At 32.9% G+C, this 60,948-nt stretch overlaps 5 protein-coding genes and 2 pseudogenes across 6 annotated transcripts; 3 read left to right on the top strand and 4 right to left on the bottom strand.

Annotated features, from left to right (window-relative positions):
* Positions 1 to 5,036: 5,036 nt before the first annotated feature.
* Positions 5,037 to 5,950, bottom strand: LOC146896813 (uncharacterized). Its single transcript, XM_085737881.1, has 4 exons — positions 5,894 to 5,950; positions 5,715 to 5,775; positions 5,461 to 5,566; positions 5,037 to 5,359 (listed from the first exon to the last, which is right to left on the bottom strand). The coding sequence occupies exons 2-4, from the start codon at positions 5,719 to 5,721 to the stop codon at positions 5,266 to 5,268; spliced, it is 207 nt and encodes a 68-aa protein (XP_085594007.1). The 5' UTR covers positions 5,722 to 5,775; positions 5,894 to 5,950; the 3' UTR covers positions 5,037 to 5,265.
* Positions 5,951 to 9,392: 3,442 nt separating this feature from the next.
* LOC146896814 (uncharacterized) lies at positions 9,393 to 10,487 on the top strand. Its single transcript, XM_085737882.1, has one exon. The coding sequence runs from the start codon at positions 9,504 to 9,506 to the stop codon at positions 10,200 to 10,202; it is 699 nt and encodes a 232-aa protein (XP_085594008.1). The 5' UTR covers positions 9,393 to 9,503; the 3' UTR covers positions 10,203 to 10,487.
* Positions 10,488 to 13,238: 2,751 nt separating this feature from the next.
* TED3 (Pex2/Pex12 N-terminal domain-containing protein / zinc finger (C3HC4-type RING finger) family protein) lies at positions 13,239 to 17,223 on the bottom strand. Its single transcript, XM_085737883.1, has 8 exons — positions 16,998 to 17,223; positions 16,663 to 16,776; positions 15,946 to 16,099; positions 15,289 to 15,425; positions 15,079 to 15,179; positions 14,568 to 14,685; positions 13,894 to 14,060; positions 13,239 to 13,682 (listed from the first exon to the last, which is right to left on the bottom strand). The coding sequence occupies exons 1-8, from the start codon at positions 17,091 to 17,093 to the stop codon at positions 13,568 to 13,570; spliced, it is 1,002 nt and encodes a 333-aa protein (XP_085594009.1). The 5' UTR covers positions 17,094 to 17,223; the 3' UTR covers positions 13,239 to 13,567.
* A 6,435-nt stretch (positions 17,224 to 23,658) lies between these two features.
* EMB3123 (PPR containing protein) lies at positions 23,659 to 25,064 on the bottom strand. Its single transcript, XM_085737884.1, has 2 exons — positions 24,604 to 25,064; positions 23,659 to 24,157 (listed from the first exon to the last, which is right to left on the bottom strand). The coding sequence occupies exons 1-2, from the start codon at positions 24,994 to 24,996 to the stop codon at positions 23,828 to 23,830; spliced, it is 723 nt and encodes a 240-aa protein (XP_085594010.1). The 5' UTR covers positions 24,997 to 25,064; the 3' UTR covers positions 23,659 to 23,827.
* Positions 25,065 to 27,666: 2,602 nt separating this feature from the next.
* Positions 27,667 to 29,363, bottom strand: LOC146896817 (aquaporin TIP2-1-like; annotated as a pseudogene). Its single transcript, XR_015023606.1, has 3 exons — positions 29,167 to 29,363; positions 28,416 to 28,666; positions 27,667 to 28,230 (listed from the first exon to the last, which is right to left on the bottom strand). The product of XR_015023606.1 is annotated as an aquaporin TIP2-1-like (transcript).
* Positions 29,364 to 32,750: 3,387 nt separating this feature from the next.
* On the top strand, positions 32,751 to 36,906 carry LOC146896818 (protein EXPORTIN 1A pseudogene; annotated as a pseudogene).
* A 14,857-nt stretch (positions 36,907 to 51,763) lies between these two features.
* LOC146896819 (ENTH/VHS family protein) lies at positions 51,764 to 56,275 on the top strand. The gene is made up of 5 exons (XM_085738405.1): positions 51,764 to 52,217; positions 53,010 to 53,786; positions 54,217 to 54,372; positions 54,488 to 55,441; positions 55,880 to 56,275. The coding sequence occupies exons 1-5, from the start codon at positions 52,011 to 52,013 to the stop codon at positions 55,919 to 55,921; spliced, it is 2,136 nt and encodes a 711-aa protein (XP_085594531.1). The 5' UTR covers positions 51,764 to 52,010; the 3' UTR covers positions 55,922 to 56,275.
* Positions 56,276 to 60,948: the final 4,673 nt, after the last annotated feature.

The raw sequence follows: 60,948 nt of genomic DNA on the forward strand, positions 1-60,948 counted from the left end.
AAATAATCAAATCCAATTAGGTAAAACCATGCATATATATATATATATATATATATATATATATATATATATATATATATATATATATATATATATATATATATATGCATGGTTTTGTATTATGAAGAGGTAAATGGGTTCCCCATTTTTGAGTAAATGGGTTATACATGTCTTTATTTTTTGAACACATACTTTCCTCTAATACAATTTTTGAGTTCCCAGGATGAGGAGAGTTTTGTATTATGAAGAAAAATGAAACTCCAAAGCCTTTCCCTCTCAATGTCATCTATTTCTTCCACTTGCTCCTTCCTTTTTTTCCAAACTCCTCTCATCTCTTCCCCTCCAAACTCACAAACAAAGCCTAAATGTACGGTGTTCGTTAGAATAAAATCACACAATTCAAATTGAAAGCTTAATTGGTTTGAATTAAGGAATAAACGAGTTGATGAGTTTAAAGCTCAGGTTTTATGTCTTGACAAGCCACATTAGCATTCCTTTAATAAAATATAGAGAAAAAAAGACTAACTTATACACATTTAAAGAGATAAAAGATTTGAATGAAAAGAAGAAAAAAAATAAGTGTTACAAATAAATAAGATAAATGATCTATAAAATAATTTTGTATAAGATTAAAAATAGAGTAAAGTTTCTTGTACACCCTTTATTCTTGTACCCCATATTATGTGACATTTGTTTGAATTTTTATTTTATTTTATGTATCCACTAGTTACAAACCCGTGCTTCGCACGGAGTTGATAACGTATATGACAAAATATTATATTGGAAGGATAGATTGCGAAATGACAGATAATTATAAACCATAATATAATATTTAAAGTACTCTTGCATTACGGATTACAAAATTAAATCTTCAAAATGGCTTGATCACGAGTAACAAATGAAAACATATTTAGTCAACGGTAGAAATACTTTTCTAGTAATAATTGATATTTATCTATAAACCAATGAAAACCCTATTACCAAAGCTACTCGATTATATCATTTTGACTTTCGGCTTCAACATATATAAATCCTTTCACATGATCTACAACAAAGGCGGATATTAATCGCAATTTAGTATCCAGTTCTTTCGGGTGAACAAACTTCGCATCAGACGTATAGCCGAAAGCCTCTCTACCTACTTTATATCATTTTGTGTTTTAGCTTCAACGTATATAAATCTTTTCACATGATCTACAAGAAATGTCAATTGATACCCATGGGTACGGATAATATGATACCTGTCCCCGCCCCGTTGGATAAATATGATACTCGTGCCCACCCCGTATCCTTGTGGGTACCCACTATACGGGTACCCGTGGGTATTGAGGTATCCATGGGTACCCATGGAGTTTTGAATTTATTTATTTTTTGGTATAAATAATAACTTTTTTTAATTACCAAAAAACTTCAACTTTTAAACATTCATACATAATCCACTCAAAATTTCATAAATCATACATAATTCATAGAAAATTCATGATTCTTATATAATCTATATGTTTTATGATGTGAATGAAGTGGAAACGGTGAACTTAATAAGATGAATTTAAAAAATTTAAAATAAAAATAGGTTATTATTGAGGATTTTTAGGTGGGCGGTAAAATTTTCTTCAATAAGGTACCAACTTTAAGTAATAAGATATGATATATAAAAATATATTAGTAATTTACTTAATTTATTATCGGGTATGGGTACCCTTGGGTATGGATACAATCCAATCCGTGTACGTGTCCATATAATAATGGGTAGTCAAATACCCATTTATTATACCGTGGATACTGTTTAGCTACTGCTCCATACCCGTGACAGATTTTACCCACGGGTACCCATGGGCATGGGTATTTTTGCCACCCCTAGCAAAGGCAGATATTAACTACAATTTAGTACCACGTATATAAATCCTTTCACATGATCTACAAGAAAGGTAGATATTAGCTGCAATTTAGTATTCGGTCCTTTCAGGTGAACAAACTTCGAATCATACGGATAGTTGAATGCCTCTCTACTTGATTTATATCATTTTGCCTTTCGGTTTCAACGTATATAAATCATTTCACATGATCTACAAGAAAGGCAGATATTAACCGCAATTTAGTATCGAGTCCTTTCATGTGAATTATAGGCACGTTTAAAAAACTTATTTTAAAGGAGACATGTTCAAATTACGGAATATTACCATTCTTCGTAAATTTGAGAATGAAGGTCGCATAATCCAAATATTTGTGATGCATGGTCTAAGGCATGGGGTTCGGTAACGTATTTTGTAAAAAAATTATTCCGAAGGAAAAATGAACAAATTAATGAATATTGCACAAAAATTATAAATCTTTATCAAAATATTTATTAAAGCTTTATCAAGAGCAGGAAAACATCATAAATTACATATTAGTTAAAATTATAAAAGTGAGCGCTACCGTCATAGAGTTACTAAAAAGGGATTAACACCAATATTTACATGACACAAAATGAACGAAAGAAACACATTAAACTCTTTAGCGTCTTGTGTAGGAACTTGGTTATTAGTAATTTATTTGTTAAAAAATAAAAAATCTCTTTGACGTCAAAAAAGTAATATCGGCTTAGCAACATTCGGTCTCTTCACATATGCTTAGTAATATTCGATCTGGAAGATTACATTGAAAGGATAGATGGTAAAATGACGGATAATTGTGAATCATTGTAATATGTCAAAATATAAACCTTAAAAACCATGAACCATCAACTTAGTTTTAAATAGTTAAAAATAAAAAATTGTAAAATAGTTAAAAGTTTTTAAAAATATAAAAATTGGAAAATAGTTAAAAAAAATTGGTGAGGTAGCACTCAACCAAGCAACACTAAAAAAATTATATGCATTAGCGTAACAAAAAACGAAAGACGGACATAAAATATTACTCTAAACGTTAATGTGTGTATATATTCGCGAGGTTGAAGAAAGGAGATAAAAAATATTTGGGATCATTAAATAACGGCGTGAATAAAAATATTTGTGAGATTGTGATGATTAAACGATATTGAAATTAAATATATAAGTGATAAAAAGATAATAAAATTCCTTTAAAAAAAAGGTAATAAAATTAAATGGAACCTCCTTAAAAAATTAACGGAACGGTTAAAAAAAATAAAGTTAAATGGAAGAAAAAAACATATTGAAATATAATATTAAAAAATAAAGAAAAGGTTCCCGGCGTGAGTTGAAAAGAGGTGCTTGTGAAATAAATTGTCGAGAAGTAGTTTTTTAAAGTAACATTCAACGACTTCGGTCAAAGCTCATTCCATTCAATTTTATGCGTTCAAAAAAGTACTTTTTTTAGTAAGTACTTAATTGATATTGTATTCGGCCTAACTTCTCCTTAAAAATGCGAGAGAAGTTTGAAAAAAGTCGGGTCAAACGATACCTTAATCTCCCACAACGGCAATGTAGAAGAATCGAATTTGGGAGGAAAAATTGAAAAATAGTTAAAAATATAAAAATTGAAAAATAATTAAAAGTTATTAAAAATATAAAAATTAGAAAATAATTAAAAAAAATTGGTTAGGGGCAAAAATGGAAATTCAAATGCCAACCCTAAAAAAAAAAACCTTCCAATAATTAATTTACCAAAATGCCCCTCCTAGGGGTAAAATGGTAAATTCAATGGACATTTATTTCCATATTAGTTATAGATTATTATAAAAAAATTTAACACATCCCTCATTCTTTCTCCAGTCTGGACAACCCTCCTCATCATCTTCCCCTCCTCTCTCTCCACATTGGCCATAGCCCACAGCCTCTTCCCCAACCTCCATCATCTTTTTACCCCTCTCCTTCCCATTCTCTCCCCCTCTCTTCCTCACCTTAGTCTTCTAGTTTCTTCATTTCGGCCTAATAGGATCAAGGAATGGGTTACAACAGTCAATAAGTGGATAGAAAAGGAGTTGGTGGCCCCAAGACAAGGGCGGGAGAAGAAATTATGGGGAAATCTTGAACAACAAATCACTTTATTTTTGGACAACAAAATCATTCCTAATAACAATCCATACTACCTTACCCTCTCTTTAGTGAATTTTTATTGTAATAATGTTTTAGTTTAAAATTTAGAATACTTTTATTTTGGAGTTGTATAATGCTCTGTTTTTCTAGATTTTTATTGGGCATTTTAGGTGACGAACTAAAGTGTAGATATAAATGACAATTTTGTTATCATTTTGAGGAGGTTAATGCACAATTTGATATTGCAATATTTGATTGAAGAGAGAGTTAGAATTGTTGTTTTAGGTTATTGGATGAACCAAATCTAGATCCTTATCAAGAGTATCTTATTCTTGTGGCGGATCCGGAATTCGATTTTATCGTTCATCTTGAATGTGGCAATCGTTCTTCCCATTTCTCATCTAATGTTGGCCCAGCCCTTCCACCTCCGACTACAACACCGCCACCTTTTCTTCACCACAAAACTTACATATGCGCCTCTCCCCACATTCTAGGTTAATGCACAATTTTGTTATCATTTTGAGGAGGTTAATGCACAATTTGATATTTCAATCTTTCATTGAAGATAATGTTCGTGTTTTATTTAATATGTGATGTTTCCTTTCAACAAGGTCATTTTGTTGAGGGATTCAACACATGAGTTTGATGCAAAATGGTTGGCATATTTGCTTAACGAGCTCAAGTTCCTCTCATTTCTCCTGCTTCGGGGTATTGTCAGTTGTGACAATCAATCAACCATGAATCTTGCTCCTAATCCCATTTCTCACAAAAGCCGCACTAAACATATAGAAATTGACTGTCATATACACTCGCAGATGTCTTCACAAACCCTTGTAACCTTCTCTATTTTAAATGTATTTTGAAGTTAGGACCCATGGACATCCATAGTCCACCTTGTGGGGGGATGTTACATCAGATAAATATATGAGTACTTGTTAGTTATTATATGCAGTTTGTGTTAGAAAGTTGTATAATCAGTTTGTGTTATTAAGTTACAAAAGTGGTTACATTCTAATGTAAATATAAGTAAAAGGTTAAAAACAAAATATGATCACAAAATGCTACAACACGAATACAAATTGCATTCCAAATAAATCAGATAAAAGTAAAAGGTTGAAAAGCCAACACCAACACATAAATTTGTTCATCAGAAATCACATAATTAGCACATGACTTAATAACCATAAACCCATATCATCATCATCAAATCAAAATAACCATTACAATTACAACCCTTCTTCCCTTCCCTTCCCTAATGACTAGGTACACCTTCAATTAACTATACTTCCTAATTATTATTATTGCCTCCACCCCCCATATTGCTTCCTCCAGCACGTTGTCCAGCTTTCCTTGCTGCTTTCTCTTGCAATGCTTTTGCATCCCTATTCACAAAAATTACACAATTATTATTATTAATCCATTAATTAATTGAGTATAAACATAACAAAAGGATTATGAAATAGTAAAAAAGAAGAAATTTTACCTTTCTCTTCGTTGTTCAGGTGTTAACCCATCATTCTTAGATTGCTTGGATTTCTGATTAGCTCTAGCTTGAGCCCTTTCACGATCTCTTTCTCTTTGATTACCACGTGAGCTTCAGTTAAGTTCAAACACAAAAACAAATTCAAATTCATAAAACCCTAATTTTTCCTAATCTTAAATTAATCCAAACAGAATAAAAATTATTGCAAATAAAAAACTAAATTGAAGAAATCAAGATTTTTCCACAAAGGATATGAGTCATTATGAATTGATCGAACGATGTTCGTAACGAAACGCGAGCGTAAGTTAAAGAGACCTGGATCACGAAAATTGAGAGAGCAATGCGATAAGCGAATTGCGTTATGGGAAAAATAAATTAGGGTTTGATTAATTGATTTGATAAAGAAAAAATAGATAGAAGAGAATAAACGTACCTGGAGAGGGGAAGAAGGATCGAGAAGGGAAGGATTGGAATTGAGGAGTGTGAAGGTGAAGGTAAAATATAGTGGAGGTGTTAGGGATTTGGAATCAGAATCGAAGACTCTAGAGACACACTAAAATTATTATTTTCCATTTTTTTATAGAATAGAATACAAATGACACCTCAGATTATTCAACCAATTGATAGATTGAAGTATTTGACAGCTGGCAGACAAAATTAACCAGCAACAAATTCATCTGCAATGGAAGGATTAATTTTGGTCGGTTTAATTTTTTTTTTTTTACAAAATAAAAGATATTTATTCATTCAAATTGAGAGAGTACATCGATATAATGCAAATTTGCTAAAAACAAAAATGATGAATATGTGAACAATTTCACAAAGATCCATGTTAATAAGATAAAACAAAGAAAGTACAAATGCCTCCACATATGACAATATTTAAATCTACGAAATAACAATTTTTCCGGACCGCAACGTGGATGACGCCAAAGTCATTGATTGAATGCATTGGATCGAAGCCGATCTAACAATCTGAAGCGATCAAATACCCGAGAGATACAAGAAAAACAAAACAACGTCGCACAAAGACGACGAACAACCAACATCGCACGAAGACGACGAAATCACAAAATAAAACGAAATAAATGTGAAAATCACTTATTTCAATAAAAGGGAAATAGAAAAACGAGTTAGAGGGGCGATTTTAGGTCAAAAGTTGACCCTAAATCACCCCTCTTTGATGGATGAAGGAGAAGAAACTAGTCGGTTTAATTATTTTTTGTGTTCAAATTGCGACATTGCATTTAAATAATTTATAAAAAATTTCAATCAATTTTATTTCAATTATAATTACAATAAACCATTTATTTTAGACACCACAAATTTATTTATTTATTTCTTGAAGAGGTCAAAAATAGAGTTGTCCCTATTAACTAAAGTTATCCTTACACAAACATGGAAAAAGAAACAAAAGTAGAGATTACAAACATGGAAAAAGAAACCACGTAGAGATTACAAAGTGGACAATCCTAAACAAAGTAATGAATTTGTCCATCAATCATAAAAATCTACATAAAAAGTACTATATTATGTTGGGATATTTTATTATTTAATTATATTTTTATATCATTATGTGGGTAAATATTGCAATAATAATTATATTAGCTATTTATTAATTGTGAGCCTTAATTAATTAGTGATCAAATTAAGTAATAAGGCTATTAGATTTCTAATAAGATAATTAATTAAATATTTGATTAATTGATATGGACGTGGATGTCGGATGACCCATTAACGGAATAATGGGAAACCCTAATGATCATCCAATCTAAAAGAGGCTATGGTTCCAACATACCATACCGTACACGGCAAAACTTTTATTCTCCCCGTCCGAAGAGAACTAGAGGCATAAAGGTAGCGGTTGAGGAAGAACCAAATCGCCCGCCGCTAACCCTATTTTGTGTTTCAGATCATGGCACCTTCCTCTTGTTTAAGGTTGTTGTTGAGAGGATGTCATCAAAGCTTAATTCCAGGTATTTCTAATACCCTAATTTTTAATATTCTTAATAAATCAACAAGACTTAAGTACGTGATTTTTCGTATCTAACATTGTTATCATTGAGAAGATTGTTCGTTTGTTCTATGGATCTTATGAAGGGGCAAGCAAGACTACATGGTGACAAAGTTGGATCTTGAAAGGCATTTGACTGAATAAAAAGAGGTTATTAGAGAAACTCTACATCTTTATTGCCTTCATTGAAGAGTATCAATTAGCTATGGTCCCAAATTGAGAAGTTGGGTGTAACACAAACAAAATCCGTATAAACCCCGCACCTATGCATCGTTTGGTAGCTTGCTCTATGTTATGATGTGAATTGTGTGACCCCCACCACACACCTATCTATCATTTCTCTATCTAATCAGAATCAATGGTTTCCAATTTTCAAATTGCTAGCTTGCCACCTTTTTCAACTCTTTTTTCCCTCACTCATCGGTGAATTATTTTTTTTTAACTCAAACGAGTTAAGTTACACAGTTCCACTCTACTTTATAAAATGGATGGAACATTTAAGAAAAAGTTATATTAAAAACAGATTAAAGTTTTGTTGTTCAAATCAATATATCCTATGATTTAAGAAATACAAATTGTAAAAAATTCACTAGCATCTCCTAATATCTCAATAAAATTGAGTACTACACTTTTTAATTTTAAAATAGTTACTAACAGCCATTGATTAACATTTGCCAACAAATGAAAATACTATCAATCATAGTTGTGCCAATATTATATGACTCATATCTCATCTCATATATGTGGCCTCTCTCTTTCTGTTAGGGTAAGGTATCCAAGGCGTTCTCTGCCTCTCCTTTTACTTTTGTCTTTCCTTTGTGTTGTGTCTTTATTAATGGTCCCACTTACAAATTTAATGATCCCATCTATCGATCATGTTTTTCTTTTTACTTCCAGTAAACGTGTTCTACTGCACCAGGTCCCTGATGTTGGAGAACCTCCATTAATGTAGTCACGTAATTTGAACTTGTTGTCCTAACAGACATGTTATTTTGACATGAACCGTATGTTTGGATATAGTTTGAGGTTTGAGATAGTGTTTTTATCCAATGAGAGAAAATAATACTCTGTCAAATGTCAAAAAAATATTTTTATTATCTTAATTATATATCTCTGTCTAAAAACAATCACATACCTCGTATCTTAACTTTACAAAACATGTTTAAGTTAAAATCAAAATTTTAAATGGTCCAATTCAAACTTGTGAAATCTTCCACTTAATTACAAATCTTCCATCTTTTTTAGAGGCAAAAGTCTTCTAATTTTCACATCTTAGATCATATCATATCAAATGTGAGACGTTCAACACGCCGTCACACCACCTCATCCACATGAATAAATTCCTAGAGGAGTAACTCAAACCTCGATACAACCCTACAAAATTGACTTGTAGATGTGTGATGTCTATTGTTATTTTTTTTAAAGGTTAACATAAAAAGTAAATAGTAACTCTAGAACGGTGAAAATCAGGAACAAAGTGACGAGAAACACTTGTGTGAACTTGGACCAAGAATTTTGGTTTGGTCACACACACAAGATTTTCTCCTTCTCTCTCTTCTCTTCTCTCTTCTACATTTTCTCTCTTCCCTCTTCTCTCTCTTTTCTCTTCTCTGTGTGTGATCAAACCAAAATTTTTGCCTTGGCCCACACAAGATTTTCTCACAAAGTGACACCAAAAGAAACGTGACCCCTCCTCTTGAATTTCAATTTGAGAGGTAAAACTTAATTTCTCACACAAAGAGAGGGATGGGACACAAACTCCGAGTTAAATTCTCTTTCTTTCCTATGTCGTCTTCTGTTTTTTCTTCTTTTTCCATTTTTTCTAATTCTATTAAAAAAACAAAGTACTCCTCCAAAAGCAACGTTGACTCATTGCTTAATGCTTATATCTCCAATCTCCAACTACTTGCAATCTTTCACTTCCAACAACTGAACAAACAAACGAAAACATTCTCATAAGTGATTCCTTAATTTTTCCAATCCTCAATTTCCCAGAAACAAATGTAACAAAACCCAAACCGCTACAAAAATGGAAAACCGTCAAAGGATAACACTTTACGATCAAATGACGTCCACAAGCAACACTCGTAGCTCACTAGCTAGTTTAATCCAAAACGACGCCGTTTTATCCAACCAAAAAAACACAAACCAAACACTCTTAGATATTATACGAGAAAACGAACCAAACAACGTTGTTGTTAATGTTAGTGTTACCGACAACAACAATAACAGCAACAACGTTGTTAAAGATCGAAAATCTTGGAAAGCTTTCAAGGAATTGCTTCTTTTCAAACGTCGTAACTCTGAAGAATCAACTCACCAACAACAACAAAACGAGGATATTCCGACAAATTCAGATCCGTCGGAATTTCTTCCCGGCGGCGAGTTTTCCGATGAGACGGCGCAGGTTAGCATGTCGTTGATGGATTTGTTGGAAGAGAGTGAAATTGAATTGGAACGAGGTAGTGAGGTTGGTGATGAAGGTGATGACGTGGAAGAGAATAATGAGAAACGAGAAGAAGAAGAAGAGGAAAGAGAAGAAGAAGGAGAAGGGAGTAATGTTAAGGTGGAACACAATTGTTGCGTGTGTATGGTGAGGGATAAAGGTGCAGCGTTTATACCATGTGGACACACGTTTTGCAGAATGTGTTCAAGAGAGCTTTGGGTTAGTAGAGGAAATTGTCCTCTTTGCAATCATTTTATTTTAGAAGTTCTTGATATTTTCTGATTATAATTATCATTATCATAATTATTATTCATTTTTTCCCCTTATTAATCTTTGTTTGAGTTTTGCAATTTTCTTTTCTGGGTTTTTTAATTGCATTTTTGTTCAATTCATCGATTGTGATGAGTCATTGAGTAGGAGGGGTTGCATGTGTAAATTAAATTCACTAAATTGTGTATGACTTCACTTTGCTAGTTTGTGATTTTTCAACATTTTTTTATGTAAAACTTGTATGCCACATTTTGTGATTTTTAATCATAGATTTTACTTATTTCATGTTAACAAAAATTGTATTCAATCACCTAACCTAGTCCCTCTGTTCTTGTGATGTGTACCTTCCTAAGCCTTAATTTTTTATTTTAAATTCCTAAGCCTAAGTTAAACAAGAAGTAAAGTTGGTAAACAAGATATTTAATGTCACATAGCTTATTGTGACTCGTAAGTCATAAGAGCTCTTAACTACTACCTCCGTTCCTTTTTAATTGTCACGTTTTAACATTTTACACAAACCAAAACAATCAATAAATGTTGCTACTTTTGATACAATAATTTCTATTTTTACTATAATAACCTTATTTATTTAATATCTCATTACATATATTTCTCTCTCCACAATAATAAATAAGGGTAATATTAGTAAAATAACATTCAATGTTGCGATTGAACTATGTAAAGTAATGACACTTAAATAGGAGCAAAAAAATTCTCCAAAAGTGACACTTAAAAGGAACGGAGGGAGTACTAAGTAATGCATTTAGGAAGGACAAGACATGGATTGCAACACCAACAACCAACACCTAGACTTACCATTTATTCTTACCTCCTCAATACCAAACTAAACGGCATTGTGCTGTTTGGAGCATTGTCCACCAATGTTAACATTAAACATAAGAGTACATGTTACCCCAAGTGTATATTTAAAAATGCAACTATGTATGACTAGCTTTTTCTAATTTTGATATTGTATTTTTTGGGATAAGGTTTATGTCTCCTTAAATTATTATTTTACTAATAGTATCTACTATCTAGCTTTGTGATTTGTAGGTTAGAGTTAGTGCTGCTAAATGCTAACCTAATTGGAAATTGGGATGATTAATCTTTTCTTACGCGCCGCTTGTTTCCTTTGCTTAAGAAATAGGGAAATGTTAACTAGTGCTCCGGGCACTAGTTAAAGAGACTAATATAAAAACTTTGTACTGAGAAATGATGAAAAATAGAATGTTTCACTTTATAAAAGTCAAAAAGTTGTTTTTAATAGAAAATTTCTATTTTTAATTTTCTTAACTAGTGCTCCGGACACCGATTAACATGACCACAAGAAATAAACTCTTTTTTTTTTTTTTTTAAAAAGAATCATGACTAGTAGCTCTTAAATATAATTTAACCCACAGTGTGTGTTTAGATCCGCTTTTGGACAACAAATTTTGCGTCCAAATGCAATCTTAACGTGGATATGGTGAAGCTACAAAACTATACTTCTACCAAGACGTGAAAACCCACATCAGAAAATAGCAATAGTTACTAGAGCCGTTTTTGTATTTTGATATTTTAATGAATAAAAGGAATTACACATCCTTTACAAAAAAAAGTTGTTTTTGTTAATAAACATTCCCTAGCCATATGTATTATGTTTGTCTGACACGATGTAAAATTTACAATGGTAACTGTCCCAAATAGTTTAACTAACCAACACCGATATTGTTTGGTTAAAAATTATGTGTAATTTACAATGGTAACTGTCCCAAATAGTTTAACTAACCAACACCGATATTGTTTGGTTAAAAATTATGTGTATAAGTGTAAGTTTCGGTGATGCTTATCATGGATGTGTTTGGATTAAGGGTTTAGGAGGGTAAAGGAGGGGAGGACTTACTTTTCTTTTTTAAATTACGGACATTATAAAGTTATTTTTAGAAAATTGAATTAACAACATGATAAATGATCATATAATGCTTCGAAAACAGGTTAATTTATTTTTAAAAAACATTTTACATCGTTAGTAATTTAAAAAATAAAAGTGAGTCCTCCCCTCCCTCCCCTCCTAAACCTTCAATCCAAACACACCCTTGCGAACCAAAAAATAAAATAACATTGCAAATATTTAATCTCGGCTCCATATGCTTTGCCAAAACCACAAATCATGTTGAAATGGTGATTTAATTGCTCGTTGTCAAGTCTCCCAATCATGTTGAAATGGTGATTTAATACAATGTGTACCAATCATGTTGTTGCCTCCTCCCATTCACTCGTGGCATTAAATCACTTTTCATAATGTTTAATAACTCTATCTTATGAGTTTGCATGGTTGGTGATTAAGTTCTAGACGACAAACATTTTTTATGTTTGATGTACTTTGTACAACTAAGTTATTCCAACTAGATATCTTTTAAAAATAACCTTTTGAAAGTGCTCAACATCTTTTTAAATAAAATACTCAATAAAATATGCTCAATATCTTTTTAATTTATCTGTTGCCCCCCATCGGCTTGGTTTCTCTTGAAACAAATTTAGGTTTAACAAGGTTTGGTGGTCTTATTCGAGATCATGAAGGATTTTTTTTCATGTGGTTTCTATGGTAATATTGATCCCTCTTATATCTTACATGGTTTGAATTTGTGTTGGTCGATTGTCGGCGGTTATGTTATTCGATTCCTCGCATGTAATTCAGTTGCTCAAGATCCACTTAATGTGTTTCACTGATTTATAACTTGATTAGCTTTCTTGAGTCAATATTCGATTGTTGATTTGTGTCATACGCTTCGAAGGCTATGTTGTTGATTTTTGGTTAAGTAAGTGCTAAAAATTACGAGAAATTAGTGCTTTTAAATACAGCTCCTCCATGTTGCATGCTAATGCGTTTTTTCTTTTCTTTACTTTTTCTCTTTTCCGTTTGTAACCAAAAAAATTCATTGTTCCCCGCACAAGTACTTATTGCCGTTAGAATTTGTATCCAAACACAATCTTAATCATAATTAGCCATCCTAATGAGCTTAACTAATACTAGATTGTTTACAAGTTATTTTTGAAAGTAGATAGAAATAAATGGAAAACAATAGACATTTCAAATTATTTTCAGGAAATGCATGCATACAAGTGTTCATGTAATAAGATAAACTCAAATAAACTATTGTCGATATATTGCTACAAGAGAAAGAATACATCCCACTTAATCGAGTAAGTGATGCTATGAAGAAATTTGATTTTTTTTCTTTCTTTCCAATTAAATGTAAATAATAAGGGAGAAACCAAATAAAGTTGAAAAAAAAATACCACCACAATTTCAGGCAGTGCTTTATATGCTAATTCTGTAAGTAGACCAAGTGCTCCCTAACTCTAAGATTTTGTTTTTCCTTCTCTTGCAGTAATAGTTACTCCGTGGAGATACCACCATGGCGTTGCATAGCCACTACTGGCTCGTTGCACCTTAAACACCTAAATGATGGGGCAGCAGCACATCGTGTCCGAAGACAGTAGTAACAATATCTGGCAGAAGGAAATTGTAAAACATTGCTTAGTTGAAGCCCGTTAACGAAAAACATTTTAGTTTGAAGCATATATATACATATAGTTGTGATCTACAATACAAACATTACACATCTACAAGTTCTTCGAAACCATAAAAAATGATGGCCAGTGAAAGATTCAAAACAGCAAAAGTATAATGCAAGATGAGAGAACATGTATAGAGACGTACCTATGCTGACAAGGTAAAGCAACAAAAGGAATGATTGGAGTAGCCTGGCATATGGGACATGCAGTGCTATCCTCACCCGAACTTGATGATTTATCCTTAGAAAAAGGCCGGAGGAGATTTTTTACCGATGATGAATTTAGAAGAGGAAGAAGCAACAATAACATTTCCTGCCATCCGAACCAGACATGATCAGCAACGAAGTTTTAGAATATCATGATTGCAAATTCATTTCCCATAATGTCTAGAAAGATGCATCAAGTTGTGAGATAGCATCCAGCTGTTCTGGTTGGCATAAAATGCCCAAAACAACTAATATCGTCTCCGAGGAAGAAGCAAACTTTTTCGTATCAGGGATATTTGTAAAATGAATGTGTCACTGTCAACTTGGGAATAATCAACTTAATCGATAAATCATACAGCGAAGCTAACAGCACACTTCAACAAACAGAATCTCAGATTCGTTGAAAAAATGAAAACTGTGAATAACTGATTTCCCAGCGATCTAAGCAGAGAATGGAAAACAATGAATGCCATGAATTGTGCCCAATATATAAAGACTGTAATGTAAATAAAACCTAGGTCATAAAAAGTTTCAAAAAGTAAAAGTAGCATGTTTAAGCCATAGAATCCACAAATTAAGGGAACAAAAACTGGATGAAGAAAAGGAGAAGTACCGAGAATTCATTCCAAACTAATTGTCGGTTCATATACTCAAAGCTAACAGCACGGTTCATATTTGGGCTCCCATATACAAGCCTAGCTCGCAAGACTCTTTCAATAAGATTTCGGTATCTGTTTCAAAATGGCACACAACAAGATGAGTTTTACAGAGCAAGTAAATCATGTGATAGTCTCGTCCTAGAGAACATAAAGAACATTCAGGCTAAACGAAACCGAATGTTGAGATATTTCCCATTGATTTCTTCCTTTAATTAGTTATATAAATAACCAAAAGATCCTAAACCCTCACCATCTAGTCATCCCATCGACCAACCACCCACAAAGTTGGACCGCTGGCTCTAAAAACATAACCAGCCTATATATCTATCGCCAGAACACCCCCGTTAATGGTGGACTTACGCGCCATCACACACGCAAACAATCCCAACACAAACTATTCAAAAGACTAAAACTAGATAAACAAATAGCGTTTATGTGAATTGTCTGGTTGTTCAAAATAATCACCTTCCCGTGCAAAGAAATATCAACAGGTTTCCAAATGAAGCAGCTCTATAAATCCCTTCTATTCTCTGTATCAAGATCCATAAACGCCGTGCCAATGGTCTCTGGAAAGAAAGAAAGAAAAAGTCAAATTAGAGCTCACTTCTATCCACAATGGCCTACAGGGTTGCAAGTTGGTAGCGTATGGCTTAAAAGGCCAAATTTAAAAAATACCTGCTCAGTATCACCCCATCTACGAAATGCAGAGAACGATTGTAAGCGAGCCCAAATATACTGACCACCAACAGTGGCAATACAATACCAAAGCTTCTGAGCAACAGTGAGTCCAGGTCCCTCCAGACCAGTTCTTACTGCATCAGAGTACCCAAAGGAATAAAAAGTTAATGAACAAATTACAAGGATGAACAATGTTTTAAACTACTGTGTCTATACACTGGTAACATATCTCTTCTACAGTTCAAACACTAAGAAAAAAATTAGTTTGTTAAAGCAAGGACCAAACTATATATACACCATGTGATATTTTAAAACCTTCAGCAGCTTGTTATATGACCATGATACAAGCAAGGTACTAAGAGGAAAAATAAACAACAAAGACTTGGAAGACTAGTTCAAACACTAGTGAATTAAAAATTTCTTTATCCAAAGGAAACAGGATATCATCAATTACACTTGTTTTAGGGCCTACTGCCTAGGCACTCATCATGGTGGTGATTACAATAACAGATAGGGTGATACAGGGAATTCGTTCTCAGTGGTTAATCTTTGCATTTTATCAAATAAGCAAATAGAATTGGGAACCATCTCACAACTCTGAAAGGCATCTTAGCTACCTAGCACAACAAACATATAAGATTCTGAGTTTCTTACCTTTATCCCTTGACTCAACTGCGCGCTCATCTCTATACCTCAGATTCATGAGAGCAATACCGGGAGTTGGTTTATCCACCCAAATTGAAAACCTCCAAATAAGAAACTCAAGGAAAGCATCAAGCTCCGCTTCATACTGAAATAACATTCCTGGCTAATCCCAAAAGAAAAACAGTAAATAAAGAACTAGAAAAATAATAAAAGCAGTTCCGAATAGATAGTACAATTAGGTATGTTTGGATTAGTTTATTTGAGCGCATATACCGGCATAAACACTTATGAGACTGTTTGTGAGAGTTTATGGAAACAATTTGTGACATATTCAGTGTAAATGCTAGCATTAACAATTATGAGACTATTTGGGAGAGTTTATGGAAAGAACTTATGACATATTCAGTGTGTATACTGGCGTAAACACTTGTGAGACTGTTTGGGAGAGTTTATGGAAACAGCTTCTGACACATTCATAAATCTTTTTCACCTTATTTCCATAAGCTCTCCATGATAACTTATAAAAAAAGTTAATAGCTTATAATTTCTGAGTTTATTTTATTCTTTGTTATAGAAATAGCTTATACATAAGCATTTATATGATAAGCACTTATGCTATAAGCATTACTCAATTAAGTTGTTTAATCCAAATAAGGCCTTACTCAATTTCCACTAGTCTAGTACCATGGAAATTCAATCATTCCACAATAAACAAAATGAAAGTACCTTCATCAAAGTGAAGACTTTAACCAATTGTTCTTTCAACATAGCTGACATTTCAATGTCCAATCTTGCAGCATCAACTTGGTTGACTCTTGATATTGAAATAGGAATAGTTGACTGCATAAAATTCCAATATAAATAAATAAATAAATAAAAATTATAAATTTAAAAAACCGCAAGTTGATCAAAAAATACCCAATTTTGAAATTGAAATTAAAAATCAAAGCTTTTTATATAGCACTAATAAATAATGAATTAGGGTTATGAAGATAAATGAAGAGAAACCCTAAAGAGGAAAAAATGATTGAATTGAAATGGGGAATTGGAAAGGAATGAACCTGGTGAGAGAAGGAAATCCAGCGAGGAAGGAGTTTGTGGGAAGTGAGGGTCCATGCATCTTGTGGTGGAACGGAAGGTAGAGTAGTGCTGCTCATTGGAGGAAGATGAATGATGAAGAAGGAATATGTGTTGTGTCCATGCACCAGAGACAGAAAAGGGAGATTGGAATGGTCTGGTTGTTGCTCAACTCTGTTCACAAAGCGGTTTATGTTTATGTGTGTATGTGAGAGAATCCAATTACTATTCGCACTTCTAATGGCTCTTTTTTGTCTTTTGCTGCCTTTTTCTAGTTATCTTTCCATTTTCACCTTCCTTTAATTTTATTTTTAGAAAATTGCTGTTGACACATTCCATAATACTTTTAATACACACACGTAAAATACCCTTTTACCCTCAGCTAATCGCCGAGGAATTTGAAATGGCCGAAGCTAATCGCCGAGGATTTCCTCGTAGTTAATGCCGAAAAAGTCATTTCATCGGATGAAACAGAAACCCGCTCCCCTACACACTATTTTCATCAACTTCCATATCAAACCCATCCATTCCCCCAAATCCAATAATTTTTTTCTATCAAATCTTCCCCAAATGATTCAAACATCAAGCCTAGGATCATTCAACATACTTTTGACGTAAAAAAAGGTATTGTGCATTTTATTCGGTTTATTTTTGTTATATGTTACACCGTCATATGTTGGTTTACAACGTCGGTCACGTAAGATCGGCATGGGGAATCTCGGCAGCCCATCGTCGAGGAAATCCTCGGTAGCTTAGTGCCGAGGGAAACCTCGGTAGTTAAGTACCGAGGAACACTTACGAAAATTTTGAAGGACGAAAAAATGGCAACATCGCCATTTTTTCAAAAAAAAAATTTTCTTTGTTTTTTTTTGTTTTTTTTGTTTTAGTTCATTATGGCATTGATGTTTATGCATTAGTTAGTTGTTAATTCATATTTATGTGTTGTTTAATTATAGTAATGACCGAGAACGCGGAAGATGTTTCGGAAGAGACAAAACGTAATTTTGTCCAAATTTCGGAGATGTCAAGCCGCCTAAGGTTGAAGTCAAACCAAACATTGAACAAGCTTCTAAATATGTTAGCCCCGTGTCGTCCCACTTCAAGCCCACGAAGTGGACACGGCTAGGTTTTTTTCTCGACGACATTAAGTTTCAAGATAGAGAAGAATTGCTTGGGTGGGTACGTTGTCAAGCAAACAAGGCGGGATTTACAATTGTTACACAAAGATCGAAGCTTGGTCCATCCAATATTGCGCCTAGTGTGTGAAAGGAGTGGAGCTCACAAAGTGCCTAAAAAAACCGAAGCATGCGACAACGGGCTCAAGAAAATGCGGGTGCTTGTTCATGATTAGTGGATATCAAAGTACGCAAACAAAGGAATGGGGATTGAACATTCTTAATGGAGTTCACAACCATGCGATGGAGCCGGCTTTAGAAGGACACATTCTTGCCGGTAGATTAAAGGAGGATGACAAGAAGATTGTACATGACTTGACCAAGAGCAAGGTGCTTCCAAGAAATATTTTGATACACTTGAAGAACAAAAGACCACATTGCATGACAAATGTGAAGCAAGTGTACAATGAACGTCAAAAAATATGGAAGGCAAATAGAGGTGACAAGAAGCCGTTGCAATATCTAATCTCGAAGTTGGAGGAGCACAACTATACTTATTACTCAAGAACACATGGTGAAAGTAATACAATCGAAGATATCTTTTGGGCTCATCCAACATCCGTTAAGTTGTTTAACAATTTTCCAACGGTTTTGGTTATGGACTCCACCTACGAAACCAACTTGTATAAGATGCCAATGTTTGAGGTAGTTGGGGTAACTTCGACCGATTTGACATATTCGGTTGGGTTTGGATTCTTGATGCATGAGAAAGAGGAAAACTTTGTTTGGGTTTTAAAAATGTTGCGTAAACTTCTTACTTCAAAGATGAATATGCCTAAGGTGATTGTTACCGACAGAGATGGGTCTTTGATGAAAGCGGTTGGAATTGTTTTCCCGGAAAGTTATGGTATGAATTGTTACTTTCATGTGCAAGCAAATGTTAAACAAAGGTGCGTCTTAGATTGTAAATATCCTATGGGAAAAAAGGATGGGAAAGAGGTGAGTAATCGCGATGTTGTCAAGAAGATCATGAGGGCATGGAAAGATATGGTTGAATCGTCCACTCATGAGTTATATGCAAATGCATTAGTGGAGTTCCAAGATGCTTGTAGTGATTTCCCACCTTTCCTAGCCTATGCCATGACCACCTTGAATGAAGTGAAGGAGAAAATAGTGAGGGTATGGACGGACCGTGTGTTGCATCTTGGTTGTAGATCCACCAATAGGGTAGAATCGGCTCATGCTTTGGTGAAGAAATATTTAGACAATAGTGTGGGTGATTTGGGTACTTGTTGGGAGAAAATACATAACATGTTGTTGCTTCAACACACTGCGATACAAACAGCCTTTGGTCAAAGCGTTACCGTGTTGGAACATAGATTCAAAGATGTCACTTTGTACTCCGGCTTAGGTGGTCATGTGTCTAGATATGCTTTGGACAACATTGCTATGGAAGAGTCACGTTGTAGGGAAACGTTGTGCATGAACAAGGAAATTTGTGGTTGTGTTCAAAGGACATCTTATGGCTTACCATGTGCATGCGAAATTGCAACTAAACTCCTTGAAGAAAAGCCAATTTTATTGGATGAGATACACCACCATTGCCAAAGGTTACGCATGGGAGAAGAAAGTAATGAACTTGGTTTTTCGGTGGATGATGAGTTGAAGGGTATTGTAGAACGTCTCAAGAAACTCCCTTTCCAAATGAAGCTTGAAGTCAAGGAGGCTTTGCGGCAATTGGCATTTCTGAAACCACCATGATGTCTCCACCACCACAAAAGGCAACAACCAAGGGAGCCAAGAAAAAAGTGGACATTGCGAGGTCTAAAGGAAGAATTACATCCACTAGCCGGATCCCTTCTTCTTGGGAGGTTGTTGATTCCCAAAATCCGGATAGTCAACCGTCACCATCACCAACAACATCATCATATAAAAGGAAAAAAGGTGCTCGTCTTGGTAAAGCACCAATTTCCCCACTTCCACCACCTTCTCGGTATCCAAAGCCTAAGGCTATCCCGGTTATGAGGCCTATTGATTATATGCCACGCTTCATGCTTCCATTTATTGAAAAAGTGGTGGATGTTATTGGCGATGGACATTGTGGATTCCGGGCTATAGCCGAGTTCATGGGCTTAACCGAACAAAATCATCTCATGATTCGTACACATCTTATTCAAGAATTGAAAGATCATAGAGATGATTATGTTGAAGTATTTGCGGGTGAGGATCGTTATAACTACATTTTAAATGGCTTACATCCTCCCGCAAATACAAAAAGTTGTGCACATCTTGTTGATAAGTGGTTGACTTTTCCGGACATGGGGCACATTGTTGCCAATTATTACAAAAGGTGTGTGGTTGTGTTGACAAATCTTGAAGTTGGTAACTCGAATCTTTTTCCCACTAAGAGGGCCACCACCGCCGGGCAAGCAAAAAACTCCCATCATGTGCCTTGGGGTAATTCCTAATCACTTTGTGCTTATTTACTTGAGGAATGGTTGTCCACTACCTCCATCATCTACGGAGTGGCACAATCACAAGAAACAAGATGCGGTGACTTGGGAAGATGAGTATTTGGATCAACATGAGTTGTTCCGAAAGCTCATGGCTATTGAAAGTGGAAACAAACCGCCAAAACCACAAAAGGAATCAAACAAAGCGGCGCCTATTTTGTTGGACACTCCCGAAAAACCAAAGCAACAATTTGAAGTTATTGCGGAAGATGAGGAAGATTTTATGTCACTTGATCTTCTCCAATCACTTGGCAATTAACAAGGGATTTTTTTGTCGGTGTTAGTCCTTTTTTTTTGGTAGAAATTACACCGACGTATATTTTGGGGTCAAAATTGTAATGCCAATTTTTTGTGGCCAATATATAAGTAACATTATGTAATTTATATTGATATATATGATAACATGACTTTTATTGACTTGAAACTAGTGCAATACTTATTTATAGCTTATTAATGTTTGCGCATTTGATTTATTCGTTATTACATTCCATTTAATTTTGTTCTAATCTATGATTATTTTGTTAAAGCTTTTGTCAAGTGAAACATGTCAGAGGTTGCAAGAATTGAAGGGCGTGTTAGGTATTGCGCGTTTAAAAAGACAGTTAAGGTTATGATAACACCGACGGACTCTATTGATGATTTGAAGACACAACTTAACACTTATTTTGAGCATCTTGGTGAAAATCAATATACACGTCACTTGTCTGCTCTAATGCCAATGATAGACCTAGGAGAAGATAGAGATGAATTCACATGGAAAACGGCAAGCTATATGCCTTGGCTTATTAAAGACGATAGCGACGTCGGATTTATGTTTAGGAATATGGTGGAAAATAATGTATTATATATATATATATATATATATGTTCGTTCCATATGCAATTGTAATGAATGTAAGTAGGGATTTAATTTAATGATGTGTAATGATGTGTAATGACTTGTAATGTGTTGTTTGATTATGGACACTATGTTCCGTTTTGATGAATTTCAAACTTTTGTGTGGTTTGAACCAAATGTCGGTTTGATTTAATTATGGACATATGTAAAAGATATTGTATTTTTCTTGTTTATGACCGAGTTTCATTGTTGTATAATTTGAATTGCATATGGAAATGCTCGGTAAAATTACGAGGTAAAACCGGCCGAAAAATGGCTTGGAAATGCTTAGCATTAATGTAACTCCGCCGTTCGCATAAATGCTTTCCTCGACGATTAACTACCGAGGAATTCCTCAGCTAACCGCAGCCGGATTTCAAATTCCTCGGCGCTTAACCGCCGAGGGGGCAAAAGCGTATTTTACATGTGTGTCCCAAATTTTCTCTAATGTGTGAACAGCAATTTTCTTATTTTTAACTCCATCCCACCTTTATTCTCTTTTTTTTTTTTGTTTTGACGTTACCTTTATTCTAAGCCTATGGTTTTAAAAAATATAGCTCGATATTCTAAAAACCGTAAGGTAAATATAGTCGGGTTAAAAATTTATTTCAATAAATTTGGATTCTTTTAAATAATTTATTTTTATTGAAACTCATTAATCATTTGAATTTGATTAATTAGCTACTTATATATATATATATATATATATATATATATATATATATATATATATATATATATATATATATATTACTTTGATAGGTGGTCACAATTGAATTTGAATATGTATTTGTAAATTGAAAATTTCGTAAACAAATAGAATTTAAAAAGATGGTATTGTCAAAATTTTAAATGTGTCATTCTGTGAATTATGCATATGCCATAAAGTTCAGCTCATTTCTATGTTTAACGCAATGACATAATAATTCATGTTTAACAAAAACATGAAGAAATGAGTATTATGCATATGTCATAGAATTCAACTCATTTGTTTTCCTTTGCTTTTATTGAATCGACATCAATATCATCATTTTAATCGCGAAAATAAGAAGGAACATGAGTTTATTCTTTCTACTTTCAATGGATCTCGTCACTAGATTTTAGAGTGATTTTTTTTATGGTTTCTACTTTCAAGTGGTTTTTAGCTATCATTAACAACAAAAATTAATGTAGTTTAGACACCCTATCAAGGGAGGAGAATTTAATTTACCTTAATTTACATATTTATTTATATAGTATTGAGGAAAGTCTAGATCTAAACATAGGAGATATGCGATTAATATAGTGCAGCCTTCATTCAAGAGAAGGGAGTATAATGTACCCTTGATATTAACATGGTGTCATTGAATCATATCAAACCAAAATACGCACTGGTAAAATTATTGAACAATGTGATCGGCTTTTTAAAAATAGTAAACACTTTCGAAAAATACTGATCTTAAATCACAGCGTGTGATCTTGATCGGACAGCCACGAACGCATGACTGCAGGTACGGGAACTTTAACAACCTTGGTACTGTTGAGCTAGAAGGATTGATTTCAACAAGATAGTTGGTTTATATATAGCTCTAAAAAAACTAATTGGAAGCATACTATCCTTTTGTCAAAACAAACATTCAACTCAACTCCCTGAAATCCAAAATCAAATCAGTCTCGTATGCATCAAATTTCACACCAAAATGGATCGCAAAACACAACAAAAAATAATGAAATAAAATATACTTGTGGGAAGCAACTGCTTAGAAATAACGCTAAACATTTGCCTCCCCAAGATTTGAATCCAAATGTGTGCCAGCATGACTCTGTTATTTTTTACAAGAAAATTTATTGTAAATTAAAAATTGTCAGATAAGCAAAATTCATTGAGAAAAATATGAACATTGTGTAATTCAATTCAAATGAGGGAGATGATACATTTGCTAATTCTTCAATATCCATCCTGCAAATACTATGAACTTCTACTTAGGAGGAGCAACATAGCTTGTTGTTAAAGTATTCAGCTATTTTTTTAATCACAGGTTAACCAAAGACTATATGATATGAAACACGTTCTTATATCATCCTAAAACCCAACTTGGATCAAATGTAGTTACTATCTTCTACGACTTACACACATTTAAAACATAAACATAAAAATCAAATTACAACGTATATGGCATCAAAATTTAAATGCCAACGTATCATTTATCAAATCCAACTAATCAAAAATTTGGAGTCAATTTTTGTTCATATATTTTCTACATTACAGAAAAACTGTTTGTAAAATCTATTGGGTTTAGACAAAAACAAAACAAATGATTTCTACAAAAACTAGACAACCCCAAACGTATTGAATTTAGCCTTACAAAACCTATCATAATCATCAAGAATCTCTTGAGCAAGTTCATCATCACCAAAACCCTTAAACCCATTACTCAAAACCTTAACAACATACTCATCAAATTCCATAGCCTCCCCCCACCCACTCCTTTTCAACATCTCATAAACCCTAACCAACGATTCTCTCCTCTTCGTACCAACAACCGCTTTAATCAAACTCAACACCCCTTTCTGATCCTCATCACACCCAATCCCGCCCCCCACTTCAATCTCCTCGATCAAACGGTCCACTTCTTCATCCATACCACAGTTCCCCAGCACCTGCACAAAGGTTCAAAGCGTCATGCATAACAATGTTGTGTCTCTGCATTTCATTCTTATAATATACTTAAAATATGACACGATGATAATTCTTTACTTACAAAATCGAAAGTTGGATTGAAACATATTTTATAAGATATATATGTCTACAAAATTTACATTAATCGGGCATCATTATGATAAATCAATTTAACTCATCTATGAAAAGTTCATAAGATATTAAATTTCAATTAATGTAAAATTATAGTACATGATATATTTTCCGGTCAAATAACCTAGTGGCTAGAGCTCACACATTTTCAGGGTTTGAACCCGACTCCTGTAAATAATATGCAATATCCTACCAACTAAGTTAAGGTTAAGGGATGTAGATGATATCTTTCAATTTAACAATAAAGAGTTATTGTCAGTGTCATATATTAATCTTTGATAATGGTTGAGGTTACCTTGACCATTTCGGCATAAAGGGTGAGATCAGCACCGTATTCAGATCGGACGGCTGAGAAGACACGAAGTGCGAGGGTGGGTTGTTCTTGACGAAGAAGCTCTTTTAGCGTAGCAACTAGGTCGGATTTGATTAAGCGGGTTAGGGTTTTGGTTTGAAGTTGGGTTTGAGTTTGGGTTTGTGGGTTAGTTCGGTTTATGCGTTTTAGCGTTTGAATTGCTTGGATTGCTTCTATGCTTAGGAATCGGCCTTTGATGAGCGGTCCACGCTGGGAACGAGGTCCGCCGCAGTGTACTGGAATGTAGCTCCGGCGTGTGGTGGTTGAAGGTTTTGGGGATTGAGAATGGTGGTGGGGTTTGAGGAAAGTGGGGTTTTGGTGGAGAGAAGAAGCCATTGAAATGAAATGGGAGTGAAGCACAACGATAACGAAGGTTATCTAAATGGGGAATTGGATTTTTCACTAGTTGGTCATACTTAATGACTGTTTTGCCCTTTTAATAAATTGAGTAGAGAAAAATAAAATAATAGATTTGTTTTATTACAAAAACTGAATAAACTCCAAATTAAACTATTTATTTGGTCCTTAAAATTTCTACCAAAGAAAAAAATTTGGTCCTTAAAATTTTATTGAAAATGGTCCTTCAAATTTTAAGTTAGTATCTCCTAGTGCTTGAAATAAAATAAATTAGAGCTTGAAATAAAATAAATCTTTTTTTAAGGAAAATTAAATCGTTTTAATAATTGTAGTAAATTATAAGTTAAGGGTGTTCCTTCACATCCAAATGAAAACTGTAAATTAATCTAACAGAATTAAAAATAACATAAAATCTAACTTTCAGGTTAAATAAATGATTTTCACGTATTTCCAGCCTTCTTCCGTACACTTTTGTGGTTTCATCGTTTAGTTTTCCGTCTTTGTGTAATGTGTTTTTGATTAACGGATGCTTTATGATAATTTAATTTTGATGAAATGCAAAAGAGAAAAAATGGCAAGCAATATATTTTGTATGTTATACCCCTCCACCAAATCCAAATGACGAGTCATTCATTTATAAAACATAAATCGTCTCAAAATCAATGTCATTTTTAAATTTTTGCAGATATAAATATTATGTTATCTCATCCATGTTCTTTGAAATCTCAATCTCTTTTGAAGTATCCTTGCAGTTCGACTACTATAGATTATTTTGTAGGTCTTAACCCTTAAGCATTTCGTCTTCATGTGACTCTTGTTCGGGATGTTGTAGACCATCATAGACTATTTTATAGGTCTCGACTCTTAAGCATTTTGACATATAGGACTCGTGCTTAGGAGGCTTGGACCATCATAGATTATTTTGTGTATCGAGACCAAATTCTATGCGAGAACGAAGTCATTCTCAAACTATATTACCCTTGTCCAAGCTCGTATATGTTGTAAATTAAATTCGATTGAAGTCTCATCAATACTATGTTGCATGGAGAAAAATTAGTAGCAACCAATAACCAAAATGACCAAGCAAAACACGGTCAATCAAAATAAGATAAAGTGTAAGAAGAACAAACACCGTGATATTTGTTTATCTAGTTTGACCCAAATTGACCTATTTCTTCAAGAGAGAACAACTCTTTAATCCACTATCAATGAATTTCTTACAAAAAGATGCAAGAGTTACAAGAATAATCCTTAATTTCTACCCTTTTCATTGTCTCTACCCTTGAACAAGAGACTCAATGATTTCACTCTCCAAGATGTTTGGAGTGTTTCTTAACCCAAGATTATTCTATCGCAAAATCACTCAACTCTTAGCCTTATACTAACTTAGAATTCTCTATTTTTCCTCACCCCCACCTCAGGTTAGAACGGTAAACTAACACCTTGTATGTATAAACATTGCTCTATTCGCCTTGTGCTTCAAGAAACACTCCTTGCGGTCCATCAGACTTGTCGAGCAAGAAAACGGTATCATGGAAGAAATTGCCTTGTTCGCCTTGCGCTTCAAGAAACATCCACACGGCCCATCAGACTTACCGAGCAAGAAAACTACCTCGCATTTCAACTTCCTTAAGAAACATGTAACGACTTCAGAGGAAAAATGCCTTGCGTTTTCCATTGAATGATCCCAACACGATTTTGAAACACACACAAGAACCATTCTTCTCTTATTCGGCACATGCCACTACTTTCCTAGGAGATCACACAATTCAGGTTACTGGTTTGCTCATGTACTTGGTAAAGGGTGCATAACAAGTGACAATTGATGAGGAAATCGCCTAAATAGTTGCTGTCCTGAAGGCATAAAAGCATATGATAAATTAAAAAACTTAACTCATTCCTCAATCCTCATATAAACATCTTTTGACAAATTCCACTGATAATCCATCCTGGAACAGTAGTATATGCTATAGTCTCATAGCAAGTCTATTAGGATGGAATTTAGTGTTTAGAAGAAACCTGAGAAGCACAAACCCGGTGAGTATATAAAGATTGAATATAAGCAGTGTCTGGTCCCATCATGTTTTCAAAGGACATGAATCTGAAATGGTTTTCCCTGGCTTGTATTGTTCGGAAGTTTGTATTTTAAGATTAATAATTGATAATTGAAGGGCCATACCAACACCTTTTATACAATCACGACAAACATAAAGTCTCAAGTGACTTGGATTCCCATTTCTAAAAATTGGTAGTCCCATTCAACTTTTACCATTTTTTAACCTTCTCTATAAGATCTATCTGGTTGGTATGATTAACAATAGAACTAATGATTAGCATTCCCTCTTTTCAATTTCTATCTGCTTTATTTATGCCAAACTTCATTTTCTTAAATTTGTTGTAGTAATTTTCATTGTTTGTAATGAAACTTGTAAGACTATATAATATCCAATTATGAATGGTTATAATAAATGGAAGAGTTTGCAAAATGATAATTTAGATACTTAAGCATATTTTAACTTAATACAAAAGTTTGTTTCAAAAATTTGTACTTTTGTCCATCAAATCTATTCAAAGGGATCAATCCCCATGACATAAAAACAAAAGAAGGAAAGCCAAAAAGAAAAGCAAAACTTAAGAGTTAATAAGCACTTCTAGACACCACCAATCTCATGAATTCTTATCAAACAATGATTTACTCTTAAAACAACTTTACAATCAAACTAAAAACAAATAAGAGAAAAAGAATGAAAAACAAGAGTTGCTTTTCCTCTTTTTCATTATCCAAAAACATGAATCACATACATAAAATAAGCAATAACAATAAGTTACTCATAATTCAATAAAATCAAAAGTCACTAGAAAGAGGTGCATGTTCAGTGCGCATGAACACATTGCCGTAGATAAGCCCAGCCAAACCACCACCAATAAGAGGCCCAGCCCAATAGATCCAGTTGTCGTGGAAATTTCCACTAACAACCGCAGGCCCAAAGATCTTGCCGGGTTCATTGACCCGCCAGAGAATGGGCCTGCAGCCAATATGTTGGCACCAACAATGAAACCAATGGCAATGGGTGCAACTGTGCCTATTGCCCCTTTCTTTGGATCAGCTGCTGTGGCATAAACTGTGTATACCAAACCAAATGTTATGATGATTTCAGTAACAACTCCTCCAATAGGTCCTACTTCAGCTGCCACACTGTGGATTGGTGTTTCCTGCCAACAAATCACAATATTAATTTCAGCACATTATATTATAATCTTAACTATAATGAACTCAACATTATGATATTCTTTTTGTCCTTGGACTTTGTATATAGTATTAATTTTAGCACATTGAACTCATGTATATTTAACAAGTGACTAAGCTATGTAGCTAGATAAGTGGAATTTAAACTTACCAAGCCTCCAGTGACAAACTGGAGAAGAAAACATGCAACAATGGAGCCAAGAAGTTGAGCAATCCAGTAGAAGATACCAGTAATGATTGTAATCTGTCCACCAAGAGCCAATCCAAAGGTGACAGCAGGGTTGACATGACCACCAGAAATGTTTGCACCAACTGCAACAGCAACAAAAAGTGCAAAACCATGGCAAACAGCAACTGCTAGTAACCCTGCTGGATCAAGAGCTGCATCTGATGTCAACTTACCTGCAAATTAAGTCAAAGAACAATAATCTTTGTTATTCAATAAGAAATTTAAATACTCTTATTTTCATTTTTTTTTTCTTCTTTTCAATATTAAGAGTAATTTGAACTTGTAACCTCAAGAGACAAACGGTTGTAAAATGCCCTTTCCAACTTAAAAAATGAAGTTAAAATACTGACTAATATTAGAAACGGAAAAAATAAAATTGCTCGCCAAAATTGGCGTCTTTAACAATTAGACGGAAATAAAGATGTATTTTGTCTTTTTATGTCTCTAAATTTTTGTTGAATTACTCACAGAAAAAATTAAATAAATCTCCAATTTTGACGTCTAACGTTTAGCAACGAACTTTGACATAAATTTTATCTTTTGTGATCTAATTTTCATCAAAAATTCAACTTTAATGGTGAAAACTTTACTATAATTCTAGTAGCAATGGGGTGGCAGGGTTAAGACATTCTGATATTATGTTCATTTATCTTGTAAAGAAGAGAAAACTAACCATAGGCTATGGCTGAACCAACACCAGCAAAAACAAAGAGCAAAGTTGAGATGAACTCAGCAATATAGGCCTTAATTGAGCCAAAACTGAAAGAATCATCAAATCTTCCAAATGCTATGCCAGCCATCTTCAGAAGTTTCTAGGGGAACCTAGTGGTAAGAATAAGATAAGGAAGATGTTCTAAATGAGGAAAATATAATACAAAAGGCTTATCTAGTGAGTTCTATTTATAGCTGATCAAGTTATTATATACGTATACTAATGTATTATAAGGCTTCTTTAATAAGTTGGTTGTAGTTATGCTATTATTTAGTATAGTATAAATCATACTAATTATTTTCATAGTTTTACAAATGAAGCAACATTACATTGTTCAAAGTGAAATTATGCTAGGTCTGTTAAGCAAGATCTTAAATTCAAGTCTTGTGATTGGAAAAATGTGGTTGCGAGAGGCGACCTCATTAAAGATAGCAAATCCGTTATACGATAAAAAAATTGTTAGAAGTGTAGACTATTTTAGTATTAAAATTAGTGTCAAGTTTATGGTGCACAAGTGAGATAAATCTTTCATCGTGCATAAGTTTGTTTTCACTATTGAATCAAGAAATCTCATCATTGGATCAATGAGATGTGATGAGGCTTATCGATCCAATGCTAAAAAACAAAAATGCAAGATTAATTTACTTGTGCGTTAAAATCAAACTCTTTAGTGAATATGGTTATGTGACAAGGGAGGGATAAAGAGAATATAGTTATGTGTACAACAGATCCATGCATATCCAATCAAGTCTTTTAGTGGCAAACTTAGCTGTCATTGGTGTGCTTTATTAGAATTGTCTGGAAGCTAATGAATGATTCCTCCATGTGAGCAGGGGAAAGTGGTAGAGGTGATGTTTGGTGGTGGGGCATAATGTGAGGGAAATAATCATTTAAAAAAAGTAGAAGTGGAAAACATGAATGGTTTGGGCCACTAATAGCACCGGCCATGGTCTAAAGAATTGTGGAATTTGAAAATTAGTGAGTACAAAAATTTGTTGGCGTGTCATATAATTTCAATGAATTAGCATGTCATATATTTGTTGTTTAGTTTTCAATATTATGGGAAAGTATGGTCGGTTAATTGGTGCTAATGAAATATATCTTTTTCGGACTTTTTGACTTTTCTGTTTGTAAAAGTTTTAGAAAAAGAGTATGCTCTCACTCTACAAGATAAACTAAGGCATTCTAATCATTTTTGGAAGACTATGACTTGAAAAGTATTTCCGCAAAAAAAAAATGAGTTGAAAATATAAAATGGTAATTACTTCACTAATGTACATACCTTCCTTGAAAAAGAAAAACTATATGTACATACCTTTAAAAAAAAAAAACTATATGTACAGATTTTATTGCGATATTTTTTTTACGGCACCGTTTGGTAACACCAAAAAATTAGCTTATAGCTTATATCATTGATGATAAATTAACAATTGATGTTTTAGCAACGGATTTGTTATATGCATGTCGAATTTATCAAGGGGTGAAATTTTTTACTTTATAAATAAATTGCTCTCTTTCCTGCAAACAAAAAATATATTGCTCTCTTATTAATTATTGATTATTTTATGTTGTCACAAAAAAAAAAAAACTGTTGTTGGATATCTACATGCGGTCCTTTAATTGGTCCATTGCTATAGGATAAAAGTTGAATGTGGAGTGGCCGGTGAATGGTCCATGCACAGACCTTTTGGTACCTATATTGAACAAAATTCAATTTTCAGAAATAGTTCCCTCTTTCACTGTTGTATACTCACAAATACAAAGTGAAAAATTTCATATTCAAACTTGGGATATAACAGAAGATGTTCAACCTAACAATGTCGGTATTACCAATAATGTTAAGCGATATAAGTGTTCTCTCTAATGCATATTAAAATTTAAGGGAGAACTTTGTTGGTAATGAAATACTACTTATTTCAAGAAATTAGTTATTCTTTCAAAAAAAAAAAAATTAGTTATGCAACTATAACCGGGGCTCAAATTTGATAAGTAAATAAATAAAAAGAACCTTACGTAATAACAAAATTGGATGTATTATTTTTTTCTTTGATGCAGAAATTTATGATCGGAGATTATGATAAACTAGTTTTTATTTTACTCCTATGATATTCTCCATTGTTCGATTTTATTTTGGAGTTACGTCAAAATCATGTAGTTAAGGATATGGCTTTCAATTTCACGGAGAATAATTCAGTGTCCCATATGTCTTATAGATATATCACTTTCACGCTTTAGTCACGCTATTTGACATGAAAAATACCAATATTCAACAAAGAATATTAATATTGCATTAAGAGTTCTGTTTTCCATTTCTTTTTTTAGAATTCCAAAATTGATCAAACTCCTTAGGATGCTTAATGTCTTTTGGGAGTAGCAATATTGTAGCATTGACAATGCAATAATGGAACTTAGTAGGAGACAACAAAATACGGATAGAAGTGAGAAACAAAATGACAGCAAAGATCCTTCAATTGTCTGCTAGACTCCACCTGCTAAAATATTGGAAGAAAGAAAGAAGCAAATAGAACATAATGAAGGATCATGAATATGTTGAAGCACAAATTTGTAAATATACAATAAGACCATGGGATTTTGAAGAGCTATCATACACTCTGTTGGGTTCTACAAAAAAAAAACATCACTCTTGGGCTCCGGAGGAGCACAACAATGTGTCATCCTAGATCAAAGTTCAAACATCAGGATTTCACTCCTGTCGAATCAAAACTCTGATACCATTTTTTGGACAGTCCGAGTAGCAATGGACTAACGTTCAAGATTAGCTCTAAGAGATTTTGACACTACACCTTTACCAAAAACCTTAAAATTTTAGTTGAAAATGCGACGTGTTCTGAAACATTGGCTTGTTGTTGCTTCTGCTCACCCTACTCTCCATCACACACAATTAATAATTTCAAATTCAAATTAAAGTACCAAATATTATTCTTTCAATTTAGCTCCTTAGAATTCATCTGCAGCTATATTTTGAGATATTATATTCTCTTCTCTGACCGTGAAGATCATTATTGGATATTATAGAACACTTTCAATCAGTGCTTTATGACTATGTCCCATCCTAAACCCTTAAATAACTCAACAAATGAACAAAGACAAAAGATGCAACAATCACTCAACCTTTGAAAAAAACACTACACGAAGAAAACAGCTAGAATATGATTCAAATGGGACAATTAGAAACTAAATAAACAAAAATCAACTAAAAAAATCTTAGGTTATTTCCCTTTAGTTTATCAAAATGAGTGTTAATTTTTGTTACTGAAAAAAATATCAGGGTTAACTTTACTTGCTAATAAAGAGAGAGTACACTTTTAAATTGAACAATTGTATTATTGTATATGCCCTCGCAAATAAGAAATTGTATTTATTGTATGCATTTTTCTGCAAACAATGAATATACCAAAATAACATTCTTATTATTTTTAGAAATGCATCATTTCTAGAAAGATTGTTAACTTGTGGAATGGTACAATTTCTCGAGTCTAGGTATCAATTTCGAGTTCACTCCACATTACACTTGAATTTTAGTAATGAAACAGAGTTTACTCGAATGGACTCATAATGAACTCGGTAAAGTCGGATAAACTTGGATAAACTCGCAACAATTTTTTTAAAGATCTTTTATCTTTTTTATCTCAATTTTCACTTTCATTTTCTTCTTTGTTAGCTTGATTTGGTTTAATATAAATTTTTGCTTTATAATTGGGTTAACATTTTAAATTATTGATGCATTTATTATATATCACTGCATGATGGAGATTAATTAGAAGATAATCGACCATCACGACACGAATCCCTCAATAGTCTCAACGAGTTTTTCACCTTTTTTATTTATTTAAATCCTGCTATAAAATGACCTTTGTACCAAGATAAAGATACACATTGTTTCTCATTAAATCTCTCACCCACCTCAATCAAAGACTAACTTGAGCGTCTGAATGCTTGTAGGTACAATACTTCCCTATCAAGGAGCTCCGCTCTCGGTTGTACTTCCATCAACTCCGAACTTTGTTCGTGATCCATCACGGATCATATACCAAAAGCAATGGCATTGTGGAAGGACTTTCCAATATCTCATGAAGGAATATGATTTGCCCCCTGAATATACCATCAATGGCTGACTAGATGAGGAATGCACCCTTGACTCTTTAAGTTCTCTCACAATATTCAGATATTAGGGTTTTAATGGTGTGATGTGTTGACATTCACAAGTACAGAATATAATCAAAGTAGGAAGAAGCATCATCAGTGATATAAACTATTTGTGCAGTCACTCAAAATACCACAATTATAGGCACAAACAACTAATTAACCAATTTCAAGAATATGTTAAGGGCACTTGTTAAGGATTCAAAAATAGAAATTATTGTTAAATTTTATGTAGAAAAAGTAACTTTTTGTTATTTCAATGTATTGAATGCACAATTTTCAAGATAAAATTTCCACTTTAATCTTCTAAACAAGTGCCCTTAGGACTTGTTAGCATTTCCCAAATTAAAATTATTCCTTGTCATCAAAATAACAAGTAACAAGTGTAACAAAAAATAAAAAACAAGATTTATCCCAACCGATCCCTTTACTCGACGCTACCGTCGCAGCCTTCTATGACACCGCATCTGAACAACAAAGAACTGCTGCTGGCAAGGTTTTGATTGAACTACAAAATAATCCAGATATGTGGCTGCAAATCTTGCATATTTTACAGAAGACTCATAATCAAAATACCAAGTTCTTTGCTCTAAAGGTTCTAGAGGGTGTAATTAAATATAGATGGAATGCACTACTTGTTGATCAGCAGAATGGAATCAAAAATTTCATCTCTGATGTTATTTTACAGATTTCTGGCAGCGAGGCCTCATTTCGAACGGAGCAGTTGTATATGAACAAACTCAATATTATATTAGTTCAGATTTTGAAGCATGAGTGGCCAGAGAGATGGCCAAACTTTATTCCTGACCTTGTTTTGGAAGCTAAGACTAATGAAACTATTTGTGAGAATTTTATGGTTATATTGAAGCTTTTGAGTGAAGAGGTTTTTGATTTTTCAAGAGGAGAGATGACTCAGCAGAAGATTAAAGAGCTTAAACTATCATTGAGTAGTGAGTTTTCAGCTTATACATAATTTATGCTTATATGTGTTATCAGTTTCCCAACGAACCGAGCTTATATGTGCAACACTTTCTACATTGCATGCTTTCTTATCTTGGATTCCCTTGAATTATATATTTGAATCATCATTGCTCGAGACATTACTCAAGTTTTTCACAATGCCTGCATATTGGAACCTGACATTGCAATGTTTAACCGAAGTGGCATCCATTCAATTTGGGAATTGCTATGATGCAGAACATGTTGAGATGTATAACATATTCATGATTCAGTGGCAGACAATACCAGTGGCAGACAAATACTCCCACCTAAGACAAATATACCTGAGGCATATGCACGCGGTTCGAGTGAGGAACAAGCATTCATACAGAATTTGGCATTGTTCTTCACCTTATTTTTCAGGGCTCACATACGAATTTTGGAATCCACACGAGAATACTTCTGCTTCAGTATTGGGTCTTGAATATGTTATTAACATCTCATATGTGGATGATACTGAGGTTTTCAAGGTCTGTTTGGATTATTGGAATACCTTCGTTTTGGAACTTTTTCAGCCACACCGTAGCTTGGAGAACTCGGCTGCAAGAACCGCAAATATGATGGGATTGCAAGTGTCAGTTATGCCTCAGCGTTGACAACTTTATGCTGGTACCGTGTCTAAGTTGAGAATGCTTATGATTTGTCGTATGGCTAAACCAGAAGAGGTTCTCATAATTGAAGATGAAAACGGGAATATAGTCCGTGAAACCATGAAAGACACTGATCGATGTTCTCGTTCAATATAAGATTATGAGGGAAACTCTTGTTTACTTGTCACGTCTGGATCATGATGATACTGTAAAGCAGATGCTTGGAAAATTAAGTAAGCAACTGAGTGATAAGGATTGTAGATGGAACAATTTGAACACGTTATGCTGGGTAATAGGGTCTATATCGGGTTCCATGATTGAAGAACGGGAAAACAGATTTTTGGTTATGGTCATATGTGATTTATTAAGGCTATGTGAAATAACATTGGACAAAGATAACAAAGCTGTTATTGCAAGTAATATCATGTATGTTGTAGGGGAGTATCCACGGTTCTTACGAGCTCATTCGATGTTTCTAAAAGCTGTTATGAATAAGTTATTTGAGTTTATGCATAATACACATCCAGGAGTTCAGGATATGGCCTGTGATACAATTTTGAAAATAGTTCAAAAGTGTAGGCGGAAATTTGTAGTCACCCAGGATGGCCGAAAACGAGCCATTTGTGTCTGAACTTTTATCTGGCCTTTCAACTACAATTGCTGATCTTAAACCACATCAAATACACACCTTCTATGAATCTGTTGGTAGCATGATTCAAGCAGAGTCTAATTCACAGAAGAGAAATGAATATCTGCTGCGGTTGATGATGCTTCCAAATCAGAAATTGCTGGAAATTATTGGGCAGACACGTCAAAATGTTGATTTCCTTAAGGATCAAGATGTTATTCAAACTTTTCTTAATACGTTGCAGACAAATACAAGGGTTGCATCTTCTTTAGGAACATATTTCCTGCCCCAAATCACATTGATCTTTTCGGACATGTTGAACATGTACATAATGTATAGTGAGCTTATATCAAAAAGTATTGCAGAAGGGGGACCTTTTGCATCTAGAACCGCATATGTTAAACTTCTGTGTTCGGTTAAGAGGGAGATACTTAAACTGATTGAGACATTCCTCGACAAGGCTAAAGCTCAACCACAAATTGGAAAACAATTTGTGCCACCAATGATGGATATTGTCCTAGGAGATTATGCCAAGAATGTGCCCGATGCAAGGGAATCAGAGGTTCTTTCACTTTTTGCCACAATTATAAATAAATATAAAGCTTCAATGATTGAATACATCCCTCAAATATTTGAAGCTGTTTTCATGTGCACTATAAATATGATTACGAAAAACTTTGAAGATTATCCAGAGCATAGGCTAAATATTTTCTCTTTACTACGCGCCATAGCTACTCATTGTTTCCCTGCGTTGATTTCCTTGTCAAGTCAGCAACTGATGTTTGTAATGGATTCAATCATTTGGGCATTTCGGCATACAGAAAGAAATATCGTTGAAACTGTTGTTGGAGATGCTGAACATTTCAGGCTTCGAAGTTCTGCAATCAGTTTTATAGGACATATTTTTTGAAAATAGAACAGGAGATACTTTCAGTCTTGATAGACACTTCTCATAAGTCTGGGTTCAAATTGCATGTCTTGGTGCTTCAACATTTATTTTGTCTAGCTAAATCTGGTGGCCTGACTGAGCCTCTATGGGATGTTGATATATGTTCATATAGTAATGCTGCATTTGTACGCGTCATGACAATAAAACTTTTAAGCAGGTCATTTACCAACATGGATGTTATGGAGGTTATCCAATTTGTTGATAAACTCTTTCAGTCTACAAATGACCTCTCCACATTCAAAACTTATATACAGGATTTTCTTATACAGTCAAACTATCAAAATACCTTTGCATTCACACGGGTCTCCAGACTTCTACTACACAGATCAGGCCGACATATAAAGTCGACATTTACGAAAAAGGATACTTAGATATTCTTGATCAGCTGCTCCAAATATGTGACTGTTATTAGCCTAAAGTTCAAGAATTAGAGTGGTTTAGTGAGGCTATATTCATGCTGAGGTGAAATTTGTCTGCATAAGGTTTCTGCACATTTTTAAATCTGCTCTGTAAGTCTACATTAAAAGGCTGGTGCTACTGCTTTAGCTTGGCATGGGTCTGCACTTTTTTCTGCACGATTTTTGGTATTTTCTGTTTTTTAAAAGTGGAACTTCATTGTGGTGTTATTTGGTTAAGTGTGATGAGATAAATATATCATATGTATGGGATGGGTTTGTGCTTTAGGGTGAGCTGTTTTTTCTGTTCTAGATGTGACTACATGGACATGCTATGTGCCTATGTTATTTTATTATTTAGATGGATGAGATTTCATTTCTTTGATGCAATTTTTAGGCCACAAAATATCACAAATCTTCATATGCATGTGACTTTTAAGTTACATATGATTAAACTAAACAAAAATTAATGATTGAACAATTAAAATTTACTAATAGCATAAAGATCGTTACAATGCAACTGCATATGAATGAATTACATTATAAGAAAAACACAGAATAGTAACAGGTTCCATGACTTAGAACCAGCAGAGACACCCAAGAGGCACTAGAGCATGATACAAACATCAAAGCGAAAGACGAGTAAATGACACCTTTTACACAATATGCAATAAGCTGCCAATAGGCCTACACAACAAACAAAACATCGATCAGACCTCATAAACACTAGTTCCATTTACATGATTAACAGGATCCCACGTTGACTCAACATCAAACCGCCTATTGCCAGCTGCTCCACAATGCATCCGCAGACCCCATGATCAAAATTGCCTTAACCGAGTGAGATAAACAACGAAATACAATTGAACACGCCCTAATCACTAATACATTTACTTGACATTATTTCAAATAAGCATCTTATTGGACAACTTCAGGGTGATGGACCAGCAGGTTCTTTCTTCATTGCATGAATTCTCTTGTAAATTATTTGCATATATGGAAAAGTACCGATTAATAGTTTCTTTATTTTGTTATCGTCTTTTGATTCACTTATCAGTCTAGAATGTCATCACTATGTTTTTCCTTATGATTGCATGCACTGCCATCATGTGTGCAAAGTCCAACAGTAAACCATGTAGAGCAATCGCGAACCAGACACTAGTTTCATTCGTGAAAAATAAAGTAACAAGAAATGTCCAAGTGAGCAATGGCGAACCAGACAATAGTTTCATTCGTGAAAAATAAAGTAACAAGAAATGTCCAAGTTAACATGGTAACTTTAAATTTGGGTCGTCATAGTAGAACAAAGTTTATCATCTTTATTTTCCAAATACTTAGTATTGGGATTTTATTTAGTCAAATGATTCTAAAAATTTATTGTAGCCAAAATAGCAACAGATTATGGAAATTATAGTCATGGGAAAACAATGCAAGTTAACATATGCTGAATTGCAGATACGGGGAACTTCAAAACACGTCTCACAAATTGTTGTCAAGGAATCTATGAAATGCCATAAAAAAAGTATTCACTTCAAAGTACTTGTGATTTGGGAATTCAAAATGCCTAAACTGAGAGTTATATAACAAGATTTCAACATTAAAAGCTTGCAAAATAAAATTATTGGTCATAACCAAGTTTACTCACAGAAGACAAATTATTTAGTAGTAGTAAGTAGTATACAGATAAAATAAAATGTACATTCTAATCGCTGTAAAGGTAGTAGCAGCAGCTCACTACTTGGCTTCACTATGGCCTGCAACACTCCTAATTAATTCTTGTGCTACCTTCAGCCTTTATCCGCCACGGTTGCTTCACGCGCCGTTGGTGGACTGTCGTTTAACTCGAAAAGGTTTGGTTGCCGACGTATTGGACTCATCCCTCGATGCGAGTTCTTACGCGTTGTTATGCTCGAAAGAGCATTTTGTGCTTGCTGATTGATCGGGGAGCTGTTGGCACTTGGATTTTGTTACCGTGTTTGCGGTCGATCCATTCGCCATATCTCTACTCTAGATGTCTTATGCGGATGTTCACTTTTCATTCTTTTTTTGTTATACGGTTTCGCGTCCGTACGCGGTTTCGTTGGGTTGCGCTCGTGTTTAGTGAACTTATGTTAGGATAATTTAGAGTTGATCCTCTTGGACTGATTTATCATGTTGTATCCCCGTTTGGGTTGTCCACCGGGTCAAGTCCTATGCTCCAATCCTTGTATCTCTTCCTTTTTATTTATTCTATTCCCTATTTGGCTTTAAAAAAAAAAAACTCTTGTGCTACATTTAAATTTGGAACACAAACTTGAATTTTAATCAACACTAGTATTTAGACCCGTGCGATGCACGGAAGTAAATTATGGCACGCGATTAATAAATAAGATATTGTAAATGAAATATTAGTTGTTAATAAGCATGAAATAATGCTTCCAAAACAAAAACAATAAAAACTTAAAGTAATTTTTTTTTGAAGGAAAAAAACCTAAAGTAATTTAGAATTCTTGATATCACAACAAATAGGTAAATAAAAATAACCAAATGCAACTACTAATATAATTTCGCCTTAGGAAATAATATGCACATTTATAGATAATAAAGCCGTATCAACTCTCAACACTTGAATCGGTAAAATTCAGTTTAGTGTCCATAACTTTTGCTAATTCCAATGAAAAATGCATCATAAAGATGATGATCAACCTGCCATGAAATAGAATAAATTTGTATGATTAGATATGAATTTTTTTTAAATGATAGAAGTTATAAAGAGAAATACAAATTACATCTTCATATAATTTTCATAAAAATGTATAAGGAAAATGCATAACATGCTGTTAATTTGTAAATCAAATTTAGTTGATAAGTTTTAATTTTTATGGCAACAACCAAATTTAAATAATTATATATATATAGTACCAAAGAAATACATTGTTTTAATTAAAAAAAAACTTTAAAAACAGCTAGATGCACACAACAAAAATGAAATAGAAAATATATACAAATATTGATTTGTAAATTACCTATCTTAAATTCCGAAAGACTTCTTTGTAGACAACATTATAAGTTTGTTGGAGACATGTCCTTCGTCTTTGAAAATCAACATCTTCATCCCAACACGTGAAGTAACGCGTGAAGGAGCGACATTTAACTATCCATGTGAAAATATGGGTTTTGGAAGATATATTCCAACATTTTTAACAGATTGTCCTTGACTCTTATTGATAGTCATTGTAAATGAGACTACAATAGGAAACTATTTAAGTTGAAAAGTGAAAGTAAGTTTTGAATTAGATGGAGATGGAGTCAAAGTCAATCTTTGGAAATAAACCTTTTGTCCAATATTGTGTCTTGATTTATCTTTGCCTCAAGTACGAAATTTCCCATTTGGGTAATTATAAGGCGTGTGCCATTGCATATAATCCTAATGGTTGATCAATATTTCTCAACAACATTATTGGAACTCCAACCTTGAGATTTAACTCATGGTTCGGCGACCCCGAAGATTTGACGGTGTTCGAAATTCTGGAGTGAGAATCTCATCATGACTATTAATATTTTCATCATGTGTAGACGGACTATCGGCATATAGGTATATTTTTCTCACCGGGAATCATTGATAAAATGTAATTGTTCAATGAATCAACAATATCATTGGTAGGTGCTAAAATTGCCCTATTTTGAAAAAAATAATGAAAGATCACCAATTAAAGCAACATGGTCACCTGAATTCTCGATCAACATACCATCTATTTCCATTTCAACTTCCTCATAATTGTTTTCTCCGATGTTTCCATCTCCAACATTTAAAATTCAATCTAAGAACTCTTTGACTTCATTGACATCGAACGGGAAGATCCGGTTTGAAGCCTCATTTTTTCCGTCAATTTTAAGACTCGTCAATATTTCCAAAGGCATGATGAATTAATGCTAGCATGTACAACATCATATCTTGTTCCCTTTGGAATGACCGAAAGAATTTGCCTCAAATCACTTTTTTTTTTTTTTTAAAAAGTGATTTTTGTTGGGGTAAAGAAACGAAAATTTAGATAGTGTAAATTTTAAGTTCAAAAAGAAGAACTCTTACCACTTGTGTGCTTATTCAAATGCCTACTCCGTAGAATTAACATCTTCGTAATTGTGTGCATCTCGGTAAGGTTTTGTGTGGCTTTTCGCATAAAATTTACTTTGTGCTTATAACAAACTATGAGTAATATGTGGATTTGAGAAAGTAAAATGTCTAAATGCAGATAATTTCAACATTGTTGCCAAAGTGACACATTATCACCATCAACTCATAAATCATCATAAATATAAGAAATGGAAAATAAAATGGAAATCAAAGAAGAGAAGAAATGATAAAAGCCAAATTTTTTAAAGAAGGATAAAAGCTAAGATTATTCATTCAATTTCATTCTATCTCGTTCACTCCTACAAATTAAAAAACTTAAAAACTTTATTTTCTCTATTATGAGTATTTTAGATGACATATTGTTAGTTTCTACAAAACTTTTACAGCGATGGAAGTCATGAGGATGGTGTGTTTCTCTTATTTATTAATACATGAACATGAATTAAAACGTTGATCAAGCCGATACCTATCACCTTAAAAAAAAAAAAAAAAGAAGATACCAATCACACAAAAATGCAATAATTACTAAAAATCAATATGTGAAAAAAATATTAGAGACCATCGAATAATCAAGATGTGATATAGTAGTGTGTTCTACTGTAGTAGGACAGTGTTAAATTTTAAGGCCAAGATCAAAATATTAATTGAGATTACACATGCGAGATGGGTTTTTGCCACTTTATATGAAAGAGAATACTGATCATGTTATGAAAGACAATAAATAAAATAAGGTGATTTATTTTAGTCACCAACGCAAGTGATTTTGGTCATCGGCGCATCTCCCAATAGAGCAATATTGATGTAGACAAAAAAACGTAAACATGTTATTTTTCGATATATGACACATATCACCAAAGTATCAAATGTCATAAGAACCAAATTAGCAAATGTCAAAGGAATAAATTTCCAAAACAATTAAGAAAGTACTTATTGAGTAAAAAAAATCGAAACAAAATAAATCTAAGTAGTCTAGACTAAGAAGTGCTAAAATATCAATCTTCGAGTTCTTGCTTAATTTTGACAACTTTTTGCAACTTAGTGGTTGACGTACGAGTTCCGCAATCAATGTCAATATGTGTTGCATCTCGGTTGCCATTTCTTTTTATCAAAGACTTGGATGGATGAGTATGTTTAGGAATTGAATTAGCTTCATCATCAAGAAGCTACACGAATAAAAATTCATAGCAATAGCAATAGTTAATTAAATAAATTTTATGAGTACTATTAAAGTAGATATTATAGTGTATTTAACTACCTTCATGTTATCAACAGTTTGGGGAGTAATAGGACCCTTGAAATCAACATCATCTTCCTCACCGAGTTTGAGGAGTAACATGACACTCCATGTGATACTTTTTCTTAAACTCATTAATGATTTCACTTTGTCATCGGACAACTTTTTTGACGGCATATGTATAAAACTTCGGTCAACATTTTTTTATTGATTTTCAGTTTGAAAAGCATATCCTTGTCACGTAAGGTGTCAAGCTCAGTTGGATAATCATACATGGCCTTTCCTTGTTTGTGATTTGTATTAGAAAACAATTAAGATCAATTTTTATTGTTTTAATATTACATAAAAAACGAAAACAAAAAATAATATATTTACGTTCATTACCAATTCCATTAGTTCTTTTGCAGTCTTTCCAAAGTATTGTGAAATAACTCTATCAAACAACACAAAGGTAGTTGACCCACTATCATCCATAACATGAATGTGCACCATAAACACGAAAATGAAAAGTGAATATACATGATAGATCCAATAACATTATTCAACCTACATAGAATTGAGAAAAAATAAATCATATAAAGTTAGACAAAGTTAGAAATATTAATAGAGAGATACTTTAATCGTTGATATAAAAGCGAAGTTAGAAATAAAAATAAAAGAGATTCAAAGCAAAAAAGAATATGACGTACTTTAATTTGAAGCAAGATGATTTAATCGAAGGATGAAGGGGGTGCAATATAAATGCTATTTGATGTTACTTATATAGAGAGAGTTGAGAGAGGTTTAGTTTGGCATAAAGTGGCACAGATGTAGATAGAGTTAGTTACAAAAAAACAAACATTAGATGAGGGGGTTTTTTTTCTTTTTCTTTGGTGGCACAAATTTGATGAGAAATTTTTTTTAGCAAAAGTTTGTTCGGGAAAAGTTAGTTAACAAAAAAAAATATGGGGATCGGTGTTTATATTTCCAAATAAATAGAGAAAATAGTAAACAAACTATGATGTCCATCAAAAAAATAAAAGATAAGATTATGAAAGAAAAAAGCGAAAAAAACAAACTAAGATTATGGAAGAAAAAAACGTATTTAGTAGTTTATGGCACAAACTTAGCAAAAGTTTGTTCAATTGCTTAAATATATATTAAATACTAATATGAAAGAAAAACAAAATAAGATTATGAAATTAAAAAAAAAAACGGAAAAAAATAAACTAAGATTATGGAAGAAAAAAAACGTATTTAGTAGTTTATGGCACAAATTTAGCAAAAGTTTGTTCAATTACTATAAAAATATATATTAACTAATAATAATCATTAGATGTCAATATTACAATGACAAAATTAACCTCAAATTTTGGCTCCAAAAAGTAGTTTAAGACAACTTAAGAACTTTTATTAATAAGATTATGTGAACAAAAAAATGTTTTGCATTGTAGTAGCTCCGTTTGTTGTGAATTGAAACAAAAATATTAGGAGATAAAATAATATATTGAGTAAACTAAACTCGATCTATTTGTAGAGAATCTTGAATTTTATACCCTCTCCTTTTATGTTAAAAATATATACATTTTCCTCCTTGAGAAGTAAATGTTTAGAGTAAATTATATTATTCTCCCCTAAGAATGCATGAATTACAATCTCATCCCTTAATAAATTAATATGCACTGAATTTTAATCAATTTTAACGTAAATAAATATTTTTATGATATTAATTAACTTTGATCCACCATTTAAGAAAAATAAATTCAGTGTTAATAATAATTAAATTGAAAGACGTTATCATTAAGATGATAATTCAGTGTTAAAAATAAATTCAGTTTTAATCATTAAGAAGATAATAAAATTCACTTTTAAATTTACGTAACGGGCCTTTGGCATACTTTACTTCGTCGGTCTTTGCCCGTCTTTTTTTCTCTTTACGTAATGTAATTGATAATTTTTTATTGGAAGGGGAGACGGGGCATATTTTTTAGGAAAAAAATATGGTTATTTAAATAGTCATTTTTTATTGCCTTTAATAATTTTTCACATACTTCAGTTTTATTTATATTGTATTTTGCTTCATATTTTATAATATTTTATACCGTGATGATTTTTTTTTAAAGAAGAAAAATTCAATTCAATTCATTACTAAATAAGTCGTTAATACAACTTGTCAAAAAAAAAAGTCGTTAATACAAGGCATATAGTAATGATATTGTGAATAAAAAATAAAGAAAAATAAGCATTTAAATTTTGATTACATTATAATGGATCTGCAATATTATTTTTCCACACACTTTGGGTGTTAGATTTTTGTCACTAGATTATTATATATACTAGCATAGCATAGCACTCCCATGTCCCATCTGTCATCTCCTTTTCTATTGTTTTTTATTGTATATTTATTTTATCATATGTTTTATTTTAATTCATTTGTTTAATATTTATATTATTAAAATTTCAATTTCAATATTAAATTTAAATCTTTTTTTTTAAAAAAAGGTTCAATTAAAACAGGCAGCTACTTGTCAAATTCTCTACAATTTTGGGGTAGATTTGTATTAAAAATTGAAAAAGAGTTGACTTGGTAAGGGTAAAATAGAAATAATGAAAAAAATCATCCCGAAATCCTCCATTCTCCTTGTATATAGTATAGATAAAAAATTATCATGGGAGTAATGTAAAGTGTGTGTATGTGTGTATAAGAGGGGGTGCGTATTTTCTTAGAAATCAGTTGAGTCTAACACATCATCAAATTGGCTTGTAAGATGAGGATTCTCTCACTTATTCATGTCATCTCTCTTGATGTGGGACAACATCCCCTATCACGCTCAAAACTTTTAGACTTGGTGCATGATGGGTGGCTCCACGGTAAAAATGTGATAGTAAATGACCCAACGAATCTTGCGAAATCTCTAATAACATCTTAAAAAATGTGGTTGGGTTTAACTCAACATCACAAAACCGACTTGTGAGGTGAAAATTGTCTCCACTTATTCATGTCATCTCTCAACCGATATGCGGCTCTTTAACAAATATAATTTAAGTTTCTCCCATAGCAGGAGAGTGTCATTTTTTGCTTTCTAATATGATTTGCATAATATGAGAGAATAATGTAATTCAAACATCTATTAGAGAAGACTAGTGCAATTTACTCCAATATATAATCATTCCTCGTGACACTCCTGATATGCATGTTATCTTTAAGGTTATTTCGAAACATGCACTGTATTCTATTTTTTATTTGTATAAACTATTAATTTCATCCTTAAATTATTATTTTCTCTAATTTAGTCCTTAAATTATTTTGCGATCAACACCTGAGTTACGCCACCAACTATTGTGGACCGTCATAGAGTCAACGCCAACCATGGGAAAAATCCTTGGAGCTCGCCGTCCACTGTCGTGAACCGAATGAGAGTTGTTGCGATCAACATCGTCGACGATAGGCCGTTGACCACAACCCGTCACCACCATATTTATTATTATTATTATTTTTATTATTATTATTAGTATTATTATTACTATTACTATTATTATTATTATTATTATTATTATTATTTAATTTTAATATATATTATTAAATATTTATAAATTATTAAAGTAATTGGGCCAGGTCCTCTTAAGCATAACTCGGTTGATCGGACAATGCATTGTAATATGCGGGATTGGGCTTCGAATCTCGACGCCCCGCTTATTCACCTTAATAGTGAAGTCTAGGCTATTAGACTACTTAACAAAAAAAAGTTATTGAACCGAAAAGAACTGAATTGGGCTTAGTAAAATAAAATTTGTTTGCCCTAAATACTCTAAAAAGGTTTAAAAAAAATTAGGACTATTACTTTTTTCACCCTAGTCATTTCTCATGCGTCCTATTTTTTTCCGACAATGCCAATGTGATTTTCGGATTATAGAATCCGAACCGAGTTTTTCCTTTGTTATGGGGTGAAAAAGTGAGTTTTTCATCAATTCGGATTTTATAATCCGAAAACCTAAAAAGGGTGTGTTCCTTGCTTTTTCGGATTATAGAATCCGAACTTTATCAACACAAATTCCGAGTTTGTTTGAAACATGGATAATCGGTTTAATGATCATATTAATCTTCCTAACTCACATCCTTGTTTTAGGTCATTGCTAGATGTTCTTAGTCAAAAATCCGAGAAAAAAATTGCATTAGTTTTATTTGATTTTTAGAATTTTTTGGTGGTATTTTATATTTTGATGATTTTATTTGACAGGTTTTTGTCATTTTTTTTTTACTTTGGTTTTGGTTGTTTTTAAAAGCAAAATTCAAAAGCTGTTGAAATGGGAGAAATTTTGATTGTTCATTATAAATAAGCATATTTCAGAGTTATAAAATCCAAACACAAATTGGATGTGTTCGGATTTTATAATCTGAAATCCCATGAGCATTTTTGTAAAATTTATAGGACGTGTGAGAAGTAGATAGGGTGAGAAAATTAATAGTCAAAAATCACTACAAGAAAATAAGAAAATTGTGACACCTCATCTGGGACCCCTAACTTGCAACTGCCTCAAAGCGCAATAAAATAACTTTTATTTGGGCTGAATTTACTAAAAGTAAGAAAAAAAATCGTAAAAGAATATATTTTAAACAAAATATAGTACAAAAAATAAAAATTATATGTTTTGATAGACGAATTCGATGAATATCCATCAATGGAAAATGTATTAATGGACGGATTAAATGAATTAGATTGGATTTTTCTAATGGATTGTTTTGATCCATCCATTACAATTCAAAACTATATATATATATATATATATATATATATATATATATATATATATATATGTCGGGATCCGTTCCATCAGGGTGTCAACGGATTCGTTGACACCAAATCCTATCCGTCCTTTTTTTCATCTTAATGACTCATATTTATTTGCTTTAGTTGTTCACGTGCACACTCTTTAGGGGATAAATGAAATCACACCCTCTTCTTCCTGAACTCACTCACGTCTGTGTATTTTTTATTTTTTCAGAAATAATTTTTTCCTGATCTCCTTGATCGCAACTCCTAATAATCTTCTCTAAATATGTATATGTTTAGGATTTTCATTATCTTCCTCGTTTGTGAATTTAGGCAAACTCCTCATGATCTTCCCTCTTTTAAAAAAATGTTTATGTAATTCAGATGATCTTTGTTGCGTTAATTGTTAGTTAAATCAACCCACCTGGACCTTTTCCTCTCTACTGGCCTAACACCCACAAAAATTCTGGATTTACACAAATCACTCAGAATTGCACAGATCTCAATTGCACAAGCCACAACAATTTTGAATTTGTTTATCATCGAGAATTCACTACCAGTTCAACGAAAATTAAAAGATTTTCATTTTACCAAAGCCATACAATTGATTATATACATCCATATATCATGCACCAAGCCGATAACATTGCAGAAAGTCAATTCTCAAACCTTAATTTTCACCGGTTGAAATAACCCCTCCAAAATATCCCTAAATTCTAAAACTTACTCCAATTGAGATCAGTTTTATAAATTTGACATAAACACAAAATGTCTTCATGAGTTACGATCCATAAGAGGAATTAGCTAAGATGGAATGGGGGGATACAAACAAGAATATTTGGGTGGGTATGACCAAGAGTGATGATTTTGCATATGAAAAGAAAGAGTATCATGATACCATGTTTTCAATTTAAGTTAATTCGGTGGACCAAAAATATGCACCATTGGATTGAAAAAAATAGATGGTTGAGATTTGGTGTCAACCAATCCGTTGACACCGGGTGTCAACGGATCCTAACTCTATATATATATATATATATATATATATATATATATATATATATATATATATATATATATATATATATATATCCATTCCATCTATCTTGTCACACATACTCATTACTTGTTTGAATGGATTTGCAAAGATAATCATTTTAGAAATTTTTCGAACATTGATAAATGCATGCTTTATTAGTTTTTTTAGGGGAATGCATGCTTTATTAGTTAAAGAAAAGATTAAAATACAATTGATATATTAATTTTAAATCAAAAATAAAAATTGAATATTGGATAAATCACACATAATGGAGATTATATCATTCTCATGAATCAAACATTATTCTTGGGGTCATGCCTTTTAATCACACACAATACCATCAACTAGATGCATGTACCATCAATATATTTTGTAAAAAAGACATGTCTCCCTAATTATTCATATATCAAATATGAATATTGGAGTCACACGTTTAAATCACTAACAACAACGTCAATCTACATGCAAAAACAATCAATATACCTTGCAAATAATACCTATATCTCTCATTCCTCATATATTAAATATGATTCACGTAATCATGCATGTCACATGAAAATAAATGTTATTTATGTAACCCCTATAATATTTTGTAAATTGTAAATTAGATAAGAACATAAACAACGCAAATTATTTATTTGGCCTGTCATTTATTTTCTTCTATTCTTTTTTATTTTGTTATTTTTCTTTCTTCTTTTTGCACAAATGTGTATGATAAAAGAAACTTTTGTAAACTTACCAATAACAAATTTTTTTGTTGCTAAATACATAGTATAAGAACATCAAAGCAAGGTTTTGCAAATCGAGTGTTAAAACGTAAACTCGGCTCGCCCGAGTTTACGTTTTTAGGTGCCAAAATCGTGTAAACTCGGACGTAAACTCGTTTTTTTTTGGTAAACTCGGGAAGTTGACCGAGTTAACACGGCTTAAAATCGGGTAAACTCGTTTGAGTTTGCGAGTTTACCTTTTTAAAAAATAGTTTTTTTGTTTTTGTTTTGGGCCGGTTTTCAATTAAAATCCAATTCATTTTTAAAGTCCAGCCCAATATCACGGTGTTATGAATGCACGACGCTTCTTTTCTTCTTCTCAAAATAAATGAAAATTATATCTTAACTTGTTATCTATGTCAAACAAGAACTTGTTTTACTTGAAAAATTGAACATCATAATAACATTATATCTTGGAGATGTTATGGAGTTTTAGATGGATTGAACTTTTGAAGATATTAACTTGTTTATTTTTTGGGTAGTTTTATCAACAACTTTAGAAACTTGTGAGACTTAGAGACTTATGAAACTTATGATTTTGTGCGTTAATTTTTGTATATTGATGCTAAGTTGAGCATATCGTTTTATTATGGTATTTTGGTATAATTTTCCTTTGTAATTAAGTCATATTTTGCACTATTGACTTATTTACAATATTTTATTAGCTTATATATGCCATGCATTAATTTTATATAATTTTATTTTTAGGTAAACTCGTACGAGTTCTCGAGTCGAGTTTACCTAGGCAAAACGAGTTGAGGTAAACTCTCGAGTTGCAAAATCTTGCATCAAAAAGTATATAAGACGCCTAAACTAGGTTGGGATCCCACGTAGACTCTAATCATTTGTCAATTGCTCATATATATTATTAAAAAAGATAAAATACACAAAACCTAGAGGGACATACAACCTAACCCATCAAATTCGCACAAAAGTGTATCAACTCAAATGAATAATACAAAAATTTAAAATAACAAAGTGGATTCGACCTCTAGTAAATCCTAACGAGGTATTACTTATCTTGCGGTGAATGGACCGACCATTAACACGAAACGGTTTCAAGAACCCAAAACTCCTTGCAACACCAACTAGCTAAACCATTTTTTCGAGCCAACCAATTCAACATCAAACAAGTAGAATGATAAGGGTTACAAACTACTCCAAACGAACGTGAATCTTTTAAAATTTAGTGAAGCCGACACCAACACAATAACGGATCCCCTAAACCAACGACTCACCGTAACAAAACACAACAAGCTAAAGAGCCCTTTATGGCTATGTAATATGAATCCACCGGTGTGCTTGGAGGTAACATGTACACCGGCCAAGAAAACCGCACAAACCAAAAACCGAAGGGGCGATAAGAACTTTCGAATAATGATCTAAAATGTGAATCAACAAAATAGTTAGCCACCGCCATCGCGTGAAGGAGGCGGTGCTACATGATCTGCCACCGAATAATCCACAAAGGCTTTTAGAGCGAATCAACAATGAAGCTACAATTTGGATTGACACCGCAAACAAACATTTGTGAGGACGAAAAACTAAATGCGAATCATTAGCCGCCATTATCTATTTTCATGGACACCGTTTCCTTATAGATTCACTTGTACATCTTCAAAGACCATATACGTTATGAAATTAGTGCTTTCTTTTCAAAAATTCTAACATAATTTTCACAAAATTAAGGAGTAAATGTTATGAAAATCATTGATTTATTTTTATTTGAAAAATCTCGTGGTTTATTGTGTTCAATTTGTGGGTTCTCTTCGTTTAGTTGATTTATATACACAAGAAATCATATTTGATTTTTTCAATACAAACGCACAATGAATCTCGACTCACTTCTATTATTGCAAGATTTATATTGATTTTGAAAATTATCATTTCCTCTATTAAACGATGCCCGAAAACTGAGAGGCATTTTAAAATTTTAAAAGATTTTGTAGGATAAATTTAGAGTTCATAGAGAGAATCAAGAAAGCGAAGTAGAAATGCACACAAAAACAATTGAACAAATGGAGCTAATTTCATTTCATTATTATTTCGTTCCCACTTAATTAGTAATCGTAAGATTGATCTAATGACCGAGTCATGAGTAATTAGTGGCTTTGAGAAAGAATCGACTTCTCTATTCGGTCGTCTAGCTTCGTCTATAATTCACTCAACTATGGGTTTCTTCACCTAATATTTTAATTGCATATTTTCCGAGTTTGGCTAACATAATATTTTTTTTTAGGTGTAAACAATATCAAATTAAACCCCTAATTTTTTGTCCTCGTGAGCTTAGCTCGGTTGGTATGGAGAATGCTTAATTAATTTAATTTAATTTAATTTTAATATATGCAAGGTCCGGGGTTCGAATCCCGGCCACCACAAAAAAACCCCTAATTTTTTTTAAATAAAAGAGAGAAAATAATAATTCAAAGGCTTAATTGTACTTTTCCCCTATCTTTTGCTAATTGTGCGATTTTGCACCCCCTCTTTTTTTTGAGCGATTTTGCACCCCATCTTTTGCCAATTGTGTTTTGTTCAAAATCATCATTAAAAGAGGGGAAAGGGGCAAAAGATGGGGTGCAAAATCGCTCAAAAATAAGAGGGTGCAAAATTGCACAATTGGCAAAAAGATGGGTGGCAAAAGTGCAATTAAAGCCAAAAATTCCATCTAACCAGGAAAGAGGGCAAAAAGATGGGGTGCAAAATCGCTCAAAAAAAGAGGTGCAAAATCATACAATTAACAAAATATAGGGGGAAAAGTGCAATTAAGGCTAATTCAAAATCTAGTTTATGGATTAAAAATTGTTTACAAACTATTTATTTTAATATTATAGTTTTTTGATCAAAATTATATTTTTATTGTTTAAAAACAAAATTAAAGAGATGAAATTTCAACAATAAAACTGTTGAGACACGAATTCATCAAAGATCACATTCTTGTTCGTGTTTCAACTCTTAACTACTGACGTGGCATGTCTGCTCCTTCATCATAATTTTCCCTGCCACGAAATCGTTCCTCTCACTTTCTCTCTCTTCCAATTCTTTCTTCCCCAAAAATTCCCAAATCTCATTCGATTCAATTCAATCTTGAATCGCTGAATTCAATTGACGAATTTCTTGTTGAATACGTTTCTGCAAATTAGGGTTTTCAATTTGTTGGATCGATTTGCAAGAAAGAATGGAAACGAGTAGAAGAGCGGTGGAATCATACTGGAGATCACGGTTAATCGATTCAGCTACATCAGATGAAGATAAAGTCGCACCCGTTTACAAATTAGAAGAAATTTGCGAGCTTTTGCGTTCTTCGCATGTTTCTATTGTTAAGGAAGTTTCTGATTTTGTTTTGAAACGTTTGGATCATAAGAGTCCCATTGTAAAACAGAAGGTATAATCAAAATTCCGGTTTTTTTTTGTTCTTTTTCTGGTTTCTGATTTTTACTTCATGAAATTTGATTGATGTAGATCTTATTCTTATCTGGGTTGTTCAAAGTTTGATTTTTTTGTGAAATTATTAGTAGTATTGGGTAATATTGAATTAGATGATAGCATGCATAGGTGGAATGAAAGAGATGCAGTGGTTTTGAATTTTTGGAATCAACTTTATGAGGAATGTATTATACTTTATTTTTTGGTGGGAAAGTGTTTGGTCAAGAGCTAAGTAAAGTCCGACAAAAATTGTACCAATCAGGAATGAACTCGGGTTATCTCGAATGATTTTTTCTTTGGTGGAACTCATTAACAAGTCGAGGGCAATCACTTGGTTCGAATGTATTATACTATTGTTGTTCATGGTTGTGAACTTGCATGCTTTTGTTTCCTTTTTGATTCTTTTACTTTCTTTACTATTATATTCAGAGGTTCACAAGATGTGTGGTGATAGTTTTCTTTATCAATTTGACACTTTGTCTCCTGTGCACAACTAAATTAGTCTTGCACCATGCACAACTTTATTTTCTACGATTGGATCAATAAGTCGGATCAATAAGTCACATCATATCATATTTGATCCAAGGGTGGAAAAAAGCTTGTGCATGGTTCAAGACTCGTCTCACTTGTGCACCATACAATTTGCCTCAATTTGCCTTAATGGTTTTGGTGTCAGAAATTGTATTACAGATTGATATATTGTTTTGTCTAAACTTGTTGTGCTCTTTTTTGGTGAAAATGTTGTTGGCAGGCTTTAAGATTGATAAAATATGCAGTTGGAAAGTCTGGTGCCGAGTTCAGAAGAGAAATGCAGAGACATTCAGTGGCAATTCGTCAATTATTGCACCACAAGGGACAGTTGGATCCTTTGAAAGGCGATGCACTAAACAAGGCTGTGCGGGAAACTGCTCAGGAGACTGTCTCTGCCATCTTCTCAGAAGAAAATAGTAATAATAATTATAAGGCCGCTGCTGCACCTTCTCAAGATCTTAACAGGCGGATACAAGGGTTTGGAAATACAAACTATGAACCGCCACCTGAAGATATCAAGTCTTTTATTAGTGAGGTAGTTGGTATTGGAAGTGCATCAATTAAGCAAGGACTTCATAGCTTAACACAAGGACATTCTCTAATGAAGAATGAAACTGGAAGTGGAAGCTACAAGAGTCCAAATCTTCAAAGGTCGTTGACCGTTGAATCGGAACGTGGTGGTGACAGATATGAACCAGTTGCATATCGTAGTGAAAATCAAAGTAGTTTTGGACTTTCTAAAAACCAGTCTAGTGGTTCTTGGAATCAGGATTCAAGAGTAAATAAGATGGAAATTTCAAATGGTGAATCCAGTGGAAATTCTTCAGAGATTAAGACTAGAGAAGATAGGTTGCTCGAGACAATTGTAACTTCAGGAGGTGTTCGCCTACAACCCTCCCGAGATGCCATTCAAGCTTTTCTAACAGAGGCTGCAAAGTTGGATGCTCTGGCTTTAAGTCATGCTCTTGAACTAAAGCTCCAATCTCCTATTTGGCAGGCATGTCTGCTATGTTTATACTTCTACAAAAGTAAAATCTACACATGAAAAACAAAACATGAATTATAGAAACATGCACTTGCTTATTTAATTGAGGTTTTAAAGTCCGCAGATTAATTTTTTTCTCCAAGTATTCTGGAATATAATATGGTGGAACTTTACATGACCCTTTTCTGGTATGAAAACATTTTAACCTCAAATGCATATTGACAATGTGTGTATTTAAATTTACGCATCTCTACATATTTTTTCCCCGTCTTAAATGTCTCTGTGAACATACAAGTGAATACCATGCACAATGGATTGTTGGTTATCATATTTGTTAAAGTTTTCAAATTTTTCATGAAATGTAATGCAACTTATAACAATAACTAAATTTACATTTTGGGTTTTAAATAAAAAAAGCTTCTATTGAGAGTTATGTTTTCAGGTACGCATGAAAGCTGTATGTGTTCTTGAGTCCATCCTCAGAAAGAAGGATGATGATCATTTTTCACATGTGGCATCTTACTTCACTGAAAACAAAGACGTGGTGCTGAGATGTTCTGAATCTCCCCAAGCCTCTTTGAGAGAAAAAGCTATAAAGGTAACCTTATAGTCAATCTGGATGAATATTATTACATGAAAATTTCATACTCTCACTCATTTATTCTTTATGAATATTTGTATTATACTTTAACACTTGACCTTCTGATGGACAGGTTCTTAGCCTTCTAGGTGGAGACCAGCCAAACAGTTCTATCAATTCAGAGAAAGCTGTAAAGACAGGGACCGCTACTGTTGCTGAACTACCTGACTTGATAGACACTGGCTATTCAAATGATAACAACATAATGGACAACTCAACAAATAGCACTGATGAACAAAATATAGGGAATTTGACATCATCCACACCTCTGGTTGACGATTTATTTGGAGATATAAGTGGCTCTATTGGAGCCAGTCATGAATTGAAAAATGATGACGACCCATTTGCTGATGTCTCATTTCACACAGGCGAGAGCAAAGAACATGCGGATGATCTATTTTCAGGGATGACAGTTGGTGATGATAAACAGGGTGATCATGAGAGTAGCAAGCAGGGGATTCAAAGTGATCCTCAACTTTTTGATCTATTTGGTTCCAGTTCCAAGCAAGGAAATCATAATGGGTCTGTTAGTGATTTAATGGGTGGTTTGTCAATAGATGAAAATACCTCAAGTACGAAGACGAAGGGAACATCATCCACAGTGCAATCCGAATCTTTATTTTCAGGTTTAAACAATCATACCCTTGACAATAATACTCTTGGCGGCATGTTGGGCTCACAGGCTCAGCCAATTGGGTTCAATGTAAATCCAATGTTTCCCACTGGTCATATGCCATACAATATGCCGCCTGGTATTATGTTGAATCAACCATATCCTACTCAACCTCTTAATTACGGTGCAATGGGAACTATATTGGCTCAGCAGCAGTTACTTGCTACAATGGCTAATTTCCAACACATTAGTAATGTCAACATGCGAGATGGCGGTGTTTCTCAAATGGTTGGACCTAATGGAGCTTCCCCTTTGCCAGACATATTTCAGCCAAATTTGACATCTCAAACTCCCAGCTCAATCATCAACAATTCAAAGAAAGAAGATAATACTAAAGCATTTGATTTTATCTCGGTAAGTTCGTCGTAAATACTTTTTATGTGAATTACGCATAATATTATTAATATTTGCAACTTGAATACAACAACCAAGCCTTATTCCACTAAGTGGGGTCGGCTGCATGGATTAAATTACGCCACAGTGTTATATCGTAACCCGAATATTTGCAACTTATTAATTACAAAACAAGTTAAAACCAAATTATTAAGAAGAATGTGGATTTTAATAGTATGACATCATTTGATACTCGATAAAATAATAAAGGAAATGCTACTAGTGCTCCCGGGGCACTAGTTGAGCTAAAAAGAGATGATTGAAGTGTTTTGGGTGGACCTGAAACTGATGTGTTGATGACTCATTTGGTTTGCTTCATTATATTGATTACTTATTATGCAACTGTCTAGCTGTCGGGTGTATTGAAATTGAAACGATCACTTTGTTTCATGCTTGTAGGACCATCTTGCCTCGGCTCGCGATTCAAGGAGAGTGATTTGAAATTTAGATTTTGTGCTTTTGTTGAGGATATTTAAGGTGTTGCAGTGTTGGATTGACATTATCACATTAATAGATGATATTCTGCATGTCCATGTTAACAACGTAATAAAACGAGAAACACTTCGGACATGGAATAAGAGACAGTTGCAGTTCTCAATGTTTTCTGGATAGCATGTAGCAGGATAATGTTGCGTAATGTTTTATTTTCATGAGTATGTTTTTCTTTTGAGAAAATTATTTTCATGAGTATGTTTTTCTTTTTAGAAAATTATTTTCATGAGTATGTTGTGTACTTAGTTAACTGTTGATAATTTTTTTTTTGATAAATTAATTGCTGAGATTTTGCTCCTGCAATTGATTAAGTATTCCTTTTCTTTGTATTTGTCTCCATTGCATGTGTGGAAGACCAAAAAAAGCCTTGGTGTAGTTGCTTCATGCTTATGTGTCATAGATTTTAGATGGTTCTATTCTATATATTGTTTTTTTTTTTTATTCTTTCTTTCTATTACAGTTTATAACATTTTCCATGATATAAATCTCTGTTTTAAATTCTCATTTTCCTACATTTATTTATAATTTTATTTTTATTGGTGATGTAGTAAATTTTAAGAAAGATGTTTCTCTGTATGTTCTCATTCTTATACGTATTAATATTACAATTTAGTCATATTTTTCAAAAAATCTCTAATAGATATAATCCAATTCGAGACATTAAATATGAGTATATCTTTCAATAAGATTTCGAGCTTCATTATGTTGTAGATTAACCCATTTTGCCAAGTCTAACAATTTGTGTTCTTCATGTTATAAATTAGTCCATTCTGCCTAGTATAACAAACATATTTTTTTTGTTTTGACCCAAAATATAACTAACATTAGTATTTTATAATTTGTTAATACTGTACTAGTAAGTCAAGAAAATATACTATACTAGTAAGATTGACAACATTTGAAGGGTACTATTCTAAAATAAAATAAATTGATGATAAAGATTTTTACAAACTTGTCATTCATATCATATTAAAAAAGAAAAATGTAAACCTTTATTCATATTTGATGAGTGTGTTGAAATTAAGATTGATTTTTTGTTTTTGTTGTAGTCAAGAAGATATAAATTTTTCATATTACCTTCAAAATTTTGTCATTTTAAGAATCAAGTATAATAGCTTTGAATTTTTGGATTTAAACATAAGGGACAGAATTCTATTTAGAGATGATCATAAATGATATATTCAAATCTTGATTAAATAATAATAGAATAAAAATAAAAAAATAAAATTAATAAATGTTTCAAGTTGAAACTAAATTTTTTCTCAAATCAATTTCAAATTTTAGAAGTTCCACTTGCCTCTCTACTTGTTTACAGTTTACTGTCCTACTCTTAACTACCATGTCATTCTCAAGATGAAGAAGATTCCCATCTGAACCAAAAAAGAAACAACTATGCATCTCAAATTGAAATTACACTCGCACAGGCATTACGCAACAAATTAATCAACCAGTTACGCTATAAATACGACATGAAAATACACTAGTGCTAGTATCAGAGCAGAAATGCCTCATACCTTTGTCAACATGAAAAGTGTGAAAACAAATGATCAATAGTGGCCCAAAAGTTATTACCTGAAATTTCTATTTGTAAATCAGTTTATCTATATGTTTGACCTAATTAATTTTTATTTGTTCCTTCTATAACAATATTCTGGACAACCATAATATTTAAGACATGGCTCCCACACAATTTTCAGCTTTACCTTAACTTTGTGAAATTATTTTTTGACTTGCAAAGGCACAATTAATTCATTCACTTCTCATTTAAAGAAATCAATAGGTCTATAAATTGGATTCATATGGAGCCAATTTCATTCCATGCTAAACAAAATCAATAAGAAAAGTAAAAATACTCATTCATACACTATGGCAAAAATCACTGCTTCATTTGTTTTAGTTCTCTTTGTTGTTGCAATTTTGAATGGTTATTGTGCTGAGGGTGCAAGAAGAGATAATCAACCAAAGAAAGACGATGATATTTACAAATCTGAAAAAACGTTCGGTTGTTTGTTTTTGTATAAGATGTGTTGGTTCTTTCAAATGAATTGTCCCGAGTACTATAAGTTATGTTTTCCTTCTCCTCCCTCTCCCCCTAATTATCCTTCTCCTCCCTCTCCCCCTAATTATCCTTCTCCCCCTAATTTTCCTTCTCCACCCTCTCCTCCAAATTATCCTTCTCCTCCTAATTATCCTTCTCCCCCTAATTTTCCTTCTCCACCCTCTCCTCCAAATTATCCTTCTCCCCCTAATTTTCCCTCTCCTCCTAATTATCCCTCTCCTCCTAATTATCCTTCTCCCCCTAATTTTCCTTCTTCGCCCTCTCCTCCAAATTATCCTTCTCCCCCTAATTTTCCCTCTCCTCCTAATTATCCCTCTCCTCCTAATTATCCTTCTCCTCCTAGTTATGGTAATCCCCCAGCTGAAAGTGGTGATAATCCAACAGCTCAAATCCTTCCATGATTGAAGATTGTGGCCATGCATGCATAGTTTGTGCACCATTGATATCTACTATATTCATATATGTATTATTTTTTGTGAGTGTGTGAAAGTATCATATATATAAAAATAAATAACTCTTCTAGCTTCTTGAGTATGTCCAGTTAAGGATATAATATTTGAGTTATGTTTGTGCTATGCCAAATTTTGTAATATTGTGCCACATTATTATATAATGAAATAAAATTATTATGTGGGTTACTTTCTTGCTGTCTCGTACATTGGAACTTTATATCATATTCCTTAATTTTCAACAATTAGAGGAAACAAAAAGAGGAGTTAATAAATCAATGCAGTGTGTTCGCATTAAAATTGCCAATATATACTGGAGTTTCAACCATGATTAACATTTGAATCCAACCTTGAAGATATCATTATATTATTTGGACACATTTTGTTGGTAAATTTGTAGAAATTTTGCCTTGGTTTTTGCAAATTGATGGGATAACCATTTGAGAAAATTTATAAGTAGAATAAACATCCTTATGTAATGGGTTGTAGTACCCTTTCCACTCTTTATTTAATTTTGATTATAAGAAAATCATTATAGTTCAACGTCGAGGCAAATCCCGTGAGCTATTCTAAACTCAAGTATTGATTGAAGCATTAACTTTTTTTGAAGAGATTGAAGCATTAACTTAACTACCGTGTTTTGTTTTGATGAATATATAATTAGTATGTTGTTATGTTAACTACGAATTTATAAGAAAAAAGATTATCAAGTTTAGTTTTGATGTGTAAAATATTTTAGATTGTCAATCAATAGAAAACTATGTAATGTATGAATTTTAAAATATTATGATTAAAATCAACATTTTTATTGATATGACAATTCATAATTGTTTTATAACCTCCAATTGCTCTGAAAAATAAGAGGGAGCAATCTCCTCTAAAAAAACAGGAAGGGATTTACACACATTAGCAAACAGAACGAGAATGACTTAAATTTATGTCACTTTCCGTATAAAATGAACCCATGAAAATATTGGTCCATGATGGACGACTCTTTTCCACCCTTGGATTCATCAACCTATTAAATCTTATCATGGTCTATTAACACCCGATCAAACTCATCCAACTATTCACTCTCTTTGATTTATCAAGATTTTAGAAGTCTTATGTTAACTGATTAAATTATAAATAGATTAGATAACATCATATTAAAAAAAAAAACTCAAATATACTTTGAAATTTTATTATAGATGTGATGTTATGAGTGACTATGGATATGGTATTGGTATCTGAATTCAACTCGGTACCACAAAGCAAATGAAAAACTCAAGGTTGTGATGTCCAAGATGGTTTTATCAATTATTAAGTTACATGCTTGATAATATTGGTCTTTAGGTTTTAGATTTTCTCATTGTAAAAAAGGATGGAACTTGCTTAAGTTTTGCAAATGATGTTTCTATAACATGAAGAAACAGTAGCAGGGATTGGGAGCTTGGATCTAGCTACCAATCCCAAGTGTCTACCGCACCTTGCAAAATATTAAAAAACAACAATTCAGAACACTCACCTTCCTCCTCTTCTAGTATCTCCGACATCAAGACTAAGCATCTCCCCCTACTCCCCATCCTAAATTACTTATCTCAACGATTGCTAGACGATTCTCACCCATATAAAAAAGACGGCAAAACCTATCACATAAAGGCCCGCCTTCCAACCAGGGTCTGATAAAAAAAAAAGTTCTAGTCCCATCACCTACCACCCTCACAAATTAGATATTTTATGAATTATGAAAATATAATAGCTTTGTATTTTTGAATTTAAATTTGGAAATGCTAACAAATATTTTTAGGGTACTCTTTAAAAACCTTAAATGAGTATATTCTTATGAAAATTTGTATATTCAATATATTGAAAATTGAAGTATTAGATTTTTTTCTAAAATTCTTATTTTAGAATGTTATAACGGCAAAAGTTATGGTGCATAAGCGCGTGCATAATTGCTTTTCTACACCCAACAAAATTGCTTTCTACACACGATTGAAAAGAATTATTTGGGTCCATTATAAAATCTATTTGTTTGTGAAACAATAAAGCCACGTATTATAATTTTTTTCTTAACAATTTATTTATGCAAAATAGCTTATTCGAAATAGTTTATTTATGCAAAACAACTTATTAGAATGATTTTTTAAAAACCGCTTATTCAAAACAACTTATTTATGCAAAACAGATTATTCCGATTAATTTTAAAAACCAACTTATTCAAAATAGCTTATTTATGCAAAACGACTTATTCGAAACAACTTATTAGGATCACTTTTTTAAAACCGCTTATTCAAAACAACTTATTTATGCAAAACAAATTATTTGTTCAAAACGGCTTATTCAAAAAGCTTATTTATACAAAACAGCCTTATTCCAATTTCATTTTAAAAAACAACTTATTCAAAACAACTTATTTATGCAAAACAACATATTTATGCAAAACAACTTATTCAAAACGGCTTATTTATGCAAAAACGGCTTAT

This window comes from Medicago sativa, chromosome 8, assembly GCF_051527215.1.
Source record: "Medicago sativa cultivar Bolivia chromosome 8, Bolivia_mono, whole genome shotgun sequence".
NCBI classification, from domain to species: Eukaryota; Viridiplantae; Streptophyta; class Magnoliopsida; order Fabales; family Fabaceae; genus Medicago; species Medicago sativa.

Coding starts and splice junctions, on each gene's coding strand:
- LOC146896813 (XM_085737881.1), bottom strand. Junction 5,360..5,460: donor CCTGAACAACGAAGAGAAAG/GTAAAATTTCTT, acceptor TTTTGTGAATAG/GGATGCAAAAGCATTGCAAG.
- LOC146896814 (XM_085737882.1), top strand. CDS start 9,504: ATGGAAAACCGTCAAAGGATAACACTTTACGATCAAATGACGTCCACA.
- TED3 (XM_085737883.1), bottom strand. CDS start 17,093: ATGAGCAGCACTACTCTACCTTCCGTTCCACCACAAGATGCATGGACC. Junction 15,180..15,288: donor GATGGGGTGATACTGAGCAG/GTATTTTTTAAA, acceptor CTTTCTTTCCAG/AGACCATTGGCACGGCGTTT. Junction 14,061..14,567: donor TAGTTTGGAATGAATTCTCG/GTACTTCTCCTT, acceptor TTCGGATGGCAG/GAAATGTTATTGTTGCTTCT.
- EMB3123 (XM_085737884.1), bottom strand. CDS start 24,996: ATGGCTTCTTCTCTCCACCAAAACCCCACTTTCCTCAAACCCCACCAC. Junction 24,158..24,603: donor TTTATGCCGAAATGGTCAAG/GTAACCTCAACC, acceptor ACCTTTGTGCAG/GTGCTGGGGAACTGTGGTAT.
- LOC146896819 (XM_085738405.1), top strand. CDS start 52,011: ATGGAAACGAGTAGAAGAGCGGTGGAATCATACTGGAGATCACGGTTA. Junction 53,787..54,216: donor TCCAATCTCCTATTTGGCAG/GCATGTCTGCTA, acceptor TTATGTTTTCAG/GTACGCATGAAAGCTGTATG. Junction 55,442..55,879: donor AAGCATTTGATTTTATCTCG/GTAAGTTCGTCG, acceptor TCATGCTTGTAG/GACCATCTTGCCTCGGCTCG.